Below are 72,089 nucleotides of genomic sequence, written 5' to 3'. Positions count from 1 at the left end.
ATTCTGCATGAACTTGCAAGATGTCAAGCTTTAGTGTGCCAACAATGTTGTGTGTTGCTGTTTGCTTTCTTCCTGAGTGCTGATCTGAGTTAATTTTCAGTTCTTTGACAGTTGTGAAACATCTAGTAAGCTTAACTTTTCTGAAATCAGTTACTGAATATAGATCCAGACCAAAGCAGATAGTAAAGCTTCATGGATGTTTTTTGTGTTCATTTGTGTGTGTGTGTGTGTGTGTGTGTGTGCAATGAGCAATTGAACTGGTTATTTCATGTTTAAAAAGAAACATTCTCCATGGAAGGGTGGGGCTGTGCAGTTGTGCATGCAGCGTGTCCACCTGTGTGGTACACATTATCAAACTGTCACACCATCTCACTCAACTGCTAATAAAAACTATTCATTTAACCACACATCAGCAGAAATGTGGAAGCGACAACTTTCTGCTTCACACATTTCCACATTCACCACACCCACATGTCTGACAAATCTTTTTGAGTAAACGATACTTATCCAGCCCAACATAAAGAAAGTGCTGCTTGGCTGATGGGTAGAAAACAAGATTGTGCCCGTGAGAACAAAGTGACGTCATTTTGTTTTTCTTAGCCCCAAGAACAAAAAAAAAGTTCTTGCTTCTTATGGAGTGTGTAACATGCATAAGACTATAAAGAGTTTCACAAATTATTAACAGGGCACACAGACGTTGATCTTGTTTGTGATATCGTGTGTATTTTCTCTGTTGCTTCAAAGCAAAGCCGTCTTCTTCTGTTTTAACCATCTGATGCATGAAATATGTAAAAATGAATGCCACACTTTTTTACATGCAATGTTTTACTTCTACAGACATGTACAGAGGTGCTTTTCTTTGTCTTTAATATTATCTGACTTTTTTTTTTTTAGTTTATATATTCTATCTATTCTATAGAAATATTTATGAACTAAAATGTTGTCATATTTCTAGAATAGAAATATTCTATAAATATTGGTTAGTATATTCTTGAACTGTTTATCACTGAGGTAAACTTGGTAATTATGTGTTTGTGTATATATGAAATTATATACTATATTTGTTCATTCTTCAGTGAGTGGCAGTCTGTTGGGTGACTCCCTAATGAAAATCTCCTAATGAAATCGCAACATTGTAAGTATACCATTCACACTCAGGAATATATCAGGAAAGAGATTTTAAGTAAGTGTCCACTGTCAAAGGGTTCAAATTTTAAAACATGTAAAAGATAAATAAAAGAAGTATCAGAAATGTATGTTTTAGGGAAAAAAAAAAGAGGAATTATGTTTACATTACTTCAGTGTACTGATTATAAGACGAAAAGACAAATACCTTTTCCAAATAAAGAAGTCCTTCGTTTGTCTCAGGATCAGTAGTGATTCTGAAATTTTTGTTTGTATCTCCTTGAATGTTATATTTTGCCCTCCAGGCCTCTGAGCCTTTAACGTCTTCATCTTTGACTTTGAGGCGTGAAACAAGAATATTTTCCTCCCCTTCTGTCACTCTTACTGGACCCTGGGATACAAAAATGTTGAAATTATGACATCTACTGGATTAGATTTGGCGGCTGTGAAGGTAAATGAAATCATAGGTAGTTGCTTACTGTTTGTTCCACAAAGACAGGAAGGTGGTTATTTTCATCCTCTATGTTGATCATGACAGTGCAGGTGCTGGACAGACTTGGTGTCCCATGGTCTCTAGCTTCCACCAAAAGAGTGTATTTTGCTGCTTTCTGTTTTAATTTAAAAAAAAAACAACAAAAACAAAAAAAACAACAGATATAAATAATGTTTATAAATTATTTGTCAAGATTCATTATATTTCCCTTTAGTCCTTATCTGGCTTTTCTGGTTAAAGTAGAATTCATTAAATTTAAATTAATTAAACAATATATTTCACGGGGAAAGGATTTATTTTAAAGACTCAATAACCTAGTTTACAGTCAAAAATATATGGGGACAAGTTGTTAAATTCCTGGGGAATCTCAGTTTTGATAAGACCAACTCTCAGTCAAGGAAAATTATCTGTTTTGTAAACTTAATTTTACCATCATTTTATTTTTTTAAACAATCAAGTATAATTTGTTAAAAAAAAAAAACTAATGAATATTTTAGAATTGAAGATTGAGCATTTTTCCAGGGAACAAACATGGGTTAATAATTTAAATATTTTTTGCAAAAATGTAGGTTGATCAAGCCTTGATGGTTTGTGCAACATTAATTTAATGGTGCAACTTATCTAGATCCATTACACTTCTGACTTTGTAATAGCAGATTTGGAAAATACTGACAGCTGCTGCTGTTTGCTAAGGTTGGCTATTTAGATGAGTTAAACACTGAGAAGACATTTTTGATGATAGATGGATTCTTTTAATTTTTTTGCCATCTACAGATATTGTTTTTTTTTTTTTAATGCTCTTGTTTCCCAGAACAGTAAAACCTTGAACTTCTATTTCCACGAGAGGACAATCGTCACAGAAGTTGCATGGTAAGAATAAGTTATTGCAATAAAAGGCAAAGATTCACCGTTCTGTCTCAGCTACGAGCACATTTTACCTGATAATCCAGACATCCTTTAAATGAAACGATTCCTAAATCTTCTTGCTGTGTTAACAAGAACTCCAAGTCTTCTTGTTGTGGTGTGAAACTGACAAGACGATAGCTAATTTTTTTATTGTTTTCTTTGCTGTCCAGGTCTGTTGCTTTAAGGGTAACTAGTTCAGTACCTGCCAAAATGACCAGAGAAGAGTTACTTTAAAATTCTTGATATTGTATTAAAATATGAGGTTATAGTGGTAACATTAAAGAACACATTCAGAAATGGTCTGTAAGAAAACAAAACAAAAGATCTATTTCTTTCAATGCTTAGGTCTTTTGGGGCAAGTAACAGCAAGTCATCTGCTGTTGTATACACCTGCGATCATGTCTGTTTCTCTTTGGCTCCAAAGACATGTTTTGTTTTTGTAGAACTGAAAAAATGTCAAGCACATCCAATAATTAATCCCCTCCATGAATCTCCTGGCTCTTGGCTGCTGTCTCCTGGTGACTTTATAAATATATATCTGTGTGTCATCTGCGTGAGTATGGTAACTAATGCTGTTCTTTATGACCCATGTCACTGGCAGCATGGAGAAGTTAAACAGAAGATGCCCTCAAACTTTTGGGAACTTCAGATGCAATTCTTCCCTGCTTCGATGTAAAGTTACCTGTTGACACAAAGTACTTTCTGTTACCTAAGTATGTTTTGAACCAATTTAGTACAGTGCCAGAGGCCCACCCAATTCTCCAGTCATCCGAGCTGTGTATTGTGCTTAATCAAATGCAGCACAGAGGTTCAGTAAAACTAATACTGACAAAAATTGTCATAATCTGTATGTAAACATACGTCATTAGTCACTTTGGTAAGAACAGTACCAGTGCTGTGGTGCTGTGTGAAACCTGACTGGAAGACATCATAGCAGTCCTTTTGTGTAAAAACTAAATCAATAAAAAATTAGCTGATGGAAAATGTTTTTTCAATGCCTATCAAAATGAAAGACTTAAGATCAACCTGCATTTGTTGGTGTCTTTTCCAGATGGTCCATTTTTCAAAGAGGCCAGATTAGAGCTGTTTTAAGAAATTCTGGAGTGGACAGTCGACACCAGATCAAGCTCCATAGTCTAAAACCTTTTTTAAAACACCTTTGGGTAGGATGTCCAAACACAAAGAGGAGGAGTTCAGCTGACGTAAGATTTACCCCCAGACTTTAGCTGTGCCATGGTGTTTAAACTGGTTTTCAATAGACACACTGTGTTTCCTAAATGTACTCTTGAACTAAATGAACAAACTGCTTGTCAAATATTATGGATTTTGTTTGTAAAGAATTTTGCACTCATTGCAGGCGTTGGTGAAATAAAGTTCAGACAGTACTGACACAGAAGGGTTTATCAGCCTGTTGACTGTAACGATTAAGGCCGAAGACTTATACGTTTTTTGGTAATATGTTTAGTTATGATTTTTCATGCATTCTTCAGTTGTAAATGATAAGAGTGTAGTTTCTCTTTATAAGTGCCATAATGAACCTGTAGATTTGTGTTTTTGTGTTTCCAACACACTTTTTTTTCATTTTTCACTAATGTTTCCATGGAGAATTTTTCCTTCCAGAGACAACCTTCACCTTAGTGGGAGCAATTGCCTCCATAAAATTTGACATTTTATCCTTGGAACTAGTGACAAACTCCTAGACTGAACCCCTGGCAGGGCAGGTTTTAAAGAGAAGACCTGGTTAAACATCTCACTCATGCTTTTTGTTATAAACAGTTTGTGATTACTTCCATTGAAATCCATCCATCCATCCATCCATCTTCTGCCGCTTATCCGGGGTCGGGTCGCGGGGGCAGCAGCCTAAGCAGGGAAGCCCAGACTTCCCTCTCCCCAGCCACATTTGCCAACTCTGCGGGGGGGATCCCGAGGCGTTCCCAGGCCAGCCGAGAGATGTAATCCCTCCAGCGTGTCCTGGGTCTTCCCCGGGGTCTCCTCCCCGAGGGACGTGCCTGGAACACCTCACCAGGGAGGCGTCCAGGAGGCATCCTGACCAGATGCCCGAGCCACCTCAACTGGTTCCTCTTGATGCGAAGGAGCAGCGGCTCTACTCTGAGCCCCTCCCGGATGACTGAGCTCCTCACCCTATCTCTAAGGGAGAGCCCGGCCACCCTGCGGAGGAAACTCATTTCAGCCGCCTGTATACGAGATCTCGTTCTTTCGGTCACGACCCACAGCTCATGACCATAGGTGAGGGTAGGAACGTAGATCGACTGGTAAATCGAGAGCTTCGCCTTCTGGCTCAGCTCCTTCTTCACCACGACAGACCGGCGCAGAGCCCGCATTACTGCAGACGCCGCACCGATCCGTCTGTCGATCTCACGCTCCATCCTTCCCTCACTCGTGAACAAGACCCCGAGATATTTAAACTCCTCCACTTGAGGCAGGACCTGACTCCCGACCCGGAGAGGGCAATCCACCCTATTCCGGCTGAGGACCATGGTCTCAGATTTTGAGGTGCTGATTCTCATCCCAGCCGCTTCACACTCGGCCGCGAATCGCTCAAGCGAGAGCTGGAGATCACGACCAGACGAAGCCAACAGGGCCACGTCATCCGCAAAAAGCAGGGACCCAATCCTGAGGCCACCAAGTCGGATCCCCTCAACCCCTCGGCTGCGCCTAGAAATTCTGTCCATATAAGTTATGAACAGAATCGGTGATAAAGGGCAGCCTTGGCGGAGTCCAACCCTCACCGGAAACGAATCCGACTTACTACCGGCAATGCGGACCAAGCTCTGACACCTGTCGTACAGGGACCGGACAGCTCGTACAAGGGGGTCCGGTACCCCATACTCCCAGAGTACCCCCCACAGGAGCCCCCGGGGGACACGGTCGAATGCCTTCTCCAGGTCCACAAAGCACATGTAGACTGGTTGGGCAAACTCCCATGCCCCCCCCAGGACCCCAGAGAGGGTATAGAGCTGGTCCACTGTTCCGCGACCAGGACGAAAACCAAACTGCTCCTCCTCAATCCGGGATTCGACTATCCGGCGGACCCTCCTCTCCAGGACCCCTGAATAGACCTTACCAGGGAGGCTGAGGAGTGTGATTCCCCTGTAATTGGAACACACCCTCCGGTCCCCCTTCTTAAAAAGGGGGACCACCACCCCAGTCTGCCAATCCAGCGGTACTGCCCCCGATGTCCACGCGATGCTGCAGAGGCGTGTCAGCCAGGACAGCCCCACAGCATCCAGAGCCTTAAGGAACTCCGGGCGGATCTCATCCACCCCCGGGGCCTTGCCGCCAAGGAGCTTTTTGACCACCTCAGCGACTTCAGCCCCAGAGATAGGAGAGTCCACCCCTGAGTCCACCAGCTCTGCTCCCTCATGGGAAGCCGTGTTGGTAGGATTGAGGAGGTCTTCGAAGTATTCCCTCCACCGACCCACAACGTCCCGAGTTGAGGTCAGCAGCTCCCCATCTCCACTGTACACAGTATTGATGGAGCACTGCTTCCCCCCCCGAGCCGCCGGATGGTGGACCAGAATATCCTCGAAGCCGTCCGGAAGTCTTTCTCCATGGCCTCGCCGAACTCCTCCCATGCCCGAGTTTTTGCCTCGGCAACGGCCGAAGCCGCATGCCGCTTAGCCTGTCGGTACCCATCAGCTGCCTCCAGAGACCCACAGGCCAAGAAGGCCCGATAGGACTCCTTCTTCAGCTTGACGGCATCCCTCACTGCTGGTGTCCACCAACGAGTCCTGGGATTACCGCCACGACAGGCACCAACGACCTTGCAGCCACAGCTCCGGCTGGCCGCCTCAGCAATAGAGGCACGGAACACAGCCCATTCGGACTCAATGTCCCCCGCCTCACCCGGGACATGTTCGAAGCTCTGCTGAAGGTGGGAGTTGAAGCTCGCTCTGACAGGGGACTCAGCCAGACGTTCCCAGCAGACCCTCACAACACGTTTGGGCCTGCCAGCCCTGACCGGCTTCCTCCCCCACCATCTGAGCCAACTCACCACCAGGTGGTGATCAGTTGACAGCTCCGCCCCCCTCTTCACCCGAGTGTCCAAGGCATGTGGCCGCAGGTCCGACGATACGACTACAAAGTCGATCATTGAACTGCGGCCCAGGGAATCCTGATGCTAGGTGTACATATGGACACTCTTATGCTGGAACATGGTGTTCGTTATAGACAATCCATGACTAGCACAGAAGTCCAACAACAAAACACCATTTGGGTTCAGAGGGGGGGGACCATGCCTCCCAATCACTCCCCTCCAGGTCTCACTGTCATTGCCCACGTGAGCATTGAAGTCCCCCAGCAGAACAATGGAGTCCCCAGAAGGAGCACCCTCCAGCACTCCCTCCAAGGACCCCAGAAAGGGTGGGTACTCTGAACTGCTGTTCGGCGCATAAGCACAGACAACAGTCAGGACCCGTCCCCCCACCCGGAGGCGGAGGGAAACTACCCTTTCATCCACCGGGGTAAACCCCAACGTGCAGGCACCAAGCTGGGGGCTGATGAGAATGCCCACACCTGCTCGGCGCCTCTCACCATGAGCAACTCCAGAGTGGAAGAAGGTCCAGCCCCTCTCGAGGGTACTGGTTCCAGAGCCCAGGCCATGCGTCGAGGTGAGTCCAACTATATCTAGTCGGAACCGCTCAACCTCGCGCACAAGCTCAGGCTCCTTCCCCACCAGAGAGGTGACGTTCCACGTCCCTAGAGCCAGCTTCTGCAGCCGGGGATCGGACCGCCAGGGTCCCCGCCCCTTGCTGCCGCCCAGCTCACATTGCACCCGACCCCTACGGCTCCTCCCGCAGATGGTGAGCCCACGGGAGGTGGGGCCCATGTAACCCTTTCGGGCTGAGCCCGACTGGGCCCCATGGGCGAAGGCCCGGCCACCAGACGCTCGCTTTCGTACCCCGCCTCCAGGCCTGGCTCCAGAGGGGGGTCCCGGTAACCCGCGTCCGGGCAAGGGAACATTTATGCCCAGGTTTGTCATCGTCATAGGGGTCTATGAGCCGTGCTTGGTCTGGTCCCTCCCCTAGACACCTCTTTGCCATGGGTGACCCTACCAGGGGCATAAAGCCCCCGACAACATAGCTGCTAGGATCTTCGGGACGCACAAACCCCTCCACCACGATGAGGTGACGGCTCAGGGAGAGGTTCCGTTGAAATATTTGGGGGAAATAGAAATCATACTCTAAAAAAAACACAGTAATGATCAGACAGGCCAACATCACTTGTCCAAATTGTCCAAACCCCTTTGAAAATCAGCAACTGTAGAGTGCCAGCTCTTTTACATGCTGACTGAGGCCAAAGTTATCCAGATCATTAGAGAGTCTTTTGGCCACTTTGTCCTGTGAGTTGTCAAAATGGATGTTAAAATTCCCAACAATAATTACAGAATCAACAGAGATGGTAGAAACCAGTTCCCTAAAAACATTAAAAACTACTGCACAGTGTCCAGGGGTCTCTATATATTTAGAAACATGACTCCGTATGAGGCTTTAAGCTTCAGAGCCATGTATTAAAAAATGAAGAAAACTTCCATGACATAGCTGAAATGATTTGTTAAATAAAATTGCAGCCCCCATTTCTCTCCTGTTCACTCGGGCATCACTCACAAAATTGAAGTTGAGAGGAGCTGACTTGATAAGAACAATCTTAATTTAAAAAATGTTTTCCCTGTTGAAGATCTAACATTTAATAACTCTAAGATGATTTTAGAATGATTTGCTCTTTGTTTAGGGGCATGTTGTTGCTCACAGGGTATGTTTACTTTACTTGAAAATGTGTGACAGATTGATCTGTATCAGATAGATCTAAACTACAACTAATGAAAATATGCTCAAAAGTCCTAAGGTGCTCTTTCCACTCACTCTATCAAACATCTTATCAGTAAACATGCTGAGACAAGCCAAGAATATAACATCTGATCCAAATCATGTAATAAACACAGAGTATGAGCTCCTACCATCTGAAGGAAGATACCAAATTCCATAGTTCGGTATTGTAAGACTGAAAAATTATTTTATGCATCAGTCAGTTCCAAAACTAGATTTAGATCTTTGTGGAATCTGGTGTGTAGTCCATTATATATTTGTGAATAAGTGAACTTATTTATCATGTGTGTACTGTTGTAGTATTTTGTGTAAGTGGTCATTTATTTAAGTTCAATTAAAGCACTTTCAGTCACTTTGTTGTTGAATTGTGCTATAAAAAAACTTGCCTTGCCTTGCCTAAACATCTTGGTGATTTAACCCAAAATGAATGTCAGGGATAGTCAAACAATGAGTACGTATCACATTGTATCATATTGTATCATGAGAAATTTTTCAAGTTGAGATTCTTACCTTGTATTGTTGACTCTTTTATAGGGATCTCATATTTGTCAATATCAAACTTTGGAGCATTGTCATTGGCATCCAAAATGTCAATTGTGATGCCCAGTTGTGTGTCTATTACATGGTTTTCTCTGTCACGTGCCAGAAAGGTCAACTTAATGTAAAGACAAGAGATGAGATGCAATAAGACCATCCAGAGCCCTTCACACTCACACATATACTCTTTATAGGATCATCATTGGTAATATATGTCTTTTCATTCCTAACCTTCAACTTTTGGAATTTCTCATGGTCCACAGGTCCGTGGACAAAAACCTCTCCTGTTGCGTCATTAATTTTTAAAATTCCCCGAGGTTCCTTATCCACACCTTGACCATGGATTTCAAAAAGGCTCAAGGCTTTCTCAACTTTAATCTGGATGGTGAGACACAACAGCAGCAGTTTTTTTTTTTGCAGTTTTTTAGATTTATGATGTGTATATATATATATATACACATTGTGATTTAATATGTAATATATATATTTATATATCTATATCTATATATATATATATATATATATATATATATATATATATATCTATATCTATCTATCTATCTATCTATCTATCTATATATATATATATATATATATATATATATATATATATACACATTGTGATTTAATATGTAGCTACTCACTTTGTTCAAGAAGTAGGGGTAAGAGCCATTATAACCTTCATCGATAGTGAAGAGGTCTATGATCCATGCTCTTTTTTGTCTGTGCAAAATTTGTGTTGCTGACCTCTGGAAACCTACAAACTGCACATTATTACACAACATATGTTACGTATGTTAAATTAATTAAACGTTTGGAATCAAATCTGAATTTTTATTTGTTAAATATCATTTTAGATTTCCACTAAACATGATTCTACAAATGAGCAACATTGAACTAATCTGTCTGCTCTACTCATTATCATATGTCATATGTCATTCATATATATATATATATATATATATATATATATATATATATATATATATATATATATATATATATATATGTATATAAGAATGAAGCAGACAGATATATATGCACATATGTATTAAATACTTTAAAATTGTTTTTATAATTTGGACAAAACTGATCTCTAAAACAATTATACTTTCACAAATGCAGAAGACTGAAATAAATCTACAACATTATAAATGCTGTCATGTCTTAATGAATAGTTTCTTGACATAAGTTCTTACCAGTATAATGAGAAGACTTAGGTGTTTTAGTTCCATACTAGAGCCTGATGATGTGTTGTGTTAGAGGTTATTCTCATTCATAGACTGATAGATTCTTCCTGGTTGAGTTGAGTCAAAGCTCAACTTCATACAATGCGGGCTTTATTTGTAAGACATTGCCAGTGGGAGGGACTGCTGAGTTGTTTCATATGGTTGTTGAAAGTTTCATCACACAGGAGAATGCCATATCTGCTGGGTGTGTGCTTTGGTTATGAGTGATACAATGACCGAATGTAAAGCCCCTCGCCCCCAACTGCTCAGTCAGGCTGTTACATGCCAGTCAACTGCTTCTTGTGTAACTAGGATGGTTTAAGGGAAGGGAAGCAATTTCCCAATTGAGATTGGGAAATTATCATTATTAGGGTCCTCGCCATATGAAGTATGGCAGGGCCCTATTGTTTTTAATGTTATGATTATCACAGTTTTATATAGAAGTTATTATTAGTAAGAAACATGATCCACTGAAGAAAAAGTAAGGCAGCAGGTGTACAAAATTCCATACAGGAATTATATTAAAATCAAATAAAAACACATTTAGAGGTGTTCATCATTCGTATTATCTATGCAGGTTATTATTTTTTTTTTTTTCATGTAACTTCAGTTACTGATCAATGTGCCAGAATAAGCAGGTCAGACTGATAGAGACCAGTTTCATCTTGCTCACATATTCTACTGTCAGTTCCTGCCAAAATCATTTCTAAAAAAACAATTAAAAAAATTTCTGGTTAAATATTCATTGATTTTGGGTTATTTTTGGTAATTTGTTACAGTACTTTTATTCCATCCCTTACTTAAAACTTTGTGTATGCCACCTCTGTTTGCAGTGTCTCAAGAATAATTAATCCTCAGCTAAAATAATACAACAAAGACATGCTCCATAGAGCATCAATGTGGATTACTTGTTACTGACACAATGACATTTTGCAAGCCTTTACAAGCAGCAGCCGCAATAAGTCAGTTTAAGGAAAGAAAACATAACAAAGCAACAAACTGCTTAAGAACCTCGATTAAAAAAAAAGAAGAAAAAGAGAGATTGTTGTGGAATGTAGTTTGGCACAAAGGAAAGTGTATGTATGCATGGAGATGATAAGACTTGTCTACCTCCTCTGCCCATTTAGAATGACTCAGTTTTGGGTAAATGAAATACGTATAGTTTCATTGTGTCTGAAAAGACAAATATATGTAAGGGGGGGAAAAATTCATCTTACTATATGAATATGAAACAACTTCCCAAAAGCTGTGCTGTTCCCCTTGTGCAGATACACATCTGCCTCAAGCTTTACATTGCACCTTTACATACACAGGTATCATGAAAAACAATACTAATAATAGTCAAATAAAAACTAAATATGACAAAAGAGAGAAGATACTGCAAACCCTGGACCTAATGGTCATGCTGTCTGGAGTTAAAAGCCAATGTAAAAAGAGGTTTTTAAAAGAAAGTTAAATTCATTCAGGGTTCTGGCAGACCTGGAGACCATTCCAAAGTAAATGGGCTGCTGTGGAAAAGTATTTGTCTTCCTGAGTCTAGTCAAGTTCTGAGGAATAGTCCCAGATCTGGTATTCAGATCTTAACTCTTTCTCCGCCATTGACGGGATATTCCGTCATTCACGTTACAACGCTTCCCCGCCGATGACGAGATCTTCCGGCAATCCGTGTTTCCGCGCTTAAAATGTGGGCGGGCCTGCGGCTGATTTAGTAAAAAAACACAAATAACTGGTATAATATAGCAACACAGTAAACAACACTATCACACTTATGATTGACAATGCCGGCTCCACAGAAAACATACTCCGCTACAGAGGCCCTCAAAATGATTATGGACTCCGGCAACTCGATCTTTGATTTGTCAGAGGAGACTGACAGTGAAGATGAAGATGAGAGAGAGATTGGATGCCGTGATGAGGGAGAAATTGGACGCCGAAACGAGAAAGAAGTCGGGGGAAGTGAGAAACGACACAACGGGGGACACGGACATGGAAGATGCGAAGATCACAGCCAGACCGAAGTAACTTTTAGGGGACGTGACAGGAAAAGAGGAGCGAGGAAAAGACGAGCATCAGGTGTGGGACAAGACGAAGCGCACCTACTCGTCGTCGTGATGACAGTGGCAGTTCAGGTGATGACACGGAGTGGAGGGCCTCAAGGCAGAGATCTCAATCTGGGCTGCCAAATGCCAGAGGCTCAAGAAGTAAGACATTGTTTTCTTTAGCATTTGAATAAATCAATGTATTCTATTATTTCGGCTGATTTTTGCCATGATTTGAATTATGTGGCTGAAACAGTGATGCGGCTAATTTATATATTTTTACGGAATTAGGGAGTCATTTTGTGCTTCATGCACACATCCTTATCATGAAAAACATATGATATGATCAAAACAGCCTTCAAGAGGCAATCGATGTGGCTGCTGTGCTCAATACGGCTTTTATTTAGTTGCGCTCTATGGCCAGACAGACAGACAGACAGACAGACAGATATTTGTGCTAATAAATATATTCACATATTCATACACACACACACATATATATATGTATATATATATATATATATATATATATATATATATATATATAATGTTCATATGTTTGTGTTCAATTTTTGCAGTGCTTGCTTGAAGAAAGAGAATAAGATGGAAATATTTAATTATTTATTCATTCATTTATTTATTTGTAATATAAGAGAAATTGATGGAAATATTTAAAGTCTGTGATATAATCTGCGACGTAAGGAAATTTTCTTCTAGTGTTGGTGACCCCTAACATTCTAAATAAATGTTAGGATATTTTCAAAGATATTATTGTTATATTTGGTTAACTGTGATGCTTTTTTTAGTATTTGTAAATAAAAATGTAAATAGCCAATCAGTTTTGTACTGAAAATAAATGTTTATTTATTGAGATTGTTTTTCAAAATGTTTTTTTTTTTTTTTTTTTTTTTTAACAAAATGACCAATATTCAACATTTGATAACTCAAGAATGAATAAAGATAGAAAAATAGTTTCTTCATTATTTGAAAGGTCAGAATATCTTCTTTCTTTTGATAAATGCAGTGTTAACATACTTCAAAAACAACATTTTCAGCCAGCCTTCAAAGATTGCTGGATATTATCAAAATGCCTGGCGCTGGCTAGCAACTAATTCACAGTTGTCTGGCGGGGAAAGAGTTAAAGCTCTACAGAGATGGCGACAGTGCAGGAGCTTGAAAAGACAGGGGGAAGACAGACGATGTAAACTTTTAAAAGCTAAAATTAAAGTTTTAATAGTAATTCTGAAAGAGACAGGCAGTTAGAGAAGAGAGCTAGGAAGAACAGATGCAAGCATAAAGGAGCCTTTCTAACGCATCACAAGCAAGATAAGACTAACCCTAATATTATAAAAAACAGACTTGATTATTGCACCAACTTGCCCTCTAAAATTTGAAGGACAACAATGAAGAAAAACAAGATTTTTAATAAAAGGGCTGTTAAATAAGTCCAGTGAACCAACAGCACTGCTGCCTCTTGCAAGCAGGTCAGTTTTCACCAAAATAGTGACTTCTGTTATGTTGTCATTTATGCAGATGTGGCAGGATAGTAAGGTTAAGGGTTCATAATAACCAGTAGCATTTGCCAATGCCAAATGGGGGACAATATGGCTCACACTAAATATGAGAAATGACCACAAGTTTGAACAATTACTGGGAATCAGACGGATATTCAACAACAAAGATCCATTTTAGTTATTTATTAAGGCTTAAACATATACAATAATTAAAACACAAACTATAGAAGCTTGACCACACACTTCTCTAAGCTATAAGGACAAAGTGAGGAAGGGCCCTTGATACCACACAGCAAAACAACCTCTTAACAGTTAAAGCATGCTAGGCGGGGCAGATTGTTCCACAAATGCTTTATGTTAAAATGTTGCTATGTGACAATAGTTTTCCTGAAATTTGTCTCATTTTCCATCCATCTATCCATCCATATCTCATCCATATCTCATTAGATAGGCGAGAGGCAGCTCAAGACATCTTGGGCAGGTCAAAAGTCTGTGACACTGAATTTACACCTCATTATAAATGTAATGAAATAATTCTTTATGACAGCTGCCTTTTACACAGAATCTTATTGTATTTTTGTATAAGTGGGATGTGGTTTTTCATTGGGATATATGAATGCACTCAGTCAAAATGTAGCCAAACTAGGAGGGTGAGAATGAATCATGTCTCACAATGAGTTTGATTTGCTTTAAAGATAACAGAGAAAGCCAAATTAAGCAACTCCACCTAAGAAAACAAGCCCCAAAACCTGTGCCTGACAACATATACAAACAATTTAATAGAAAAACAAGCTCAACAAGCAGACTTCTCAGCACTGTCCATGTTACGCTGCACCACCGCTGTAAGCAGGATGAAGCACGCAGCTGCTGGACAAAATGATTCATTTAGCTGGTAGCGGTAGAACTACACTGACCGAGTAACTTTATTTAAGAGTAATGCATTACTGTCTTAATTACGAACAAAAGTAACTGCATTACAGTAATGCTTGACCAAAACTGCTAGTCACAAACTGCTTCCAAAAAAATTAAATGCCACTAAAGTTTTGGTTATGTATAGCCTACCCTTACTTAGGCTCATACTTTTCTGACAGTGATTGATATAGAAATTTGCCTGTGAGGGATTTTCTCATTTCAAAAATATGTAAAATATATAGCACATTATTACAGAAGCAGATGACGGATGCTGTTGCGTCAGAGCAACCATGTTCTCATTAACTGATGAAGTGCTGAGGTGGGAAATTAAAAAGTCAATAAAGGTCAGTTTAGGAAAGATGGAAAAAAGAGGAGAACATGACAAAAGATAAAAGTGTGCCCTACATGACCAGGCCATTTCTCTGAGTATTGTTTATGCAATTAAAGTAGGGACAAGACTTTCTTTAATTAATTAACATTAATTAATTACAGAAAAATGAACGAGTTAAAAAATGAACATGTTTTTTTGCAGAACTTGGAATGTTTGTCAGTGCATAATTTCATTGTACAATGATCACACTGATGCAGACTTTCGCTAATAACTTCAGTTTTGGTACTTTATTTAGCTAATTACAGACAACTCTAGTTTTTCCATTTAAAGAAGAAGCAACCATTAACAAAATGAACGATTTTCTTTTTACATTGAAGTTGGATGCCTTTGATTTCTTTGTTATACTTTCAAAATTAAATGTATTTGTCCAAACATAAATAGAGCCTGAATTTACAATATTACCATCTGTTTCAATTATTTCCACTAGTTATACACCAAAACCCATTTAAATAATAAAATGTGGCTTTTTCAGCCAAATATCGTTATGCAATTTGTTGCGGCTTCCTAAAGCATATCCTTTAGCCGCGGAGAGTTTAAGGCTGGGTCCTGTAGATTGTACATTTGTGACGCGCGAGAAGGCTATTGAAACATAACGCTGAGATCCAAAGATGCGTTTTGTGCATTTATTGAACAGTGCGCACAGAGGATAACAACGGGCAGGATGGATTGGCGGATTATTGCAGAATTAAACAGAAAAATGTAAATGAATGAATAGTACAAGGCGGTCAACAAAAAATACGGCTCCCAGCCCTGACTCTCTCTCTCCCTCGTGCTGCAGGTGAGTGAGCACCTTAACACTTCCGTGCCATACACACGCCCACACTCACGTGAATCAGTGCCTGCAACACACACACTCTCTAGCGCACCCTATACACCATATGCTTTTGGCATTCTGTCTCCTACACAATTAAAATGTGATCATTGAGATCAATTAATTGCAAAGCCTGTTATCAATTAGATTATTATTCTTAAACCCAGTCCCACCCATAAATAAAACAGAAAGCCATATCCCAATATCCCAGTGAATTATAGTGTGTTTATTAGCCTGTTGCTAACATTAGCTAAAAATAGAACATTAGCTATGTTGTCAATGATGCATTATTCACATCAATGATGCAAATTTTCCAAACTTTTATCAGCAATACATGCCACTTATAATTTTATCATCATATCTGGTGATTTTAACATGCACATTGAAAATCGCTCTGATTCAATGACAAAAGGGTTTTTAAAGTGGAACTATTATGTGCATTTCGGGCTAATTTAATTTTATTTCCGAGATCAGAAGGGCTGGGATTGATCGAGTTATTGTTACAAATCGCTTTATTTACTTCAAGAACACATTACACCTGTTTTAAAGTCCCTGCATTGGCTCCCTGTGCATTTCAGGATTGATTTTAAGGTTCTTTCAGGGGTTTATAAATGTCTTAATGGTCTTGGGCCTTCTTATTTATCTGACCTGCCTTTTAAGTTTGAGCCCTTGTGGACCCTGATGTTTACATGGTTTTGCATCTTTCAAATTAGCTTGCTACTTGGCCTTATCTTGTATCTTCTCGTCTGAATCCAGTTAGCAACTATCCTAATGATTTGAAAATGAAACCCGCATCAGGAGAGTTTGATTGATATTTCACTTAAGACTTAATGCATGTTGCATCTTTGTCTACAAAAAAAACAAGAGAATCTTTGCTATAAGAATGTGCGTAAACCTGTGTAATCTGAGCCAGCTTTAAAAAAGTTTAAGGGCTAACTATCAAGTAATCAATGAAATGCTGAAAGATAAAATAAACCTGTTTTGAGGTTTAAATTAGAAATAAAAGTTTGATCTCTGTTTTATTTTTGTTTTGAATATGTCCTTTTTCATGCAGGATATTTTAATGCTTATGAACAGTTTATGCTGCTTCTTCTCATCACAATACTTGTTCCAGTAAGCAGGCGTGGGTAGATTAAGATGACTATGAACCATCCTTAATCATGATTGAATCACTTCCCAAGAAAAAGATAAGCCAATGCAGACAACGCCTTGCTTGCTACACCTGTGTATCAGAAAAGGGCAAGGTGCCCAGTTTGCAAAGCAAACTTCCTTTGGAGAGATAGTATTTTTTTTTTTTTTTGTGCAGATGGAGATTATATACTTTAGTCTAAACAAAGATAAATATTAAAAACATTATATTTGGAACTAAAGCTGCATGACTAAAGATATAAACCCTGTTAAACAACAGGTCAAACCAGATTTTTCTTTTTGTGTCATTTTGGACCCTGAACTCAACTTTAACAGCCATATTGTTTCAGTAACCATATGGCCTTTTCCCACCTAAAGGGTATGTATAGACCAAGGGGACTGGTGCCTCATCATGAACTACTGAAGCTTCTCTGTAATTTATTTTCATTGACTACTTTAATGTAAGTCTCAAACCACTAACTGTAAATAATCCAGACGGCTGCTGCTCGTGTCTGATGTCCTCACAAGGACCAAAAGAAGGGTCAACATGACTCCTGTTCTTAGATCTTTACACTGACTTTTAGTGTGCCAAAGAATTTATTTTTAAATGTTGCTTTTGTACTGAATGGCTCTGGGCTTGGCCTACATATTTATCAGATATGCTGCACCCACGGTAGTTTCTAAGTTTATATGATTTAAATGTTGGTTTCCATCCTGAGAGTTAAAACTAGACATGGAGAATCTGCTTTTAGTTTTTATGCTCCTGTCTGGAATAAACCACCAGTGAACCTGAAGTCTGCATCAAACTTCAAAAATTCTTCCAAACCAGCTCTGTAATAAGTTAATTTCTTACAACTTTTAATTAAGCAAAGTTTTGATTTATTTTGGACTTGCTTTTCTCAAATATGTACAATGATGGTGTTGGTGATGATAAAGATGTTTGTATCCTTGTGTAACTGAATGCATGTATTCTTGTCACTTTGCACATTTGCTTGCTCCATGTGTGGTATGCACTTTATAAATAAATTTTCTAAAATTCTTAATAAATTTGCTTTGCTTTGCTTTATTTAAGGATTACATATTATAATGACAATTTGGTAGTTTTTCAACAGCTCTTACCTGCAATGCATCGTTGACTTCTTTAAACAACTTTAATGCTTTGTTTTTTCTGTTTTGTTTTGTCTGTACCATAGATTTTAGAACCTGTAATGTGGTTTGAACTGTTTATAATCAATATTTTATTCAGTTTTTGTGCAGCTTTTCAAAAAAGGAAAACTCCTGTGGGATCGTCTATCATTGACATGACTGGAGTGAAAGCAACTGTGTCTTAGTTCTGTATCATACAGACAGTTTCATATTTGCATATACTGTGACTTTTACCACCACACCCAACGCCTTTACTCTAAAAAAATTCTGTCATGTGTGATGTGATTGTTTACCTTTCAGCGCCAGTTTTAGGAGGAGTTACAAAGTAAGAAAACAAAGATGTTTTGAATGGGGACAAACTTCTGCATGTTGAAGATCTTTTGGCAGATGGACTGATGACTCAGTATTCAGCTCTAATGCTAAAAGGTCAGGGCCTTTGTGAACAGTTTTTCAGATGTTTTTTTTCCCCCACTATTGTTAAATGAGGAATACATTTGAGAAGTGCAAACATAAAATTACTTTAAAAAAAAAGGAAAGTTTTAATGCTGTGAATCTGAAATTAAAATCAGCTGACTGACTAAATGTGAGAAAAAGAGATTGTGTGGCTGTATAGACACTGTGGAAAAGAAAGTAAAATAAAGTGGTGAAGAATCAGATAAGGAGATAAAATGTTGGCTGTGTTAAAACCTGCATGCTCTACTGAGTAATGCAGACTTGGCAATGAAACATGCTTGCTAAAACTCGCAAAGACAAACAGTCCAATTAAATCCTTTTGCAACTAGAACAGAAGCTTTTGCCTTGATGGTGCAATTCAAATTTACTCTCAATCTTTTATTACACCAGTTTATGGTTTGTTAATATTCAAATGCACATTAACTAACATACTAGTTTGGAAACAGGCATTCAAAAAATATATATATATACAACAATGGGCTGATTTGTTCATTTCGTATAACCCTACAGTGAAAAAAGTAGTCCAGAATTACAAGTAAACAGCTGGGTTATCATACTGTATTATATATAATAACCTGACAGACTTAAACAGACATAAAGCTGTATACCCTGTTTTGTTTGCCATATTTCTTATTTCCCTCCAAAGCTACAAATAAGGCAAAAAAAAAAGTTGTAAAACGATAATATAGCACGTACATGCGTAATTATTCCACATTGCCACATCATGAACAGACTAAAGACATTTAATCATAGAGCTATTTCTGGTATTAATTATCGTCGATGACCCTTGCCAGGCTGTTGCTCCTGTGGTCCTGTTGTCCGCATCAAAGATCCTTTACAAAAACATTACGGTATGTTTCAAGAAATATTCCAGTTTCCAAAAAGTGTTTCAAAAGTCATAAAATTACACTGTCCCATGAAGACCACCAGATAAAAAACAGTGTTTTGAACTGACACCAATCACCATTTTGTATCCTGTCAACTCCAAGAAACCAGCAGCAGAAAAAAAAGCAGGCGCTGCTATTTAATCTTTGTTTTTCTATGGAAAGAAGCGGATACAACACCCGGATTAAAGTGTGTGTGCACAACACCACAGTACAAAATTCAGCCAATAATAATTCCTCCAAATAACCACTTGAATCTGTCAAGTTGATTTAGAAGCTAGAAAGGAAAAATGCATTGTTACACAAGTTGCATTCAAGCAGTGAGCTTTAAAGCTGGGTGTCTTTTCCTTGCATTGTCTGGTGGCAGATTCTTCCTAAGACCGTGAACCTCGGCCCCAGATTGTCCAGAAACTGCAAATCATCCCCAAGGTTATCGAGTGACAACTCATCCAGGGACTGGCATCTGCTGCCCTGCCCCTCGTAGGCATAGCTGAATGGTTGATAAGCTGTGTGATCTGCCTGGTTGCTGTTGATGACGCAAAGTTTCTGTGTGATTTTAAAAAAGAGAAAAGTTTCTTATAAGAAATTCAATAAAAAATACTAGTGATAAGCTGTGTTAGGATGAGCGATAAACTCGTCTTACTCTGTCAATTTGACCTTCAAGGCGCTGCTCTGACCACAGACTTAAAGAGCGTTGGTAATTTGATGAGTTGCTCTGTTGAGAGAGAGGATTATGAGCTTACATGAACATAATTTAAATACATGACTTTCTTAATACACACTTAACTTAATGTTTTTTTGGGGGGGGATATGTTTTATCTTTCAACAAAACAGTCATTATTTTACTTAAGAGCATGGCTTACCTGGTAGGCGTGCCTTCTGCTGCTGGTCCATGTCATCGACTGAATGAATAAAAACATACACTCTTTAGTTGAAAAAAAGGCTTTCAGTTTTTGTACATTTTTAAAATGGTTTCATACTTTGTTTTATTTTTAGATGTACTTTTATTTGATTTCATTGCATAACATCTTTGTTTTCTTTTTTCAATTTTTATACTATTTGTGATAATTGCATCTGTATATTTTGCTCTGTGCAGCACTTTGGTCAGCAGGGGCTGTTTTTAAATGTGCTATATAAATACATTTGAATTTAATTGGATTGAATTGAATTGAATTGAATTGAGTTTTATCCCATCTTGTTACAGCCTTAGTCCTTTGTCAAAGTGTGAAAAAGAGGTTTTTAAACAGAATGTAATGGGAGTACATGGACTGCATTTACAGCCAAGTATGAAACTTATTATTTTTACATGCCTAAATACCTAGGCATTACGAACAATGACAAGCACTATTAGGCAAAGTGTAAAATATAATGTAACCCAAACACATAACTCAGCACAATATGGTTCGGTTCATACACACATGGTTCCAGATGGGAGAAGAGAGACCCCAGCACCAACAGTAATGAGCCAGTTTGTCAGATTTTACCTTATGGGATTTTACAAAAATACATAGAGAATGTATGAAATGTCAGAGTATCCAATAATTTAATATGATGTTTTTGGCATTGGTACATTGCCTTGGAAGTCTATAAATTTTCAGCTTTTACGCATTCGTGGCAACATATTTCCTGTTCTCTCCACCACAACCAGTCCAGACAGATGACCGCCCTCCCCGAGCCAGGTTCTGCCAAAAGCTTTATCTCTCTTGTTGAAAGAGAGTTTTAAACTCCCTTTTTTGTCTTGTTAAATGCCTCGTGCATTCCTAGGACTGGGTATTGGATCAGAGTCAAGACTTGATGCAATCTGTTGGTTTTCTTTACCAAGGCAATATATTATAAATTGGCGGGAATTGATGTGTGTGTAAAGTGCACTGAGATGACATTGTTGTGAAACACCACTGTACAAATAAAGCTGCATGAAGTTTTATCATTTCGATATTCAACCAATATAAAAGGGCCAAAAACACATTTTTTTCTTGCATGCATGATTTTCTGGGCTTAAGACAAATCACGCTGCTTGTATGTGTGCATTTCAATGTCATATCCCATTGGTCTGTCCTGTGTTGTTTAAAAACTCCATGATCTTTAACCTGCTGACAGAGTAAGGAAAACGACTTAATGGTACATTATATTGTGCTTTGATTTCTTTTGAATTGGACAAAACTATTAGATAAAAATGATCTATCTCCGAGAGCGGTTTAGGTATTTGAGGCATATGACTGGTCTCCACTCGGACCACTATGACTGCTGAGTGTAGTCTGGAAACTCAACATGCATTTACAACCAATTTAAGTGGAAAAAGCATCTGGATTTTACATGCCCAATGGCTTCATTTCAACAAAGATCATTTCAACCTTGGAACTTTTGAATTTCAACAAAGGTTTAAAACAAAAGATACATTTAAGGATATTAGTCTACTAACTTGTGAAACCTCTCTTGGCTAGAGAAATGAGACTTCAGTGCTGATCCCCTTCCCCAGGGAGTGCACATCAGTTTTACCAAACTTTTATTGGGTTATTTTAATGTGTGCTACATTTAAGCTGTGAGAAAACAGCACATACATCTTTTAGTTATCTATTCTATGTATATGTGTGATTTTTTTTTATTTCATCTTCATATTCTCTGACCTTTGCAGCTGCAATAGAAAGACCCTCTTAATTCTAAGTCTGAGTTCCTTAAAAAAGCTTTTACAGCATCTTAGTGTCAGAGCTCATCAAGGTAAGTTATGAGACATTTAATTATGAACAACCAAAGAAGTAAAAAAAACTAAAGCATTTTTATTTAAACTAATCACTCACCCTTAAATGCTCCTCCAAGTTTCTGTGAGAGTCTCTCTCACGATGCAGACTCATTACGTGAGAGTTATGGTTTATCTGACGTAAGTATAGAATACAGGAAGGATCAGTGAAGGATCAAAAAGCGAGCTGAGAACAAAAACTCATGCAAAAGAGGATATTTACCAAACTTTTACTAACGGTGTTAACATCTGTGCTGAAAACTTCCTCATAGGTAACTGGAGACATCTCGGACTTCTAGTTGAGGAAAACAAAAATGACTTTGAAGAGTCCACAAGAACAAAGTGGTATAACAAGTTTTAAAAGTAATCAGTGAGATCCAATTCTGACTTATGTATTTTCTATCAGTTTTTCTTGTATCTAATACATTCTTCTTTGCTCACTACAATGTAACATCTGAACATCTGAAATTCTATGAAAACTTTAATGAATAAATCTGATTTTGCTCATTTAAAAGAGATTAAACTCTCCTTATTTATTCTTTGCATTATCCCACACTGCTTTTAGGGTTAATATTGTGTGCCACTACATAACATTGTGCTTTTGTGCAGGAACAACTGTTTTACATTAAATACTTCTATCATCAAGGGCCAAAACAAAAATATAGCAAAATTAATGTAGGAAAGTTATGTAAATTAATATAGTTCATGACGTTTTTTTTTATTTTCTTCTGTAAGAGGATTTAAGGGGTTTTAAGTTTGTTGTGAAAAAATCCACAAATAAGAGGAATGTAAATGTACCAGTACCTTCATGATGTAGCTCTGTTTAATGCCATCAGTCACAATAAAAGTACTGGTTGGCGTCAACAGAGTGGGCTCGGCCTGGCAGAGAAGAAAGAGGAAGAAAACATATATTTTTAAAGTATTAAAGCATACAGTTATTGTTTCACGCTCTCTAATTTTACACTATTACATGACAAGCAGCGCACCTTGCAGTCAGCACCTCCTCCTTCTTGGTTGTATTTGATAAGTGTTTGGTTGCCCTCATCTTTATCCATGTATTCAAATGTAGTCTTTACCTTTTCACATTCCAACACAAGAAGGAGTACTGCAGACACATAAAAATACCAGCATTCATTCAATTAAGAGACCTTTTATCACCACTTTGACTTAAATTATATTTCCTCCTTTTTAATACATGCCTTAATGTGGTGTTGATGCATCTAAATCTGTGTTCATTGTCATGATACAGAAAAAGAATAAAGGAAGCTGTCTTTTTAAGTCAGACTTCTGTAACATGATTTATTGACACATGCTAAAAGTTTTCCTTTCGAGTGTCTTTCCATCTTGAGAAAAAAATTCACATTTATGTGGCTTCTCTCTATGCCAACTATTCTTTGGTGATAAACCTGTTTTAAAAGGCTAATGATCAGCGCTGCTGATTGGTTTCAGACTCTGCACCAGAATGGACCATCCTTTTTATTTCAGTTTCATTGTTTTCAGTCAACGTTGTCAACAAATGAATGGCAAACAAACTTCTGAACTATTGCACAAGAAGCCCTCCCAGTTAGTCTCAGCATGCACGCACTCAGCCTATCTGCCTACCTGGAAGTATTTGAAGGCATGCTATGCCACCTACCATCTTCACTGCATATGACTGTTGTATTTCCAGTGAAAGTATGTTACACCACCATCCAGACTGGTTTATCAACTTTTTCTTTGGTTATTTGCAACTGTCCATCCTTCTTTCCTATTTCTTTAACTAAACTGGAAGCCAGGGGGTTGGAGCATTACTCTGCCTGCCATTACCAAGTATGAATCTGGCATAAATGATGGATTCCTTGTAAAGTGCTTTGAGTTAAATCAGCTAAATGAATTGTAATATAAATCTTTTCCACTGATACTACTCAGAGAGAATCTCTGCATCCCACCTGGTGGCTACTAATTACAAAATTTCCTTTCCCACACAGAAAGAACTGCTCACCACTGCCCCGCTGACAATCGGGAACGACACCGCCTCTAATCCCACCACGATGCTCTGGGCGGTTGCCAGAGAATTTCTCGTATTTTAAAATCCAGAACTTGGTACCAGGTATGGCTCAAAGTCAGTCCTCTAGGGCTGTATCTCAGTTCCAACATACTTGGCTCACATTAAATGGATTCAACAGCCTTTGAAATGCTGTACAATGACTGTTTAATTTTAGTCAGGTGTATTGGAGCAGGGATACATAGAAAACTTGCAGGATTGTGGCCCTCGAGGACTGGAGCCCTGATGTACACCATTTATGCATACTTCCTAAACAAATGTGGCCTCTCTCAGTAAATTAAATCGGAATTTAAATATCTAAATTATTGTGATGTAATTTTTTAAATCATCTTTTAACCTGTTCATATTCATATTTCTCAGGATGGAAACCAATAGAATTATTTGATTTGATGATGATTCACTTGTAATTCAGACTCTGTAATCATGCCTTTGGTTTTATGTGCTTAAATATTCTATTCTACATTCTATTCTATTCTACAGTCATTTAGCAGATGCTTTTATCCAAAGTGACTTACATACACATTCAAATACTGCATGTGTGTTCTCATACTCACTCAGAAGTAGGAGCAGTCCAGTAATAATCAGCCCAATAGCTGCATCTCCAAGGCCAGAGGAAAGTTGCAATTTGTCACGACAAATACCATTGTCTTCACATTCACACAAAACCACGTCAAGAGTCTCTTGTGAAATTTGGCTCTGTTGGTCCTTAATCAACAGCGGCACCGAGTAGTTACCATAGGGAAGTGCCTTCACCATCACAAGGCCACCTTGATCACCTGGTTTAAAGTGTAAAGAGAAGTGTATGATGGCTCTTCGGATGTGAATTAGTTTTCATAATGAAGATTCACAAATCCTTACCATAGGCAGGGTCTAGTTTCCAATGCTGCTTCACCGTTTCATCGTCGACTAAAGAGAAGGAAAAAGGCCCACTGAAAGGATCACCATCAGCGTCTTGGACAGACACAATGACTTTGTTATCCCCGTTTCCACACATGATGAGGCTATTGTTGACAAGCATTGGAACATTGTCATTGACATCGCTGAGGTGGATGTTGACGGTACATTTGCTTGTGCCTGGAGGTTCACCTTGGAAATCACAACACAGGAATCTTTAGTCAAGTCAAAATGGTTGTGGATACAAAATATAAAAAAGCTAGGACTTTTTATACCATTATCTACGGCAGCAATGACAACTTTGTAAACACCATTACTATCAACATAAGGTGACTCTCTGTCCATCTTCTTAGTTGAAATGATTTGACCCGTTTTTTCATCAACTGACACCCAGTCAGCTTTATCATCACTCAGCTCAAACCTAAACACAGTAAAAAAAAAAAATAAATAAATAGTGTCAATACACCTTTATCTTTAAGTAAAAGCATTTGGAAAGAGCTGATGTAAAATTTGGTCAGGTCACTTCTAGGTTAAAAGTTTTTTGTTGTTTTTTTAGAAAAAAAACCCAAATTGTTCTCGGAACATCCATTTGGTCTAAGAGTAGCCCTCACTCTTATGCATTATATACAGATGCTGTGAGTTATTCTGCTCAGTAGACAGGTAGTATGCAAAGACTATACCTTATGCTTGAAGAGTCCACATCATGAACTGTTGGAGTGAACAACAACACTCCCGGCTCTGTTTCTTCCTTCACGTAAATATCAGCTGTAGGTGGTTTAAACTCTGGCGGGTCATTGGTATCAATCATTCTTACGGTAATATTGATGGAGTCTGGAGGTGGAAGTGAACTTGCATTGCAAGTTAATTTGTCATCTTTGCAAATACATAAGGGCTGAATGTTCTCTACTCCAATCCTCAGGTTGACAAAAGTTGTTATTTCATAATTTGTCTCCTGGTAAGAACATACAGTTTCAGGTAAACACAAGTGCAAATGCTGGTCACAATAAAATATTGCTTGTATGTGCTAATTACCTTCATGATACTAAGGATACCCTCATTTGTTTTTGTGTCAGTTTCAAGTTGGAAGATTTCCCCCTTATTTCCACTGATGAAGAAGTACTTGGCACGCCAGCCATCAGTGTTTGGAGTATCTTTGTCATCTACCCCAAATCTCAAAAGATTTTTGTATGTTTTCATTTCCCAAGCTTCAGCTTCGTACTAAAGGAGCAGGAAAGTTATAAACATCAAACATGACACGAAGCAAACTGAATAATGAAACAGGTGTAGATCCTTGCCTTTCTCTTCTTGAACACCGGTGGGTGATTGTTTGCATCCTTGATATTGAGAGTAACAACTGCAGAGGATGAATGTTGTGGTTCTCCATGGTCTTTTGCTTCTACAGTGATTTTATACTGCTTTGCTTTCTACAACATACAAAAGATTATATTTGAAATAAAACACAATCATCATGAAGGAGTATGTACAGTACATTAAATGTTTTGAGATTTACATTGTAAGAAATTAAATAAATCTCACATCATAGTTGAAACATCCTTTAAGTTTAAGTTGGACCGTTCTGTCATCCACCTGATAAGCTTCAATCTTTGGCTCTTTTGGTGTTTGTGATTTCACACTGAAGGCAATCTTAGAATTGTTTGTCCCTGGCTGATCGATGTCTTTGGCCTCCAGTAACAGTGGCAGGTCCTCTTCAAGATGACGAGAACAGGCAAAAGAAAACAAAGATGCATATTTATTGATAATTGTAGGCAACAAGTTGTGTTTGATTGTTTTTCTGCTTATGGATTCTTTATTTCTTCATGTGGTTTCAATAATATTTGTTAAAGTATATTTTTTTTATTCAAATACTTTATACCAAGTGACTGTTTAGGCAGAATATGTATTTACTGAATTTTTTCCTCACCATCCTTTGTATTTTCCAGCACAGTGGCAGGTGGAGGAACTTTGGTGAATTCAGGTGCATTGTCATTTATATCCTGTACTTCCACATCAAAAGATAGTTCCCTGTCTAGTTTTTTGTGGTCGTCTCTGTCCCAGACATCAAACTCAATCTGTAGATTAAATAACTTGGTAAATACTGATTTTTCTCTGGTTTCAAATTATATATTTATTTTCACAGTTAACCCATTAATCCTATCTTAGCTCACATGGTACATGGACTTCTTCTCTCTGTCAACACGTCTGTGTACAAAGACAACACCACTTGATTCATTAATGGAGAACAATCCCTCTTCAACACCCTCTCCACTGATTTGGAATGCAGATTTTCTTCCTCTAGTCTTGTCATTAAACATCTAGAAAAAACACAATAGAGCTCTTAGTTTTTCCATTCTTTATCTTTCAACAATACATTGAGAAGCTAGAGCACTCTGCATTTCTTCACCTGAGAAATTATATGTGGGTACTCCACATCCATCTCCTCTTGTAGTTCAAATGTAGACAGGACCCATCTTCTTTTGGTGCGGACCAAGAGATCCTGATAAAGCCACGTGGACCAAAGACAAGATTGTTATTATTTCTGCTCCTGCCGTAGTCACTTTTTAGCAACACATGAAAAAATTACCTGTTTAGAACGAGCGTTTAGCTTGCGGCCATGACACTCATTCAAGGCTGCTAATGAAACCTGCATAGAGCAGAAAAACAAGGTGGTAAAAATAAAACAAAATATATGTATGTGTTTGTGTGTGAAGAAAAACAACTATTCATGCTTAATTAAGTGACTAATAATAAGAATTTTGATTGTTTCTTTCTTTTTTTTTGTCTGCATGTCTGTCTTTCTCACAGGCTTTCTCACCTTTCCTGTGAGTTTCCATCTTCACATGAACATGATGAATTAGTCAGTTCATACCTTGAGGGGTTGTTGTGAGATGGAGAAAGTCCAACTGAATGTGTCCCAGGGCAAAGGGTGGGTGGACTAACTGTCTGTTCTGTTTTGTTTCGTGTGACACTTTCACATTAATGAACAGCTTTATGCTCCCATTCTGTAAAACATAAACATCTTTGGACTGATTGCAGAAAAGTTGGCCCATTTTATTGAAATCTTTTCATTTTACTTTTTATTACTAATTTTACTGACCTAAATTAATTTTTATAAATTTAGGTCAGACCCGGATGAAATCATTCATAAAAGCAAATAAAACAAAAATGCAAAGTTAAGTAAGCCCAACTTTAGATCATAAATATAATTAATCATGTTTGAATTATGGACATCTGAGTTGTTTTATGTTTTCACTAAGATGGAAGAGTAGAGGGGTGATGGGAAATGTGATGAAGTGGAGTTACCTCACGCTACTATGTTTGAAACGACACATTTCTTCCATTTGACAGCAAACATATTTTCTCAGTGCGAGAATTTAGTTTTTGGGGTTTTTTTTTTGCACCATGTCTTTCATAAAATATGTTTCATGTTTTTACTTCTTTACATACTATCAGTATAGTCTAAATGAAATCTTTGTGCATTTGTTTATACCAGTTCTTTCCAGTTTGTTGCATGTGTGTGTGAATGTGTGTGTATGTTTGTTTGCGTGACATTTAATATCAGTACATCCCTGTCAGCATAGGTGTTGTCAACCAGTTGGTGCACTTTGTATTTCAGATGTCATGACGCAGCCTCCATGTTCGTGACTTTGGTTTCATGTATTGAATATGGGCATGAATTTTATAGCAGTGCTTTGCTTGACATGAAATGAACTTCCTTTTACAGTATAATGAGGATGAGTGCTACAGGCATTGTGAGGCTCAGTCAAACTACTCCAGTCATGGGAAATATCTCATCTTTATCAGGGCAATCCTTACCAATCAGCACATTCTGGCCAAGAAAGGCATTACGGGAACTGGCAGACTATTTCCTGTAATGCCAGAAGCACTCGATTGTTTTTTAAGCTAAAAACAAAACAAAATAAAATAAAAAACAAAACAACAAAAACAAAAATGTTGAACATGAAAGAATTTCAGTTGTTGAACCAAAGAAGAAAATGGCTAATTTATGAGAACCCTTATCAATCCATCAGCCTGGAAGGTCGGGGAACACTTGTGTCTTGAAGGGTGTATAACATACTTTTTGATGTTGTCTATTTTGCCCTTTTTTTTATCAAGATGACACACTCTGATTTTCTGTTGATCATATGAACTGTTTATATTAATTTGACGTTAACTAAGTTATTTTTCAACACATTAATCCATATGAAAGCATAAGCCTATAAAACAACCATCTTGATAAATAAGTTATTTAAAAATGCCATTTGGGTTCAGAGGTCCCCCCCTCTGAACCCAAATGGTGTTTTGTTATTGGACTTCTGTGCTCGTCATGGATTGTCCATAACGAACACCATGTTCCAACATAAGAGTGTCCATATGTACACCTGGCATCAGGATTCCCTGGGCCGCAGTTCGATGATCGATTTTGTAGTCGTATCGTCGGACCTGCGGCCACATGCCTTGGACACTCGGGTGAAGAGGGGGGTGGAGCTGTCAACTGATCACCACCTGGTGGTGAGTTGGCTCAGATGGTGGGGGAGGAAGCCGGTCAGATCTGGCAGGCCCAAACGTGTTGTGAGGGTCTGCTGGGAACGTCTGGCTGAGTCCCCTGTCAGAGCGAGCTTCAACTCCCACCTTCAGCAGAGCTTCGAACATGTCCCATTGAGTCCGAATGGGCTGTGTTCCGTGCCTCTATTGCTGAGGCGGCCAGCTGGAGCTGTGGCTGCAAGGTCGTTGGTGCCTGTCGTGGCGGTAATCCCAGGACTCGTTGGTGGACACCAGCAGTGAGGGATGCCGTCAAGCTGAAGAAGGAGTCCTATCGGGCCTTCTTGGCCTGTGGGACTCTGGAGGCAGCTGATGGGTACCGACGGGCTAAGCGGCATGCGGCTTGCCGAGGCAAAAACTCGGGCATGGGAGGAGTTCGGCGAGGCCATGGAGAAAGACTTCCGGACGGCTTCGAGGAGCTTGTGGTCCGCCATCCGGCGGCTCAGGAGGGGGAAGCAGTGTTCCATCAATACTGTGTACAGTGGAGGTGGGGAGCTGCTGACCTCAACTCGGGACGTTGTGGGTCGGTGGAAGGAATACTTCGAAGACCTCCTCAATCCTACCAACACGTCTTCAGATGAGGAAGCAGAGCTGGTGGACTCAGGGGTGGACTCTCCTATCTCTGGGGCTGAAGTCGCTGAGGTGGTCAAAAAGCTCCTTGGCGGCAAGGCCCCGGGGGTGGATGAGATCCGCCCGGAGTTCCTTAAGGCTCTGGATGCTGTGGGGCTGTCCTGGCTGACACGCCTCTGCAGCATCGTGTGGACATCGGGGGCAGTACCGCTGGATTGGCAGACTGGGGTGGTGGTCCCCCTTTTTAAGAAGGGGGACCGGAGGGTGTGTTCCAATTACAGGGGAATCACACTCCTCAGCCTCCCTGGTAAGGTCTATTCAGGGGTCCTGGAGAGGAGGGTCCGCCGGATAGAAGTTTTACTTTTTCAAAGTAAAACTTCAAATTTTATGTGAGAGAAGAGGTGATCAAACTTTCATTGCCTGACCACATTTATAACAACAATTTAATATTCAACAGGAAGACTTTTTTTTAATTGCATCTATATTATTGTATCATTTTACAATTTATTCATTTGAAAAAATTCTCCAGACATACATTTTCTTAACAAATTGTTTCAGTTAGGGGTCACAAGGAGAGAAGCAGGTTACACCCTGAATAGATCACCAGTCCATCGTAGGGCTCAAAATTATTCTTATTTTTATTTATTTATTTTTTAAATATTTTTGACTTGTGGTCAACATAACACAAAAAGCAGTATTTTGCAAGGAGCTGTAACGTTTGGGTTAGCAAAGAGAAGATGGATCATAAAGCTGATACATAACAGATCTTCATAATGATGTGATCTGTGGGATAGGGGCATAGATCCCTATGTCAAGCAACGTCCATGTACTTCATGTTCCATCCATCCCTTTTCTGACTCTTATCCAGTGTTGGGTCACGGGGGGAGCAGCCTAAGCAGGGAAGCCCAGACTTCCCTCTCCCCACATTTGCCAGCTCTATTCAGAGGGATCCAAAGGACATCCCAGGCCAGTATGTCCTCGGTCTTCTATATATTAGTCTGAAGGACACTTGATGGTTTACTTCCTGCTAGACAGGAGGTGACGTCTTTCTTTTCTGTTCGGAGTTCGCGTTTGTAGCCAAGGTTTCGAGCTAAAGCTAACAGACTGGGTTATGTTTCCTATCGTTCCACACACTGGGACAGTTACTGGCAGCGCATCAAAGTTTCCCTCTGTTCAACGTGTGCTTTATTGTGACACTCCGAGTGTTCAGTGAATGAAGAAAAACTATTACAACACTGAGTGACCACAATAAAGTGCCTGGCCTTTGAAACCTGGTTAACGAAGATACCTGCGCTGTGTAATTAATCAATGTCCTGACCGACACCCTCATCTGGTCTGCTGCAAACCTATAAGACGGATTAGCGCCCCAGTGCTTTCCATCAGAACACACCTGTTAGCAGATATTTTGTCTCTCTGCTCATCAGCGAAGTGCTCGGAATCACCTGGAACAGTTTTTCCTTGCCAATAATTCTTTCAACCACAGTTTCAAAGCAGAGTCTCTTTTTTCGTTAAATTATAATTCAATTTATATTGACTCATTAAGGATTTATTTATCCTTCTTTGTTTTGTCAGTTTGTTATTATTTCTGCAAACATAGACTTATGTTTCATAACAATATTAAGCTCAACCTAACTTTATTTATATATTTTTTCATCAAGAGCAACGAAAAAGTTTGTTTTTACAAAACAAAAAAGATCATGAAAGGACACAACAATTGCGCAACTGAAATAGAATTTTTAAAAAACAATATAGGTTAAAAACGAACAATTACAATAGAAAGTTGCTAATCATAATAAATTATAATAAATACAATACTGATGAAAACAAAACAAGTGGCAATGAGCCCTCCTTGGTTCCCATGTTAATGAACCTAATAAACTACCAATCAGAATTTGGGAGGCCGTGATGCTGTTATTACACCTCTGATGCTGCAAAACCGAGATGCTACTTGAAAACACCTTTGATAGTCTGCAACTCTGTAGCTTTTTATCACAAGCAGCTAAATGAGAGTTAACTCTGCTGCATTAAAGCACAAGCTACAAGAGAGAATGTCTATGGACAAGAAACACTGAAAAAGAGAGAGATGTTGAGATCTCAAAGGTCTGAAACCAGGCCAACAAAAACCTGTTTCTTCATGTCTCAGGAGCAGATGTTAACATGCAAAAAAAATACTAAGATAATGCTATGAAGCGATATAAATAATGGAAACAACTTTCTGAAGTGACAACTAAGGTCATTACAAAAAAATGACCGTTGCAATGACCATTCAGATCCAACATGTACAGAACACATTGCTGTCAATCTCAGAGAAAAGAATTGAATTTTATTGTATTGCAAAGTTATCAATTAAACACATGCATAAAATAAAGCTCACAAGTGGTTTTGCATCAGTGTTTCAGAACTGTTGGTGCATAAAATTTACAAACAAGAAACAGCCCATGCATATTGACTATCTTTACTATTAGAGGGTTATTTTTTGTAAGTTAGGTGTTAAATATATTTGCTTTCTTAACAGGAATGGGGTTAAAAAAAAAGCAATACATAAAAACATAAAGTCTTACATACCATCAGAAGTAGGAAAATGCTCCTCATTATGGCTGACAGTATTTGCTATCAGCTGTGGAAATGCCCCAGCAGTCCCAAAGACAGCTTGAGTAAGATCTCAATGAGGACATGCCCACACTGCATGGGGTTTGCACTGATTGGCTGACTTTGCAGAAAACAATAGGCTGTTTTTATGCATAATTTCTGTGCAATTAAATGCATTAAATGAGACATTTGACCCTAACATTTAATCTATCAACTAAACACAGTTAATAAAACGATCCATTTGTGTTTGAATGAGAGGAAAATACACATGATCAATGTTACAGCAGTGCAGAAGCAGGTTGAGGCATGTGATTGATGAGGGGGAGTGTGCATTTTATGCACAACTATGAAAAATATTTAGTGGAGAGGTGCAAAGTTTTAGCAGTTTGAACTGTGGCCTCATGAGAAGAAGGTGTTGACTTGTTTGGAGGGGTTTTGTCTTTCAAAATAAAATAATTATATGCTTTAGTAAATATACATTTTTTTTTCCAGATCCAAAAATGCATTAAATACAAGCCAGTATCAACAATATCAATCACATACAGATACTTTGTACAAAAAAACTTAATGTGTTTGGAAAACACTTTTAGAGTAGGAGATTCTAAAGGGAAAGAAACACATGTTTTATGAGTTAACCGTAAATGCATAAATAAATCATGTTTGTCAGCAACGTTACATGGAAATAAACAAATAAGAATAATTGATTTTACCACTATCTATCTTTAGGCATAATTTTCTTTTAAAACACTTCAATGGCTGTTTTATTTCCAGTGATGAATATCTGCATGACACCCAGCATCTGCAAGCATCCCTAACCTGACTAAATCTAGGTTTGTTGAATTGATGTGAGGTGACCTCAGTGAGGTCAGTAAAGCTGACTCATATAGATATTTAATAAAGCATTTACACTACCAGTCAAAAGTTTGGACACACTTTCTCATTAGATTCAACGGAAAAAATATGCTCAAACTTTTGATTGTACTTATTTCAAAACCACATTCAATACAGCATATAACAAAACATTAACACAACAGCCTAAATGTAACAGACTGATGAAAATCTCTTTCCAAAATTCAGATCTACATTTTCTTCCTCGATACTCGCATGGTGCCTGATAGTACCTGAAAGTACCTGCCTGCAGCATCAAAGGATTCCAAGACTGACGTTAGTCTCACTCGCACCACCTGTTCCTGTCATCTCTTCTTTTTTTATATTTTGTTATTAACTCTTGGAGGTATGTGGTGTTGCTACATTACCTCTCTGTCTTGTCATACACACCAAGGTGCAGCACACTGAGTGAGCAGCACAGCGCAGTGAGCGTGAGGCCACTACCTGTCAGAAGTAAGGAGAGAAAACTGAGAAGAGACACTGCAAAACTGCATGACAAAAAATAAGAATAAAGACCCTGCCAAATGCCAAAAATGACTTATATGTATGCTACAGCATCAGCTGCTGGGGATGAAGAAGATGATGAGTTAGAAGCTCTGGTGAGTTGCACTGCTGTCACACCACTGAGGTTCTGTTTTGAGTAAAGAGACCAATCAAACCTAATAAGTCTGATCCCCAATTAGAGTGAACCCTCTTGTAGTTTACAAAGTTATGATGAAGATCCATCCATCTATCCATTCTCTGCCACATATCCGGGATCGGGTAGCGGGGGCAGCAGCCTAAGCGGGGAAGCCCAGATTTTCCTCTCCCCAGCTACATTTGCCAACTCTGCGGGGGGGATCTGGAGGAGTTCCCAGGCCAGTCGAGAGACATAATCCCTCCAGTGTGTCCTGGGTCTTCCCCTGGGTCTCCTCTCAGAGGGACGTGCCTGGAACACCTCACCAGGGAGGCGTCCAGGAGGCATCCTGACCAGATGCCCGAGCCACCTCAACTGGTTTGTCTTGATGCGGAGGAGCAGCGGCTCTACTCTGAGCCCCTCCTGGATGACCGAGCTCCTCATCCTATCTCTAAGGGAGAGCCCGGCCACCCTGCGGAGGAAACTCATTTCAGCCACCTGTATACAAGATCTCATTCTTTCGGTCACGACCCACAGCTCATGACCATAGATAAGGGTACGAATGTAGATCGACTGGTAAATCGAGAGCTTCGCCTACTGGCTCAGACGCCGCACCGATCCGTCTGTCAATCTCACGCTCCATCCTTCCCTCACTCATGACCATGATGAAGATAAGTCAATAAAATAGCTGTTGTATTAACACTTTAGTTTTTCTCATATCATTTATTACATTAATAGATGACATCAGAGTTTCCAGCAGAACCACCAGGTGACTGGTTGTTTCCACTGGTTAAAACAGCAGATTTAATTGGGATTTTCTTGTTGTCATTTTTTTCATGTCTTCCAGAATTAAACAATACTATTAAACATGTCAGTCTTCTTGTTCAACCACCATTCATCAGCATTATCATGAGATCTGATTGATTAATCCTCGCCTTTGAAAGCAACACATCAAATTGTGCATTATGACTAAGTCTCCAAAGCTCAGGGAGGCTTTTTGCGTTGCTACAATACTTGTCTATCTTCCCACACCTAATCACTGTGAGCGTTGCTGAAATAGCTCCACATGAACGCATTAGTGTTCACCCATCATTGTCAACTGGCTCAACTGGACTGAGTGTGTAGCATATCGTTGCAAGCATCGTAGTTCATGTGCAACCATGGCAGGCAAAAGAAGTAAGAGTAACTGGGTATCATTTAGACAACAATGTTCATTAGAATATTTATATTCCAACATTAGAATCTATTCAACATTAAATAGCTTGGCACTGGGGGTGTTGATCCAAACACGAATACTAAATTAATCCCTAAATTATTCAACAAAAAAAGACCTGAATCTTTAAAAATACCGAAAAACTTTGCAGATTCGTTAGCTGTCACAAAGATCATAATCATCGTGGCATCATGAGAGGATTTCTTTACCTTAGAAATTAGGTGTAGACAGTCAACATGCATGCCCTCCTCAAGTTCAAGAGAACCCATCTTCCTTCAGAAAACACAGATAGATTCTGATAAAGCCAGAATGTAGGCCTGCAGTGCAATTCTTAAAAGCTGCTTTTACTGAAAAAAGTTGCAGGAAGTGATTCTGGACATTAAGACATCATTCATTTGGCGTGACTGATGTAACTGTCACCATAACATAGGTCTACTTCCAGTAGCAGCCTGTAAACAAAAGGAAAACAAGACAATAACAAATAGTTTAATTTCCAATACTTTAAAAAAAAAAAAAAAACACCTTCAGTTCAGTATACATGCTACTAAATAGGTTTTTCAGTGCCCTCTTATATGGATTTACACACTTTTTTTTTCTCTTCGGGGTTAATTCAGTGCAAGTGTGTGCTTGTCTGTGTTTATCTCTGTGACTTTCTCACCATATCATTTCTTTTCCTTTGTGATATGTCAACTGGAGATGACTTGAAAATCGGTTTATGCCTCAAGGGTTTTTTGCAAGATGGAGCAAATCAGAATGTGCCTCAGGACAAGGATGGGCCTCCAAACTGGTTCTTGTCAATGTCAGTACTGTTTCATAATGCTATAAATTCAACAGCACTCATCAAGCAGGACTGCTTTGTAAAAAGAACACACATGTATCTGAAGGAGCTAAATTAAATATGGTAGATGTGTGGTAAGTGAAGAGGTGTGTCATTAATGGAAAATTTCAAAGATCATGCTGGGAAAAGAAGTTTCATTTTAACTTATTTGTTTCCATTCCAAATCTTTAGCCCATCATTTGACATTTATCTGTGATGTGTTTATCTTAAATATGGTATTAACTGAAACACTGATCAGAATAGTTTTTGAGCCTTTTGGATTTCAGCACTGCTTTTGGCACAGCTGACCCTAACATGTTATTAAACCTGACAAGAAAATTGTTTTGGAATTTGTTTTAATCCTCCTTCAAAGATGTGGACTACTTTGTTTCATTTGGTAACTGTAGGTCTGCTCAAACAAAGATGGCATGAAAGGTCCCAGGGCTCTATTTTGGGCTCCTTATTGTTCAGTATTTATAAGTTTCCATTTGCCCGGGTCATGAAAACAAACAAAATATCCATCTATACGTATGGTGGTGACACTCAGTTCTATATTAATGTCTCAACAGATTCCTGAACAAAGCTGGAGTGTGTCCCATAGTCGAAACAAAGCATGGATATGTCCTTTTTTTTCAGTTAAATTAAGATAAAACTTAATTTAGTGTTTTAGTGCAGTTTGTGTCCTAACTAAATCCAAGAAAGGGAACGTATCTTTACACCTGCTAACTATGTGATAAAGGATTGATTCTATAATATTGCTCATGGTTTACAGTACTTTGAACGTTTTTGGTTCAAAATGTATATCTGATCTGCTGGTGCTAAATGACCCCCCCCCCCCCTCCCCCTCCCTCCCAAAAGCTTGAAAAATTTTATTTATGCTCCTAATATTCAGAAACTCTTTAGCCAGAGTTTTTTTTTCTTTAATCAGGTATGAACATGTTTCTAAACATACTTTCTTGCATATGTATGTTGACATGTGTGTTTATTAATGATATGGAAATGACAAAGTACGCCATAGTGTTGCAAATCTGACGGTAATTTGCATCTAGAGATGTTATAAGATTTGTGCTGGTGCAGCTCAGCTCTAAATCCAGTTTTACATATTTTACCAAATTTAAAAATATTGTATGCTTGACAAAAGTTTTACCTATTTAACAGTTACAGTGACAAAAAAAGACAACTGGAATAGTTATAACTCACCCATCAGGACTTCAACCAATCAGAGGAAAACTGTCCCCAGATCCTCTTGTTTTTAGGAGTGAACTTTATCCAGTATGAAGCAGTCTGACATTCTGAAATCACACACTTTTTGGAACTATGATGAGGGAAAGCTAATCTAAAAAGTTTAAAAATGAAATGTGTGGAAATGATGTAACATTAGGTAATTACAAATTGGAGCAAGACCCAATGAAGTCAAAAGAAAAATCCTGGTAAGAGTCAAAAGTTCATAGAGTTATCATCAATGCCATGAAACTTGAGATAAGTTTTGTAATTTCATAAGTTAGATAGTGTTCATTTAACTTTTCCTTCATCAGATCACAAACACAGCACAGAAATAAAGAATTTGTTGAAAAAAGTTCTGCTGTTTAATTTCTGTTTGGCAATGATTTTATGCAGTTAGGCTTTCTGGTGCGTACCAGAGACAGTGTACTACAGAGCATAGTCCTGCATACATTACATCGAGCTAAAATATCATCCATTCCATGAAATATCCCAGTTTCCACCTCTATTTCATTAAAAAAAATACTTTACAGCCTGTTTGGAGTCTGATACCCATGTAGAAAATACAAAAAAAAATAAAAAAGGACAAAACAAAACCATCAAGCCACAATCAAAACTATTCTAAATTACCAAAGTATGACCAGCTGCATATGAAAGCAAGAAAAGCTGCAAGCTTGAAATCCACGTTTTATGGATAGATTCAAAAACGTAACATCTGGATTCAACATGTGAGATAATCAAGTCCATAATGTCCAGAATAAAGGAGCACAAAATCCAGCCATCGAGGTTATCATCCATTCAAAGATCCTGTTAAATCTCTCCTTAAATGGAATGATAAGCTAGAAGTGAAGAATGACTTTGTGGTCACGAAAGTTGCATTCAAGCAGTGAAATTTAAAGTTGTAGGTTTTTTTGCTTGAACTGTCTCCTGGCAGAGCGCTCCCAAGGTCTTAAATTTTGGCCCCAGATTATCCAGAAAGTGCAAATCATCGTCCAGGTTGTTGAGTGAAAGCTTATCCAGCGAGTAGCATTTACTTCCGTTCCCCTCATAGCCATAGCTGAAGGGTTGGTAAATGGGGTCTTGGGTTCCATTGACCGTGAGAAGTTGCTGTGTGGTTTCATTAAGGAAAAAGAAAACATTTAATATGGCGATGAACTTAAAAGACTCAGGTTGCATTTAAAATTGGTGTAGTGATATTGCATTTGTTTAAGTAAAAGCAAAAAACCTTTGTGACCCAAGTGATTTAGCAATAACTTAGTTTATACACATAAACATCATTCAAGATTAATGTAGCATCTGATCTTTTTCACGACCATTTGGTTTCAGTTTTGGCCGCTATTCATGTTCCGTTGATGCTCCTCAATAACTAACTATTTAGACATTCAGAAAGCCTGACCAATGATCAGCTATGTGGGGTGATGAACTTCTCTTACCCTGTCAATTTGATCAACAAGGCGCTGGTCCAACCACAGGCTTGATGAACGATAATGTGATGAGTTGCCCTGCTAAAAGAGAGGACAGTGATCAGCTTCCATTGGCACAATGCAATCTTACATGGCCAAATAAATGTTATCAAATAGAGGTTCATGTTTTAGATAGCAGAAGAAGATTGGCTACCTGATTGGTTTTGTCCCTGTTAGTTGTCCATGTCGAGTACTAAATGAAGAGGTGAAAGTTAATACATATGTAGATACAGCATGTTCTTTAGATCTTTTATTTTAGGTCTAGAAACAACAATTAACTAAACATACAAGTTAGGAGAAAGCAAGAGTACCCAGAAAATTTACCCACATATGCACAGTGAAGAGATCCAAATAGGTTCAAACAAGGAACCTCATTGCTGTGACGCGACCGTGCTGAACACATCCTCGTGTTTTTCTTTTTCTTTTTGACCATTCTGTTCATGGTTTGCCACCTTCAGCTTCTGTGTAACCCTATCATTTGCATCTTCTTCTCTTACAACCTCCTCTTTCATCTTGCTCTAGGAAACTGTTGTGCCAACCTCAGCATCTACTCATTATTACTTCTCTGTACATATTAAAACCATGTTAAGCCTCATTCATACTCCCTTTTACGTACCTTTTACGTAATACATGCAATACAAGATTATCAGCAAAAATGAAAGAAAAAGTGAATGAAACAACCGTGAGACCAGCGGTCTTTTTTTAATGTTTGGAGACGGTTGGCCTAAGGAAGAAAAAGGCAGAATTCACAATTGTAGGCACTTTGATAGAAATGTCAAAGTCAAATTTAGTGAAGCGTCACTGCCACATTCTCCTTTGAGTCTTTTATGCATGCTTGTTAGGCAGTTTATCTACTCGAAGGCATTGCAGAGTTCAGGGTTCGGCTACTAATAGTAAAAGTTTTTAACAGCTTTTGGACGATTGCAAAAATCTTTGTACTGGGGGGATCATAATAACCGACATTATTAGGGATCGAAAAAAGAGGCAGTACAGTCAACAGTGGCGGATTCTTTGTTCTCCTCCCTGATCAAGTGAACTATCCTGACACAACACTGCCCCCAGTGGTTTCCGGTAATATAAATCTATCACAGTATGCTTCACAAGCTCGCTGAAAATGGACTGAAACACACAGGTATAAGATGCAGAAGACAGACGGACGGACGGACGGACAGACAGACAGACAGACAGAATGTTCCATAATTAGATAAGAGCATAAATGAGGTTTTAGTTTGGTCTGTTTGGCTTCGCTTTCAAAGCGTCTGACATGTGCTGCCCCTTTGGTGCACTCATTCCTGACTTTTTCTTTTCCATCAAAGAGAATCTCAACATCATAATCTCTGCTACCTACAATTGTGAATTCTGCCTTTTCTTCCTTAGGCTAAACGTCTCCAAACCTTAAAAAACACTGCTGGTCTCACGGCTGTCTAGTTCACTTTTTCTTTCATTTTTGCTGATACTCTTGTATCGCATGTATGGCCGGATTTTTTTCAACCTGTTCCAGCCTGTCTGAACACATTTCTTCATGTCCTTGTCTCACCCGTTTCTCTCAGTACAGTGTAAAAAGAAAATAACTTAAAACGAGTTAATGCACTGTTGTACAATTCTAAGGCTTGACGTTAGGAAGTTTGCTTTTTTTCTGTGACATTACTCGTATTTTACATCAGTGTGGAGTAGTTTAAGACCTTGCTAACAATCGATCACAATCACTTGATTTGTAAAGTTTTGTTTAATTTTATAGACAAAGCATAATGCAGTGTTATGTCCACTGTTTAGCTACACCACAAAAAAGAAGGCTACAATAAAAAAATTTAAAAAAAGACAAAGAGGGTTTAGACATGGCACCTTTTGTTGGTTGTTGTTGATTTTGTTTTTCTTAAGTTATAGAGCATGGTGTAATTTGTATTTCATTTATCTATATAATGGTATTGAAAAGATTTTACTTTCTCATCTCACAATTTCATAGCATGATTTTGTGAATGCTGCTAAGTGCTGAGATGGAATCCAACTTTCCTGCAACCCTGAAATGAACTAAGCGGTATAAAAAATGAATAAATGAATGAATTAATTATTTTATGACTCTTGCTGTGGTGATTTTGGACTTTAACTGGAATTCTATTAGAATATTAATCCTATACATCATTATGGACATTTTATTTGGGAATTTCTATTCTCTTTTTCTGGACATTATTTTTTATGTTTGTTTTTGCAGAAAAATGAAGAAATAAATTTGCTGGTCTGCTGGCTCAAGACCATGAATTTAATCAATCAGCAGCATTTTCGTTAGTGTATAGAGAGAGGAATAATTTGTTTAGTTTTTATTTTTAGACATTTTCACAATACATTGAACATCCACATATATTAACACTTTTATAATATGAATACACAAAAAAATAGTTAAAGGTGGTGAGCCATAAAACGTTCTTACTTCTGCCTACTCCTTTCCTCACCTCAAGTATTTTAAAAAAAATGTCACGAAATTTAAACTATCATTATTCTTTTATTTATTCTTTTTTTTTATTATTATTATTATTATTATTATGCTTGAAAATAAACTTTTTAGTACATTTATATAATTCTTACCATAAAATAATTGTTGAAGTTAAGGACAAAGCTGACAATTAGGTTTTTTTTTTAAATGTGTATATTCAAACAGGTGAAATAAAACACACACAAATGGGAAAAACATCCTGCAGGTATACATGTGTTTCCCTTGACCTCCCTCTTGTGGCATTAAGGTGAATTGAACAAATGCGGCACCCACATAAAGTAATGGGGTATTAGAAATCATGAACACCAAACTTCATCCCAGTTATTAGAAAAGTCATGAGTCCTAAAGATTACAGCTATCCTCACTCACCATGGAATGCCCTTCATAGCTTCTGCGAGAGTCCCTTTGACGATGCATACTCAGTGACTGCATGTCCGAGTGCTTCTGGGGGAGAATTTAAGATACAGCAAGGCTGGGTCCAAGTACTTAATAGATCACAAAACACCCTATTTCTTAGTCTGACAGATCTCCACATGCTGTGCAGATGATTGTTGGTGCAACCATCAGTTCGAGTAATGCTCTTTCAAAAGTTTATGCTTTTAACATAGTATTAACAAAATAATAAAACAAAATGTACTTTTTTGACACCCATGAAAAACTCACAAGAATTTTCAAAGATCTGTTGCTTACCATGCCAAGTCCTGTGTTGAACCTTTCCACATCATATGTCTTCACTGGGGCCATCTGAGACTTCAAATAATGCAAATCATTAAATTTTACAACATAGTCCAAAGTATTTAACATGGCATTTAAAAAAAACATTTGAAAACAGAAACAAATTCAAAAGATACACTCCTAACATTAAGGGTAAGTTTTTAAAGTTTCTACTTTAAAACTGTGTGCTTCTGACTTATTGTTGGCATTGTGGCAATTATTATGTATTTTCCTAGAGCTCTGGTTGTCCGACTGTATCCTGAAGTTGCAAAACTGAACTTCACTGAACTGCATTGCATTTTTCCGCTCCAATGCATCATGACAGCATTTTCCTTTGTAGCACCTCATCACACACATAAACTAGCTACATATTAACACACTGGTCATTTTAAATGAAACCATGGCTAAATGATCAAAGAAACAAAATAGGTCATTATCCAAGGAAATGGGTAAAAGAAAGATAGAAAAGTACAGACCAAGAAGAAAGACAAAATTCAACATCAAACTAACTTTTAGTTACTGACGAGAGCTCAGAGAAGAGAATGCACACAAGATCTTAATTTTCTCATCTCAGTGACAAAATCTTCAAAAGTTAAGCATGGCAGCTTTAAAACACAAGTCACTTATTACTTTTTGCTACATTAATTATAATAATTCAACACTGACTTTTTATCAGCTTATGGACTGCATACCTTAATCTAAAAGGCTTGTGACTACATGTGCTTCATACAGCTTAGATGGATTAAGCTCTCACTCTGTTTTCTTTTTATGACATGTTATCGTTGAACTTCACTCATTGAGCCACTTCCCATACAGTCCTGCTCAAACTCTCATAATTTTCATAAAGGTGTGTACAATACATTATGTTACATAACATACCTTCTGTCATCAGTGTTAGAGAAGAAAAAAGGGCAGCTGGATTAGAACTGTCATTCATTCTTTGATGAGATTAAGGGAACACATTTTCTAAATGACTGAACCTTTATGTGATGTATTTTTCTGTGGAAGTCTGTTAGAGCTTTGCTTTTAGGCACTAGAGTCACATGTTGCGTTGAAGTGAGTACATTCAAAACATGTGCCTGTTGTAAAAACATATTCTCTTATAAGAGGAATGAAAGGCTAAGAGTTGTCAGGGGTACCTGCGTGATGTAACCCTGTCGCAGGCCATCTGCCACAGTTATACCTTTCGTTGGCGTCAAAACAGTCGGTTCGGCCTGGCAGAGGATTCAAACACAAATGTTAATACATTTATTGGAGAAATGAACCATACAATCAATGTCTCACTTCATGTTATTTATGCAGCTACTTCACAACCAGCCCACCTCGCATGCAGCACCCCCTCCTTCTTGGTTGTATTTGATAAGCGTTTGGTTGCCTTCCTCATTCTCCAAATATTCGAACGGCTTATCTCCGTATTCACATTTAAAAACAAGAAACAGAACTGCAAACACATCCAAATGCCACAAAGAACAGTTTTTAAGTTGCATTTTCAATACACTAAGCTTCAAAAAATGAAGACAAAAAGCTGATCAGATCTATGATTTATCACTGTCGGTGTGGTCACAGACCCTCATACTCACTCAGAAGTAGCAGCAATCCAGCAATAATCAGTCCAATGGCTGCGCTTCCTAGGCCAGATGAAAGTGGCAATCTGCTGCGACAAACATCACCTCCTCCACAGTCACACACAACCACTAGCAGAGTGTCACTTGAAATCATGTTCTGTTGGTCCTGAATCTTTAGCGGCACTGAGTAGTTACCGTAGGGAAGCGCCTTCAGGCTTACAAGGCCACCTTGATTACCTGGTGTAATGTGTAAAGAGAAGTGTGTGATAGATGTCAGGCTGAGGGCAGTTTGTTTTAGTAATGTTTTAGGAATGAGGACTTGTAAATATGTACTAACCATAAGCAGGGTCAAATTTCCATCGCTGTTTCAGCACTTCATCGCCGTTCAAGGAGAAAGAGAAGGGTCCACTAAAAGGATCCCCATCAGAGTCATGGACAGGCACCATCACCTTTTGCTCCTTGTTTCCACACATGATGAGGCTATTGTTGACCAGTTTTGGAAGATTGTCATTGATATCCTTGAGGTGGATGTTGACGGTGCATGTACTTGTGGCTGGAGGTTCACCTTAAAAGCAGAGGAAAATCCATTTGATTCAATCCATCTGATTCAAGAACCAATTAGCTTGTGTGGTTGTGCTCAGTCAAGCTGTTTCCTACCATCATCTATGGCAGCCATTGTGACTTTGTAAACACCATTACTATCAACATGAGGAGATTCCCTGTCCATCTTCTTAGTTGATGTGATTTGTCCTGTTTTTTCATCAAGGGACACCCAGTCAGCTTTATCGTCTACCAGCACAAATCTAAACACAGTTGGAGATATTAGAAAGTAAGAGTGTGAGAATGTTATACCAAAAATTATCCAAATATATGACAGTTGTCATAGCACAATAAGAAAGGTTTGTTAGTTAATCACAATTCAATGTAAATTAAACAATTCAATCTGAACACTTTTACAGTGTTGAAAAAATTAGCTGGTTGTATATATCAATTTTCATTTTAACTTTATGTTTTTATGACATAATCACTCTCAAATTTATTTATATTCTTGAAGTATCTTTCTTGTTATTCAGTGACTTTACATTGATCTCGCTAATAGGTGTTTTCTCAGCTTTCATGCGGAATTCACCATAACTTGTATGTCTGTAGTTGGTTCTAAAACTGTATTTAACAAATGTTTATGAGTAGTTGTAAAGTTTATTTTACAAAAGAAAGGTTTTGATAAAATTAGTATCAACGTATATTATGCAAATATTTCTTAAATTAAGAATAAATGAATTTTTCCACGCTAAACTCAAAGGCTGCATTTCTTTGATTATGTGGAAAACATGTGGAAATACTGGGCAGCAAACTCTTCCCATGATACAACTCACAAATCCAACTGATGGCACCATTGTCTTTTTTTTTTTTTGTTTGTTTTAAGTTCTTCCTGGTCAAAGATTAAAAGAAAAGAAAGCTGCTACAAGCTACTTAAAGTAACATAACCCATAACTCAACCTCACATTGATTATCTGTGTGGAAAAATAGCCAGAAGTGTTGGTCTTCTATCAAAATGTAGATACATCCTAAATTCCAAAAGATTACTTACTTTGTACAGTGTTTTAGTATTAGTAATGCTATTACTATATTTCAATTGTTGTGTGGAAGTCTGTGTGAGCACTTTTAAGGCTACTCTGCAAAAACTAGTTATACTACAAAAAATGGCCATAAAGGTTATCAATCATGCATGATGCATAGATCATACAGATAATTTATTTTTTAAAGTACTATGCCTTAAACTCTGACTTGGTTCCGTTTAAAATAGCTAAATTTATGTCAAAGTTCAAAGTAATAAAATGCCATATAATATACAAAAGATGTTGAAAGACAGAGTTGCTGTGTATAGTCTGCGAGGTAAAGCCATGTTACAGAAGCCATATGTACACACCGTCCTATAAAGTAGATGCATATCTATTTATGGAGTAAACTTGTGGAATGGACCAAGTGATGATTTAAAATCATGTATTAATATTTTCTATTTTTAAAAAATTATAAGGAATTGTTATTGGATAGATATAAAAAAGAAAACAATTCATAATTCAATTTGTTGTTTTAATTTAGTCTTTTGACTGATGATGCAGTATGTAAAGGTTTGCTATATAACTGTGTAAAACAAAGTACTGTTAATAAGGAGTAACATCTAAATAAGCCTTGGGCGTCCTACTGCTGCTTCTCAAACAAGGTACACTGTTATACAAATGGGAGTTTTTGTTCTTGTACTGTATGTGTTTGAGATAAAAATAAATAAATAACAGAATAAATAATGTTTGTCAGTTTTAAATATCAAGCTTATTTGAAAAGGAATTAATTAGAAATTTAAAGTAATATTTCAGACGGTCATCTTGAGCACTTGTTGGTCTTGCGTTGCTAGTATCCTGTTCTCTCATTGATAACATGCATTAAAAAAGCATGTCTCCTAAAAGCAGGAATTACAATCCCTTCATGTTAGTTTCTTTTTAAATAATTATATATTTGGATATGTATAAAGTTAGAAATCCACAGGTTGTTTATAAACCAGATAATTTCTTCTTCTTCTATGTCACCTGTTATAAACCAGATAATTTCTTCTTCTTCTATGTCAGCTGTTTCCTGCAGGGGTCACCAGAAAACAGATCAGACCTCATTATGTCGATCCTTTGACAACAACCTTGTTGTCCTCTTTCACTACATACATAATCTTTCTGTGTGCTCTTCCTCCTCTTTCCTCTCTGGTTTACTGTCATTACTATTAATCATTCAATTTTAAATTAGATATTTAGTTAGTCAAAAAATGTATATGATGTTTTATTGTATTATTTAATGGAAACAGTCATGGGTGCAGAAATATATCCTTGACAATGCACTCCCCATGATTTTCTAGCAAGTCTGCTGCACATTAAAACAAACCACAATAGGTAAAAATTAAACAGATGTCCATCCTTGACATTTTTTGTTGTTCTGTTAATCCACGAGCAAGATTAACTTCTTCTTCCTTTTATGAAGGTAATAAGCACAGCAGACAAGCAATGTGCAGAGAACATACCTGATGTTTGGAGAGTCCACATCTTTAACGACTGGAGTGAACAGCACCTGTCCTGGATCTGATTCTTCTTTATGGAACACCTCGGCTGTACGTGGTTTAAACTCTGGCGGGTCATTGATATCAATCATTCTTAGTGTAACATCGATGGAGTCTGGAGGTGGAAGTTCCTTTGCCTCACAAGTTATTTTCTTATCTTTGCAAATACATAAGGGCTGAATGTTCTCTACTCCAATCTTCAGGTTAACGAAAGTGGTTACTTCATAATTCTTCTCCTGGTAAGAACATACAAGTTCAGTCTGAATGTTGTTTATGATCAAATATTGTTTATTTTATTTCAAAGTGAGAGTGCTAGTTACCTTGACGATACTAAGGATACCCTCATTTGTTTTTGGGTCTGTCTCAAGTTGGAAGACTCCCTCCTTATTTCCACTGATGAAGAAGTACTTGGCACGCCAGCCATCAGTGTTTGGAGTGTCTTTGTCATCTACCCCAAATCTCAAAAGATTTTTGTATGGTTTCATTTCCCAAGCTTCAGCTTCGTACTAAAGGAGCAGGAAAGTTATAAACCTCATACACGATGCAGAGAAAATTCAATGATAATACTGGTATAGATTCTTGCCTTTCTCTCTTTGAACACTGGTGGCTGACTGTTTGCATTAGTAATATCGAGAGTAACAACCACGGAAGAGGAGCGTTGTGGTTTACCATGGTCTTTTGCTACCACAGTAATTTTGTACTGCTTTGCTTTCTGAAAAATACAAAAATTACATTTGAGATATAAGATCTCCTCAAATGCCCACGTACATTAACTGTTTACTGATTTGAAAAAAGAAAAAATACTTACATGATAGTTAAAGCATCCACTAGATTTGAGCCTAATGGTATTTTCATTCTGATAATGTAGCTCGATCTTTGGCTCGCTGGGTGTCTGTGAACTCACAGAGAAGGTGATCTTAGAGTTATTTGACTTTTCCTCATCGATGTCTTTGGCCATCAGTAAGATTGGCAGCAATTCTTGAAAGTGAGAAAAATAAAGGCAAGTATTTGCATTTGAATTTGTATATATATATTGTAAATACACATATACATACATATATACACACACACAAATACACACACATATATATATGTATATATATATATATATATATATATATATATATATATATATATATATATATGTATATATATATATATATATATATATATATATATATATATATATATATATATATATATATATATGTATATATATGTATATATATACTGTATATGAATATGATTTACAAAGTTATATTCTTGCCTTCCTTAGAATTTTCCATCACGCTGCCAGTTAGTGGTGCATCAACAAACTCGGGTGTATTGTCATTTATATCCTTTATCTTCACATCAAAAGACAGATCTCTATCGATTCTGACGTTTGTATCTGTATCCCAGACGTCGAACTGTATCTGTGGATTAAATTATCCAGGTAAAAGATTTTTCAGTGATTATATATCTTAAAAAATTATTATTTACATTAGCTCACGTGGTAAGAGGCCTTCTTCTCTCTGTCAACACGTCTGTGTGCAAAGACAAATCCAGTTTTGTTATCCATGGTGAACAATCCATCTTCAACACCTTCTCCACTCATTTTGAAGGCATATGATCTTCCTCCAATCTTAGTATTGTACATCTTTAGGAAACACATAAAAAACACATTTTTTTTTTGTTGTTTTTTTTTTTTGTTGTTGCCATTTTTAATCTAATAAAAGTGAGCTTCTATGGCACGTTGACCTGATCATTTCATTTAGAAGAATAAATCTTTACCGCAGACATTTTGTACGGGTACTTCACATCCAATTCCTCTTCTAGTTCAAGTGTAGACAGGACCCATCTTCTTTTGGTGCGAACCAAGAGGTCCTGATGAAGCACCAATATCAACCAACATCTCAGTTATATTTAGTCTAATGTTAATATGAAAACAATGTAGCAAAGCTTTTTATGATGATTATATGTAGGTTTGATGATTTACCATTTCGACACGACTGATTTTCGCCAGGGCTGCAAATGCAACCTAAATGACAGAAAAAACAAGATTGTAAAAATCTGTGTAGGCATCACCAAGAAAATTACTTTAAAAAAAAACTTTTTAGAAGGATTTCAACTCATCATTTCATGTTTTACGTCCTGGTGGTATGTTTTTATGTCCAGCTTTATCTCCTTTTCCTTTTATTCCTGATAAGTAAATGATCAAGCTTCCTGTTGATGCTCAATCTTTTTCATACCTCATGAACTGTTTGCAAAACGCAGCAAATTCAAATATTTCCCCGGAGAAACAATGAGCATACAAAATGTCAAGGTGACAGCGTAATTACAAGTCCAACAGTAGCTTGAAATGGACTAGTCATTTAATTTCCAAATTATTATCCTTTAATTTAATTCCAAAATGTCGTCAGAGTGGCTGGAGCAAAACTGATCTAGTTTGGAACCATTTTCATTTCAACCATTTCAAACAATGCTGCTGAAGAGAACTGATGTTTCTACACATCCTTTACACAATACAGCATGTTCAGTGTGAGGCTTAGTCGAGTCCAGTACAAGACAAAGATACCAGAGATCATTCTGCCAGCAGCCATCACCTTCCTGAACAAGACATTTTCTTCTTCTAGTTAATTATTATTGTTTTTAACAGTACCAAAAAAAAAAAAAAAAAAAAAAAAACCTTACTACAAAACTTGTTTCCCTCGAGGCATTTGTTTCTCGTTTCATTTTAATTTACTTCTTTGGCACAGTTCTTTTAGAGCATCATGATACAATGCTGGAAAAAAGAAGATTTTGTGGTGATCCTAATTCAACAAACAAAATAAATGGTGCCAAGCAAACTGGTCCCTGTAGCAGCATTGTTGCACTATAGCTCACATTGTTGCAGTTTTAGAAAAATGAACGAAAAGAAAAGCATTGGGAATTGTATCATAATCACAATCTTTTTTTTTTTTTACTTTAATTATACAGGCACACATTCTAGAGGGAAAATGGATGCATTCAGTGGTTACCAACATTTGTGCAATCAAACCGTGTATTCAAATATACAAAATAAATAATGTGGATTTATTTACTTCTAAAAGACAACACAAGTCCTCCTACATAAAATCTTAATACAGCTTCTGATATCATTTTAAGTTTCACTACACGAGAGGAGTCATTTTTATTCTTTAGACAGATCAGTATTTCATTTTAAACTTTTGACCAACTGTTGACAGATAGCTTTGTTTGCTTTGTTAGTTTCAGTTCATAGCGAGCAAGAATTATGCTCTGGCATGGGACAATATACACATTTTGTAGGTTATAGATAAAGACAAAATGGCGGTGGATAGTATTAGTCTGCTGAAACAAGATGCCAAAGGATTTATACCTATTTGAACTAGGGTTGTCCATAATGACCTAGTCTAAATACACACACAATTTTTTTTTGTGTGTGTGTGTATATATATAAAAATAAAAAAAAAATAAAATAAAAAAATAAAAAAATATATATATATATATATATACATCTATGTGATTTATTATTATTTATTATTATTATTCTTTTATCCATAATTTAGCATAATTTTTATCTCCTTATTTTTATCTTTTTGATAAATTAGTTTTATTTACTTATTTAGTCATTTTTTATTATTTAATTATCTGTATACACCATGGCCGACAACACCAAACCCGATGATAATGTCCATTCTAAAACTTTGTAAAACTTTATATATTATGCTAAAAGTTTATAAGATGTTTATTATTTGAAACTTATACATTACTTTATGTGTAACATCCAGCAGATATACCACAGGACTGAGTAATTGAAGAGACTAGGAGAGACAGATAACAATGGTTCCCTGAATGCAGAACATTGACATTGAAAGATTAGTGGCATTAGTGGCAGTTAGAAAGCGGTAATCGAGATGCATTTGGTATGCCTTTTGTGCAGCTAACTTTTTATACATTTTGTAGCTTTCCCTGATAAAGTATTTAGAGTGTATAAAATAAATAGAGTTTATACTATTTTAGATGAATAATATATTATTAATAATATAACAATAATATATTATTATTATATTATAAAAATATTTAAAGCTCTTGACAAGAATAAAAAATGTCTGAAAAACAATTGAACAATGAGACTTTGTCATCTCCTCATGACCACTCTGTTTTAGTATTTATTTGTTTGACAAAGAATATATTTTCATTAAGAAATTTATTCATTTATTAATTGCCTTTTCTATTTTTTAATTATTTATTTATTTATTTATTTTTTGGCACGATGGAAAACAGTTACCCTGAATTATCTCAGTAAGTTTGCCGGAGAAAAAAAAGAACAAAAAAACAGCAGACTGTTTTAGTTAAAATACCACAAAAACACATAATTGAAATAAACAAATAAAACAAAGAACAATCAAAAAAAGATTTAGTAAGGCTTTTAAAGCAGTTCCTGATATGAATCTGAGAGAAGCTGTATTATCACCAACCTAAATCCAACACAAAGACAGATCACTGAACAGCTGAAGACAGAAACTTTGTTCTTGATCCACAACCTGTATTTACATAAAGTAATGCATACAATCGTTGTTGCATGTGTGTCCTTTAAACTACTTTTCGACCTCAATAGTACACTGCTTTATGTATGTTGAGAGTCTGTCCTGTTATATCCCAGTTAATACATAGATATACACAAACAAAACATCTACAGATTAACATCTTCAATAAATACTAGATTTTTCTCCATTTACCAGTATAGAAAGACTGGAGATTTTAAAAAAAAGAAAATGTAATGCTTACCATTACAAGCAAGAAAGAATTCCTCATTTTACACTTTCACCAGTCCCTTCCACCGTGTAAATGCTCCAACAGACTCAGAAACAATCAAATGAGAACTCAGAGGACAAGCCCACATCGGCTGCAGGCAGCAGACTGGATGATTCTAAAAAGGGGCTGTTTCTAGTGCACCAGTAAAGTACAGTAGTATACATGTAGTATTTGTACAAGCTTTTTTTTTTGCATACTGTTGCTTTGAATTTTAAAGATGCTTTCCCACATATTATCGTTTATGAATATATTCTGCTAGAATTAACTTTTACTTTGTAGAAGTCGAAGTATGTACACCTGGGACTCTGCTCATGTGGCAGAACACAGCCATGTCCTGCTCCTCTCAGGTTACAATGTTTTATTTATGTCTGGCCTACATGTCGTACAAAGAGTTTAGGTGTACTCTTTTAATTATAAAGTGTCACTGAAATCATATTCTAAGCCAACAAGTTAGATATTATACACCAAATTCCCACAAAGTCAGCCAGAAGTCACACAGCCTACATCTAGAACATTCTGTTCTTTTTCCACATACAAATGCATCAAAAATAGTGTTGACACTATTTGTTCATGGACTTGTTGAACTTCTCTTTTACAGTGATAAATTCCTATAAATTGTCAGACTTATTATTAGGTAACATGAGAAAATATGTCCTTCCCCACTGTTAAAGTTTTATTTCTGTCATTGCACAGACCTGTAGATGTAACATTTCCCATTAAATAAAGACAAGAAAAACAACACATATGCAGGTAGAAATAAATGGTAAAAATTAGCATGGTTACTGTTACACTAGTCAAAGAAGCCTCCAGGTGAGGTAATAGAAAAAAAGAGAAATCTGCAGTCTATAGTGTAATTTAATATGTTTGATTGTCCCACATCTTAATGCCAGGCAGACAATAAGAGGGGATGCATTGTGATCAAAATGGAATTGTGGATTGTGCAAATGACACACTACTCAGAGAATTTGGCCTTTTATTAGCAAAAATCAAATATTGCTTTCATGAATATTTATTTCACCAAAGTCTAATCATAATCGCATCCAAATGAAAGTGTTATCGTAGCCTAGAATGAGTTAAGCTTGTTACATCCTCCAAGAGAAGTAAGAACAAAAAAAAAATTTTTTTTTCATCTGGTCCATTCATATTTCACATGTAGCTTCATCTGCAAAGGCGGAGGGGTCACTGCGAGCAATGATGTCTGCTTTTATGTGCAATGAACCCAGTTATTTCATATTTAATGAGAAACTTCAGGGTGGGTTGGGTATCTGGTGGGGTCCATATGTTTAAATGCCACACTTTCTGACCACCTGGATCAGCTGTTTTATCAGAACAATCTGTTTTTCCTACAGCAGAAATGTGGAAGCAACAACCTCAAATGTCTAACCAATCAAGCAATACTACTCCCACAAGAGTCCCACAAGACAAAAGTTCTGCCAGCCAGATATGTTGAGAACGGTCTTCAAACATGTCAGCGAGAGCTAAATGATGTAATTTTCCCCAAGAACAAGAAAAATGTTCTTGCTTCTCGTGGAGTATGTAGCAGGCTTCAATTATGAATACATTGGTGGCGGTGCACCCAACAGAGGTCAGCCATGCTGCATCACCATCTTTTAATAGGGTAGGCAAAATGGGTCAAACTTGTAAACATTAAATGTTTTAGCTGTGAATCCACATTCGTTGTTGGGGGGGGGGGGGGGGGGATTCCCCAGGATTATTTTTCTTGCCGTTTTCCATTGAAATGCATGACTGTCCATTCGTAGTTACTATGAATCTAAAGTTGGCTTGTATGTGTATGTATATGTGTTGATACTGGCGAGTGCGTACGTGTTAGTACGTATGTATGTTTGTGTGTGCATAGAAGTCTATATATATATATATATGTATATATATATATATATATATATATATATATATATATATATATATATGTATGTGTGTGAATGTATGCATTTATGCATGTATATATGTATACATCTGTAGGTTGGTTTTTTGTGTGTTTGTTTTTTGTTTTTGGGTTTTTTTTTCTTTCATCTCCATTTATCTCTTTCACTTTTCCTATGAGGTGTTTTTTCTTCTTTCTCTTTCTGTTTTTCTTCTGTCCTTCTACGGTCCAGCAGTACAAACTCCACAATTCAAACAATAACGCAAAATAAATACAGAAATAAAATAAAAATTCAGAAAGTCAAGGGGAACATTATATCTATCAAGATTCCCTTGGCAATGAAAATTTGCTCAGCAGAACACAGCATCCAGACCATCATTCTGCTTGCCTAAATGCTGGACAAGACAAAAAAAAAAAAAAAAAAAAGACTGTCCATACGTTTTGACTCGCAAGAGGGAGGAATAAATAGCCATTGTGAGTCTCATGACTTTCAGCTTCAACACCGCATTTATTCTAGTAACATTTTATACACTGCTAAACTGGCATGTACGGTGGTTACACCTATGACTTTCTGGTGAGCTCTAAACCACGTAAAGCACTTAGTTCCACATTCTGTATTTTAAGTCATGACTTCCACACAGATGTAAATGCATTTATTAGTCTGGCAATAAAGTGCACTCTATAAACACATGTCACGTTATGATTTTTCCGTTTTGTTATTACTTTTGCTTCCCTGAAACACAGAAACAACAAGCAGGTGGCTGTACGCTGTGAGCTGCATTGGCTTACTGAACACTTCCTTGTTTCAGTCTCAACGACCCCCTAAGCCATCTAAGCTGCCTGTGTGAAGTTGCTTTTGTTTCAAATTACCTCCCAGAGCATCCGTAGTAAATATTAGTGCACATTTTGTATCTCTGAAAATAATCAACAGATCATCCATTTAAACGCACTTTAAAAATGAACAATTACAATTAAGCATATTTTCTGCAAAAAACTGAAATATCCTATTTGCATAAAGATCCAGCCCGACTGGCTGTACTCACACAGCCATTTTCTCCGCATGTCAGTCAGGTAGTCGTCAACAGAGAATTAACAGACTTTTCCATCTCACACATCCCAAAATCTTATCCAGGTAGCGTTTTCCTCCTAACCAGGAAAGGAATTTATCCTGCTTTCTGAAGCCACAATGTTTAAAGTTATCTTTATCAGGCACGGTTGAAAAGATTTATTTTACTTTGTTAGAAATTAAGATTATTACAAATAAGTAAATGACTCAAAATTTACGTAGAATGAAGTTCTTCTATATTCCTAAATTTTGTGTTTGTTTTTGTGCAACTAAAAACTGCTCTTTAGAGATGCTTTTCACACAAAATGTTGAAATGCAGTCCATGTTTAATTATAAAACTAGCACTGACTTAAGAAATAAAAAAATGACATAAGAAATAAGTGAAAAACATGCTGTTTAACCACCTGAGAATTTTATTTGTTTCTTATTTTCACCTAAGAAGTTTTTTAATCAAGACAGCACTGATGGCAATTCTTTAATTCTAATTATTTAGAAAGCGTGAGAACGTGAAGGAAGGTGCCGCCCTGAAGGTGTGTTACTCGGTAACCATTAATGATCTCTTCCTTTTCCCCTGGGGCAAACATAGTGTTAAGCTCTGTCATAGCTTTTTGTTTTTTTTGTTCAGGTGAGCATTATTAAATTATCTTGTCATGCCAACAATGCAGCCAGCTGCTTGATATGACAAAAAAGCTGGCTTACAGCTTTAAATAATCATTTAATCACTTGATGTCACACGAACTTGCAACCTTCAGGTCTACAGGTCACATCATCAGGAGTGACACAATGACAGATGATTTAATTAAACAGAAAACATAGTCATGACAGGTATTCTGGGAAAAGAGAACTATCAAAGGATCCTAAAGGATCCTAAGACATTCCCTAATCAGAAGGATGTAAAATATTTCCAGCAATCCTGGGTCTAATCTAGAGTGTCCTCCCAGTATAATGTTTCAGATAAATCCTCCATAGAGAGGCGACTAGGAGTCATGTTAAAGAATTGCACAAACCTGTTCTGTTTATTCTTTTCAATACAGAGGTTTTGTGGGTGCACACTGAGATCCCTCCAGATGTTTGAGTGGGCTATTCCAATTGCTCCTATAAAGGCTGCAGTTCCGCAGGACTTAGTTGTATCTCGGCTCCAACACACTCGCATCAAATGGACAGGGATGCATTGAAAACCTGCAGGACTGGGGTCCTCGTGGGACAGAGTTGAATAGCTCTGCCTTATTCAGTCACTGTGCTGATTTTCATCTCAGCCACCGTACTTCCACTGGAATTTCCAGATAATTCCCTGAGGGACATGCTCGATCTGTCTTTGCTTTTATTATTTGTCTAATAAACATTTATAGGCAGTTGAAATGGGCCTAGTTGTTGACAGAATTGCAATGTGTGAGAATGAGTTAACTCAACATTGCCTGAAGCTGGTTCTACAGCAAGGGCCAGTCCTTTCCTGTCAGAGATTTTCTTTCAGTTGTGTTACAACACTCATTGTGTTAATATACAATTACAAACTTCCTCCAGTACTGTATAGCAGTGGTTCTTAGACTAGGGGTTACCAGACAACTGTAAAAATTTATTCAGCCTTAATTTATCAAATAGTTTTTTACCAGGGCTGTCAACATTTAGCCAGTAATGCAGAGATGAATCTGTGAGATTAGCAACCTTTTTTTTAAACACATTAATGCATTACCAAAAAAGTTGACTCATACATGACTCATATTAAAAATCTGAAATTGACATTATCTTCTCAGGAAAAAGCTGATTTTGGGCTCGAAGGTGTCTTGTCATAGCACTGAACCCACCAAAAAAAACAATTATCCTCCTTATTTATGAAGTTTCTGACAGTTTTCCAGCTTTACATTTGGAGGACGGCTGCAAGATGTACCATTTGATATATTGAACAATTAATCACTCAGGAGTCACAAGGGAGGGGGAAGAGAACACTAAGATGTTATCTTGGAGGTTGTGGTTCACAAAGTGAACCATGCTGGCTGGATTCACTGTGGTTAGTTTAGCAAGTCTGGTTTGTTTTTCTTTCCTCAGAGCACTAAAACTTTGAAGTACCCTCACGACAACACAGATAATGAGATAACTGAGAGTCTGAATGCTGTTTGTTTGAAATCAGGATGTAAAAGTGTAACAGAGTATAATGTAGAATAAAATTATATGATTATTTTGCAGACATTAGTTAATGATCCAGCTTCAGTAGGACTGATTTGAACTGTTGAACTGTTTTCACAGAGTAACTGTAAAAACAGTCACACTGATGATCAAACTATGTTAAAGCACTCTTGACAAAATAATTTAACGACCCAGGCCACATGACAGTGGAAGCCATTTCAGGTTGCCTGTATATAAAAAAAAGTACTTTCAGTTATTTAATGCACATGTACAACTGTTCAGTGTTAAGTACTTATTAAAGAACACACCCTTACAAGAGTATACCACAAAAACATATACCCCAAAAATGTTTCAGACTCTGAACGGCCCACAATGATAACATGTTGTTAAACCACTCTCTTCATCATGCTATTGACATTTTGACATTGTTTAACCAAGACAAAACATACACATAGCAAATTATTGAGACATTGACATTTTCATGTCGTGGTGTACTCGCTACTGTTTGGTATTGTTTCCTCACTACTCCATGATTAGGATAAACATCTAACATTTTACATTTTCTGTAAGTTTCAGGTGAAAGTTTATAATCCCAAACTTTCTGAGTAGGGCTGCATGGTGGCATCGTAGTCAGCACTATGGCCTTACCTGAGGAAGATCACCCGTTTGGGCCTCTGGGGGTTGGGGGCATTTAATTCCAGTGTATTCCAAACAAGGCAGAACGTTTCTCAGTTCATGACTTCAAGGTACAGCACTTACACTAACCAACCTCTAGCCAGTAGAGCTTGGCCAGTAGAGCTTGGCTCGGGGGTGGCAGTGGCTCAGATGGTTGAGCCAAGTCCAGATAAATGCAGAGTCCTAAAACATGTGCTAATTCACCCAACCATTGATTGGCTGTAGCGACCCCTTCAAAGGGACAAGCTGGAATTAAAACAACAATGCAGTAGAGCTTGGCTAACATCTTAGCAGTATTAGGTGTTATATTCACCAAGTTTTCTGACTCCTGTAACCAGCAAAAAGTACACAAAATTCGATGGAAATCTAGCAACTTTTTCTGGCGTTATTGGGGACTCAGTGAGAAGCTGCCGAAGGCCCCAAAAGGCTCACAACAGGCTTGGCAACACCCAGCTCAAGACCAAAGTCATGAAAATGAAACATGCCACACACTGATCTCACCCTGGTTTCTGTCATTTATTAATGCCTAATCATGAAGTGTGCCTTTGAAAATATATAAAAAGTTAAATGTATTGAAACTTTGTTGTAGACTCCTAACTAGTATACAGCTGGAGCTGTGAGTACTTAAAATGTACCTTCAACATTAGGTCACTTCAAATGAGTAAAATTCAATTTGCTCAATTTTTTAATTTTACTATTTCTTTTTCCACTGTTTTAAATAAAAATGCAATAAAGTGCATTTTTCCAGACAAGTGCTTGACTTTACAGTATTTATATCTGTGTCAATTTTATGAGTCAGTTGTTTAAAGTCTGCTAAAATTGAAAAATGCTGCATTTTGGGCAAATATTGTGAGTAATTGTTTTGTAAAATCAGAAATTTAAAAATCATTAGACCATAAAAGGTGAAGTTTTCTCCTCAATTAAACCGCTTAAAGGGGTGCTATTATGGTATTTGGAGTTTTCTGAGCTTTCTACAGTGTTACAGTGTTGAATCCTCATCAGACATGTGAACGGCACTGTTTTTTATCACCTAAACGCATGTTTGAGTTTGAGTTTGAGTTCCAGCGCTGTCTCCGTTCGGTTTCCATGGCGACGAATAACGCGTCGTTTTAGAGAGTTTTTTTCTACTTGGAAATCCTTGTGACGTCCCGGGGGATAAGGTTCGGTGATTGGTTACCTCTATTGGTTAACGAGGGCATGTACAAATACATCAGGTGGGTGGAAAACGTCGGATAAAGTTATTTCCAACGATGGCTGGTGAGTTTACCAAAGAGAGACATCCTGCTGCATTCGTTGCTGTGGGTTGCTGTTTTCCACTTCGTTTTCAGGGTCTGATTCAGGTTCCAACATGTAGGGCTGTATGCTATGTGTTGACATTGTATTTTGTTTTTTTTTATTGAGTTCATATCAGCCTAATCCTTCTGTTTATGAGATGTTACAATGATGGCGAAAGCAGTTGCGGTGCGTGCTCCCAATGTAGTGCAGTGGCGGGAGGCGGGGCTTAATGCGGAAGAGTCTCAATCCACTCGTTTTGCCCGCAGGCTGATCTGACAGCCTACAGAGAGGGTCGATCTGAAGTAAATAAAGCGATTTGTGAAAATAACTCGATCAATCCCAGCCCTTCTGGTCTCAGAAATAAAAATAAATTAGCCTGAAATGCACATAATAGTTCCACTTTAAAGTTCATCGTTTATTTATTACACTATGAGAATGACATGAAAACTATTGCAAAAACATCAATGACGCTATTATTCTGATTTAGTTTGACTAGAACTTGCCTGGTATCATACATACACTGCATGAGCACAAGGTTATTGAAGTACTTTCTAGTAGTTTGCCACCTGTTTAGCATAGACGACCAGTGCCTTAAGCAAGATTTGTCTAGCAAACAAACCACCATGGCATCTACAAAAATGCAAAGGCAATGCAAGTAAAGACAAACTTGTTATACTTGCTATACAGGAACTGTCAGAGCACAGCAGGTCTGTTGTAAACCTGCTCTGGTGTAATGTGTCAGCATTGACCTATTATAATTTAGTTTTTCCATGAGCACATTTATGTTAAGTCTCAATAGAAACTAACAATACAAAGCATAAAGTACACTGATCCTCTGAATGGATTAAAACTTATAACCACCAATGGAAGAGAAGTAAAGAGTGGCAACTTAAAATAGTGTAGCCCGGTCTAAAATTTCATTATAGACCCAAAGGACTAAAATATAAATATGTTAAAACCCTTTCTTAAAATGCATTACATATTAATCACAGTAAAACAGTTAATTTCTTCTGTTAAAATGTGTTCATAAATAGTTATAAAAGTCAGATATAAACCAACCCAAGGTTTTGTCATTCAGTTTGGGAAAAATGCTATTTGCCACAAGTTTGTTTGGAACGTACTTAACATGTGCTTTTGGTTACCAATCAACTTGATGTGTTGTCAATATTGTATTCTCTGTTATCATATTGGTTGATGTAAACTCCATGTCCAATCACATGCATAAGGGAGGGATCTAAGACCGGAAAAGAAGGGAAACAGCTAGGATTGAGGCATTCAGCTACTGCGTTTGCCTGACGAAGGCTGTGAAGTTAAGCTACAGGGAAAAATGGTCAGAAAACATTGTGGATGCAGAGTCTACATTGCTGTGTTGGACTATATAACCCTGTGACGAGTGAGTACTCGGATTTATATGACTTTTGTGCTTTTACGAAATGTTTAAAGTGCATAAATGTGTGATGCTAATCGTGAATTAGCATGTTAGCATTTTACCGCGAGTTAGTTCCTACTCTGTATGTAAAGTATATGAGCTTGGATGAATATATGAAACTAATTACAGACTTTTAATGCCCAGTGGACCGAGAGGAATTCTCTGGACTCTTGTGCTGTGGATAAGTGGATAAAAAGAGAGAGAAACGAGTTTCACCGAGTGCATTTCACACAGCCTGTGAAGCCGAGCTGCCAGCCCGGTTACAGAGAACGACCTGCATGATGACCGACAAGGTTTTAACCATCCATTGCCCTTGAGCATAAGGAGTTGTGAGTAAAACCAAAGCACCTTCACCTTAATTTTGGTTTGTGAACCAAAGAAACGGCCATTTTTATATTTTTTGGCCCAACGAACCCGAGCGTCGTATCAGGCCTGCAACAATTGTTTATTTGAGCGTCAAAGACTCGTTAATTCCTGGTTTAAAGCTGAACTTGATTTAATTGGACTCTTATATGTGTGGATGTTACAGTCTGAAATAGTGTTTTGATGAAGTTGTGGAATAACTGAAACCCACACATGTATTGAGAGAAACCCTTAAAACTTTATCTGCTAATTTTTATTTCTTTATTCTTATTTACTAAATATTTTGACTTTAAACTTTCTGTGTTACGTCTTAATTGCCTTACAGGATAACGGGTGTTATTGATTTCCAGCTACAGTTGTTATTCTGAGTGAATGTAAACTATGGTATTTTACATTTTCTCCTTGGGAGATGGAGGCACTGCCATAATTAAAAAAACCTAAGTAAGTGTAAATGGTTAACAGCCAACTATTATTGTTTCTCCTGTTTACCAATATTAGTTTATTTGTATTTAAGTAACGTACCCAGGGCCCCACTCATTGTACTATCACCAATCTTAACCAAAGGGTTAATATCTAGCTACTTGGGTTGGGTGCTACATAAATTGGAGGCACCGCTGGGATACTTTCTTTTCTTCTGTTCAGTCCCTTGCTATAAAAAGTCTATTGTACCTTTTATTAGTAACTAAACATAACTTCAGTTTTCTGAAAGAGACTTTTTAAATTTATTCTCTTTCTAAACGCAAGCTTTCTTAGCTAAACTATGGCCACTGAAAACAATTTTTCACAACCTGATTTTGCTAAGTGGTGCCGAGGTGAAGGGCTTGACCAGTCACATGCCATCCTTGTGCTTGGTATCCCAGAAGGGGAGGAAATATCTGCTGTTGAAGCAACACTGGAACAAATTAAAGCTTTGGGCAGAGTAAGAGTGAGAGGCAAAATGTTTAATGCTGAGAACCAAACCTTGACCATGCTATGCGAATGCCGTGAAGAAATTGATTCTACCAAAGTCCCACCAGAAGTGATTTCCACTATAGAAGGAGTTAAATGGACAATCGTCATCTCTGAACCCAAAACCATCACAGACCCTTTCACAGAGAAATTGGACAAATTTCTACAGGATGAAGGGAAAACAATGGATGACATTAAGAGATTATATGCTCCCACCACTTCATGGAACAGCAATCCAGAGTCAATCATTCGTGCAGTAAGTGATGCTTTTCAGCCAAGGCCAAATGAAAGCAGTTCATACAGGCGTCTTAGGATCTTTTCTGGGATCCATCCTACTCCAACTGGTGAAGAAAATTTGGACAGCTGGCTAGAGCAAGCAAAGTTCATGGTTGAAGAGTATGAGTGCTCAGACAAAGAAAAACGAAGGAGGATTATTGAGAGTCTCAAAGGACCAGCTTTGGAGATAATTCAAGCAGTACGCACATCCAATCCTATGGCAAGTCATATGGACTACATACAGGTACTGGAAAATACCTTTGGAACTTCAGAATCCGGAGAGGAACTGTATCTCACATTCAGAACTATGCACCAAAGACAAGGTGAATGCTTATCAGATTTCTTGCTCAGATTGGAAAGAATGCTGAACAAAGTAGTGCAGAGAGGAGGTCTCCCAGTCAGTGAAGTCAGTAAAACAAGACTTGAGCAGCTCATTAAAGGTGCAACTGAATCAGACCTCATGCTACTTCAGCTAAATCTAAGAGGAAAGTGTGGTGATCCCCCAGCATTTCTCAACCTGTTGAAAGAGATTCGTGAGGAGGAAGAGCGCGAAGCAGCAAGACACAAACTCAAAAAACCAGCACAACGACCGTATGTGCGGGCAGTACAAGTAGGAAGTGAAACCGACTCAAAAGGCAGTCAGCAACCTGATCTTCAGACAGAAGTTCAAGAGCTAAAAGCAAAACTCAAAGAGCTAAACAGTCTGCAGAGTTGAGTCACAAGAAAGAGTCCAGAGAAAAGACAAAAGACAAGTCAGACACAAACCCTGAAGTGCAACAGCTACAAAAAGAAGTCAAAGAGCTAAAAACTCAGTTAAGCGTGATGTCAGTAAAGTCAAAACAAAATATAAAAGAGAGATGCCAGTACTCTAAATTCAAATCTGACTGCAGTACAAAGTATGCTGTACCAAGAGTAGTAAAGAGGCAGACTACTTTTGTTACAGATGTGGAGAAAACGGCCATATTGCAACGAAATGCACAGCCCCTGAAAACTCGCAAAAGGTGATCAGGAAGCTTGTTCGCCAAGTATGTGGTAGCACTGATGGACAAAAAGACAGCACAGCTGATGAAGATGAGCGCGTTGCTCGAGTCAATACTGCAAACGTCTCACCTCAAAGTGCAGACATTCCTGAAGGTCTTATTGGTCCATCATCCATAGCTCCCATAAAAGTAAATGACATCTCATGCAATGGTCTTATGGATTCTGGATCAATGGTAACAATCTTTTTTGAGGATTGGTACAATGCCAATATACCAACAGTCCCGATACATCCCATTTCCAGTCTAGCTATCTGGGGTCTATCAGCCGAGTCATATCCTTACTGTGGGTATGTAGTGGTAGAGATGGAGTTTCCCGAGGATGTAACAGGTGTGAAAGGGCCCGTTAACGTCCTAGCTCTCGTTTGTCCTGAGCCACCACAAGGTCATGAAACCCCTGTAGTTGTTGGTACAAATGCTTTTCTGTTCCGCCGCTTATTCCAGCTGTGTAGAGACAGTGGTAGTGAATGTAAAGTCAGCTCCAAGAGAGTACAAGCAGTTTATGACCAAATACAAACTCAGTCTTTGAAGTCACAGGCAGCAGACAACCCTGTAGGACAAGTCAAATGGCTAGGTCCTGGACCACTTACTATTGCTTCTGATGAAAAGTGTTATGCCACTTGTAAAGTAGAGCAGAAGGTTACTAAGCCCAGAGATGTTGTCCTGGTTGAGGCACCAGCCATGCCCCAGTTTCCATCTGGTGTTAGTGCAGCCAGGTGTTGTCCCAGAGAGTGACATAGACGAGAATCACTTTGTTGTTCTATTGCATAAGTCAGAGAAACCTACATCGATTCAAGCTGGCACAGTTATCGCTGAAATGCATGTAGCAGATGTAGTCACAAACCCTAAAGCTCTAGAGTCTGAGACTAGCACTTTAGATCCCGAACTCTTTTGTTTTGGTGATTCACCTGCCCCCGAAGAGTGGAAGAAAAGGCTACAGCAAAAGTTAGTTGAGAGGCAAAATGTGTTCTCCTTAGATGAATGGGACGTGGGTTTAGCTAAAGATGTAGAACATCACATCAGGCTTAGCAATTCTACTCCTTTCAGAGAGCGATCACGCCGCTTAGCTCCCGCAGACATTGAGGATGTAAGGCAGCACTTACAGCAGCTGTTAGTTGCAGGGATCATTAAGGAGTCTCGAAGTCCATTCGCGTCGCCTATTGTGGTTGTACAAAAAAAGAATGGCTCCATCAGAATCTGCATTGACTACAGAACTTTGAACAATCGTACCATCCCAGACCAATTTACTATCCCACGGATCGACGATGCCTTAGACTGTCTTTCAGGCAGAAAATGGTTCAGTCCTGGATCTCCGGAGTGGATATTATCAGATTCCCATGTGCGAGGAAGACAAGGAGAAGACTGCGTTTATCTGTCCCCTCGGATTCTATCAATTTGAAAGAATGCCGCAAGGTATTACAGGAGCACCTGCCACTTTTCAGAGGCTTATGGAGAAAGCCGTTGGCGATATGCATCTTCTCCAAGTCATCGTGTACCTTGACGATATAATCGTGTTTGGCAGAACACTCGAAGAACATGAGCAACGTCTTCTAAAGGTCTTGGATCGTCTTGTAGAATTCGGTCTCAAAGTGTCAATAGACAAGTGTCAGTTCTGTCAGTCCCAAGTGAAATACGTTGGTCACATCGTTTCTGAAGCTGGCATAGCCACCGATCCAGAAAAAGTGGTTGTTGTCAAAAACTGGCCGGAACCAACAAACCTAAAGACCCTTCGCTCATTTCTTGGGTTTTGTGGGTATTACAGCAGGTTTATTGCAAACTACTCAAGCATTGTCCGTCCTTTGACCGAGCTAACAAAAGGCTACCCACCTACACAGAAACGCAAAAAGGCACAAGGCAAAGATCCATCCAAGACTTACCTCAAACCGTCAGAACCCTTCAAAGAGCGATGGGACCAATCCTGTCACCAAGCATTTAAACAAATCATTGACTGTCTGACCAATGCTCCTGTGCTAGCATTTGCAGATCCCACTAAATCATATGTCTTGCACGAAGATGCTAGCATGAATGGCTTGGGTGCCGTGCTTAATCAAGAGTACCCTGAGGGCCTCAAGCCAGTTGCCTTTGCGAGCCGAAAACTGAGTGACTCAGAACGAAACTACCCAGTACATCAACTCGAGTTCTTGGCACTGAAGTGGGCAATCGTGGACAAATTTCATGACTACCTTTATGGAGCCAAGTTCGTAGTAAGAACGGACAACAATCCATTAACATATGTGTTGACTACCGCCAAATTAAGTGCTGTCGGACATAGATGGCTTGCAGCTTTAGCCACATACGACTTCAACATCCAGTATCTGCCTGGTCGTTACAACATAGATGCTGATCTATTATCACGACAGTACACCCATGACTCTGAACAATGGACAGATATTCCACAGTCTGCCATAAATGCTATTTGCAAAAAAAAGTTCAACAGTGAGACTACTAAGTCTTTGGATAGACTAGTGGACCAACTTGGCGTCCCTCCATCTGTGATTCCAGAGCCTTATGCTTTTCCAGTGAGTCTGAAATCAACCACATTGGATCAGCTAACTACCAAAGACTTGCAAGTTGCTCAAGATTTCGATCCAGTCATCGGTCCCATCAAACAAACCATCCAAACTGGACAACCACTGGTTCCATCGAAAAATCAACCACCTGAAGTAACTTTGCTCAGTCGTGAGAGCTCCAAACTGGAACTCAAAGACAAACTACTATACAGACAGCGGAACCTACCCAATGGCACGTCCAACAAACAACTGGTTTTACCAGAACGGTTTCGAATCAGTGTAATGAGATCGTTACATGATGAATGTGGACATCTTGGTGTAGAGAAAACCACAGAACTGCTCAAGGATCGTTTCTATTGGCCTCGAATGAATGCTGATGTGGAGAAATACATAAAAACTTGTGGACGCTGTGTTTCCAGAAAAACGCTCCCGCAACGTTCATCCCCACTGAATCAAATCACTAGTAACGGCCCTTTAGATCTAGTCTGCATTGATTTCCTTCAAATAGAGCCAGATAGAAAAGGAGTCGCTAATGTACTAGTAGTAACTGATCATTACACCAGATATGCTCAGGCATTTCCTACAAAAAACCAAAAGTCAGTCACCGTTGCCAAAGTCTTGTGGGAAAAGTACTTCGTTCATTATGGACTACCTGCCAGAATACATTCGGATCAAGGCAGAGACTTTGAAAGCCGCCTTATAAAAGAACTCTTATCCATGCTTGGAATTAGGGCTGGGTTAAAATAATCGATTCAGCGATTATAATCGATTTTCTTTTTAATAGCCCGATATCGATTCATAAAACCCATAATCGATCCTTTTAATATGTATTTTTCCCCGTACATTCATGTGACTGTCGTGCTACGCGAGATCTCATCACCACGCGAGCGTTGCGCATCAAAACAAACATGGCGGAGGTGGTGGAAGCAGCGCCAACAAGCTTGAAGGCAGATGTCTGGAAATTTTTCGGTTTTAAGAAACACGAAGACAGTAATAATGAACTGGATAAAAGCAAAACGATTTGCAAGATTTGCTACATGGAAGTGAGGTATTGTGGAAACACAACAAATCTTCGTAACCATTTAACAAGACACCACCCGGCACAAACACAGTCTGCTTTAGCCCCGAGGCAAACGCAGCTCGAGAAGGCATTTGAAATAAAGTTAGCAGCAAACTCTCCGCGAGCCCAGAAAATAACAAACGCTATCACCACATACATATGCAAGGACATACAACCATACTCCGCAGTTGAAAATGACGGTTTTCGCGGCCTTATGAAGACTTTGGAACCACGCTATGTCATACCCACACGTAAACAGTTCAGTGAAATAACGATTCCTAACATGTACGCAGATGTGAAACAAGGCATAGCAACATCACTTAAATCAGCAGCTAGAGTCGCCCTTACCTGTGACTGTTGGACATCCAGAGCGACGGAATCATACCTCACCATTACAGCTCACTACATAGACAACGAGTGGAATTTAATGTGGCATGTTCTCCAGACTAGAGCTGTTGAATCCAGCCACACTGCGAGTCATTTACGTGACTTACTGTTTGAAGCAATTGGAGAATGGGACCTGACAAAGAGCCAGCTCTTGTAACGGACAATGCTGCAAATATTGTGCGTGCTGTGGATATGATGGGCCTTATGCATGTCGGCTGTTTCGCACACATACTCAACTTAGCTTCACAAGCAGCCCTCAAAGTCCCCGCAGTGGCACGCCTGCTAGGTAGAGTAAGGCGCATCGCATCATTTTTTCATCGTAGCACCACAGCAAGTCACAAGCTTAAAGACAAGCAAAGGTTACTGGGCCTTCCTCTGCATAAGCTGGTCATTGACGTTGTGACACGCTGGAATAGCTCACTGGAAATGCTTGACCGTTTTCTGGAGCAGCAACCAGCAATCTCAGCAGCTCTGCTGTCACCTGAAGTACGCAGGAATGAAAAGGATCTCTGCACTCTGACAGAGGCTGACATAACAGTTGCTGAAGATGTGGTGAAAGCTCTACAGCCACTGAAAGCAGCAACACTGGTCATGTCTGAGGAAAAAACACCCACTCTATCAGTCATTGCACCTCTGCAGGCACAGCTGCTGGACCAGATGACCTGTAGACCTTGTGACTCCACAGTGATAAAAGAACCCAAGACTGCTGCATATGACAACTTAAGCTCAAGGTATGGCTTTATATCTGTCTTGCTGTGTATAATACGTACATAAATTTATGTAAATGTACATATTATTGTATTATCAATGTTATGAGATATATGTAATTTAAATATATTTAATTTTTTTACAGATATGTCACTATGAAGGACAAGCTGTATTTATCGTCAGCTTTAGATCCTCGCTTCAAGACCCTTCCTTTCCTGTCCGATATTGCTCGAGATGACACATTCAACAGACTGATGACTGAAGCTGCTGATGGGGAGCAAGTGGAGTCAGAGACATCTGATGTAAGTTACATGACAAGTACAGAAGTATAAATAATTGGTTCCTCTTGAGTGATGACTTTTTTAAACACCTGTATCTGAATATAAATTATAAACCATTTTATGGCAGAAATATTTAACAGTTGACTTCCACAGTGGGTACCTTATTAATTTTACAATTAAGTTTATTCTGAATGTTTTTTGTCTTTCAACAGGAAGAATCTGCTGTTGGTGACCCAGTTGAGGAAACGCCACCTGTACAACAGAAAGAGACTTCCCTTGAGCCTGCCGAGGAGGAGTGTTGCCCACAGAAGAGGCAAAAGAAATCTTCTGCACTGATGTTTCTTCTTGGATCAGCCTACAAGCCAAACGACTCTGCATCACTCAAAACTCTTGCTGATAAGGCACAGGAAGAAGTGAAAAAATACAGGGAAGTACCACATATTCCACTTTCTGAAAATCCATTACAGTGGTGGAAGATGCATGCTGAGGAATATCCTCTTTTGGCTCGTCAAGCAAAGCGGTACCTATGTGTACCTGGGACCAGTGTCCCATCCGAAAGAGTGTTCTCAACTGCTGGCGATATTGTTACAGCAAAAAGGAGCTGCCTCACTTCACAGCATGTAGATCAACTACTTTTCTTGCAAAAAAAATCTTCAAGTACTCAAGATTAATTGAGAAAGCATACACATGTGGAAGGTTTAAGTTTCATGGACAGTTTGAGTTCCATGCCACAAAGTTTACAAGTTTTTCATAAACATGTTTGCTATATGCAATAGCTTTTTCCAAATATATTTTGTACACTGTTTGATTTTTGATTGTGTCAATGCAGTGATGACCAAAATAAGACAAGAGGGAGTTCAGAGTTCAGGATAAAAAAATCTTTGAAGGCAATATAGAATTTTACTTGAAGGCCTAAATGTTTTTTGTGTCTTTTTTGTTACATTTACAAAAGACCTGACTTATTGTTGCACTTTAAACATTTCAGAATATTTTAAATTCTGTTTGTTTCCTTATAATTACTATTATTTATTTGTGTGGTTGTATTTCTTATGATAAAGTTACTTTTGTTTTGCAGCCACTGGAACATTTGCACAAAAAACTTTGTGTGCCTGTGAAAGGAATGTGAAAGCCATTAGTTTACAGTGCATTTTTGCTACTTTATTTACACAGCCTGCCCTGTGGTTGGAATAAATTTGATAACTATTGTTTTTGGTCAGGTCATGTTCAATAAAGCATACATGATTCAAGTAACTGCACTGGGTGCAATTATTAATGTAAATATTCCTATTTTTACTAAGGCACCAAGTTAAAGCTAGAAGTTTCTACTATTTGCAGCATTGTTTTTTTCTGGGAATGTTTTCCATATGCAAGTAAAAAATCAATCATTCTGAATCGTGAATCGAATCGTGAATCGTGAATCGAATCGATTTGGGCCCTCATGAATCGAATCGATTTTGAAAATTTGAATCGATACCCAGCCCTACTTGGAATTAGAAAATCACGTACCTCGCTGTATCATCCACAAGGTGATGCTCAACCGGAACGTTTCAACAGAACACTTCTCTCAATGCTTGGAACACTTGAAAACGTGCAAAAACAAAATTGGAGTCAACATATCAGTCGGTTAGTACATGCGTATAACTGTACAAAAAATGAGTCTACCGGATACTCTCCCTACTACTTAATGTTCGGACGCAATGCCCGATTGCCCGTTGACCTCTGTTTTGGTATTGCTCTCGATGGTGATTCGGAGGCATCTCACCTACAGTATGTTGCTAAGATGAGAAAAGAACTCCAACAAGCTTACCATCTAGCTACAGAGAGTGCAACCAAGAGTCATCTGAGAAATAAATCACGTTATGACCAGCGAGTAAGAGACCAACCTCTACAGGAAGGAGACAGAGTCCTGATAAGAAATGTTGGCCTTACTGGAAAACACAAACTACAAGATAGATGGAGATCTACACCATATATTGTCATCAAAAAGTTACCGAACTTACCTGTATACAGTCAAATCAGAACAAGGAACTGGAAGTGTCAAAACTCTACACAGAGACCACCTACTACCCATCAGTTACCTTGTAAGGATTCCCGAGAATTCTGAACAAACTAAAAGAGTCAGAACACCAGTTACCAGGAGACAACATGCTCTCAGACATCAAGCACCTGACCAAAATGCCCAAACATCTGATGTTTCTTCGGAATCTGAGTATGAGTATGCTTACGAGTCTCCAACCTGTGACAATGTCAGGCGATCCTCATCACCATTTGACAGACTCCAAACAGAATCTACTCCCTCTGAAAGTTCCCCCTCATCTGAGAATGAACAGGATCTGAATGAAGGACAATCTGCCAGTTCACAAGAACAGGAATGTCAGTCCTCAAATGTGGAAGCAGAAATTAATGGTACAGCTGAAGATACTGACGTAGAGTTCCGAACTCATACAAGCCCTAAAATCAGAAAGTCAACGCGTGAAGTGAAGCCAGTCATCCGCTTGACCTATGATAAACCTGGAGCCCAAACTGAGGAACCTGTGACAATTGTGCACCAAGGCATGGTCATTCAGTTGAACCTCAGTACCAGAGGAAATTCTGATCCAGTAAAACCGCCTAGACATCCCAGAACTCGCCCCTATCAATCTAAGTCTAAACTGTATGGTTAGATGAGGACATCTAAGCCTTTTAGAAGGGGGAGGATGTAGCCCGGTCTAAAATTTCATTATAGACCCAAAGGACTAAAATATAAATATGTTAAAACCCTTTCTTAAAATGCATTAAATATTAATCACAGTAAAACAGTTAATTTCTTCTGTTAAAATGTGTTCATAAATAGTTATAAAAGTCAGATATAAACCAACCCAAGGTTTTGTCATTCAGTTTGGGAAAAATGCTATTTGCCACAAGTTTGTTTGGAACGTACTTATCATGTGCTTTTGGTTACCAATCAACTTGATGTGTTGTCAATATTGTATTCTCTGTTATCATATTGGTTGATGTAAACTCCATGTCCAATCACATGCATAAGGGAGGGATCTAAGACCGGAAGTGAAGGGAAACAGCTAGGATTGAGGCATTCAGCTACTGCGTTTGCCTGACGAAGGTTGTGAAGTTAAGCTACAGGGAAAAATGGTCAGAAAACATTGTGGATGCAGAGTCTACATTGCTGTGTTGGACTATATAACCCTGTGACGAGTGAGTACTCGGATTTATATGACTTTTGTGCTTTTACGAAATGTTTAAAGTGCATAAATGTGTGATGCTAATCGTGAATTAGCATGTTAGCATTTTACCGCGAGTTAGTTCCTACTCTGTATGTAAAGTATATGAGCTTGGATGAATATATGAAACTAATTACAGACTTTTAATGCCCAGTGGACCGAGAGGAATTCTCTGGACTCTTGTGCTGTGGATAAAAAGAGAGAGAAACGAGTTTCACAGAGTGCATTTCACACAGCCTGTGAAGCCGAGCTGCCAGCCCGGTTACAGAGAACGACCTGCATGATGACCGACAAGGTTTTAACCATCCATTGCCCTTGAGCATAAGGAGTTGTGAGTAAAACCAAAGCACCTTCACCTTAATTTTGGTGTGAACCAAAGAAACGGCCATTTTTATATTTTTTGGCCCAACGAACCCGAGCGTCGTATCAGGCCTGCAACAATTGTTTATTTGAGCGTCAAAGACTCGTTAATTCCTGGTTTAAAGCTGAACTTGATTTAATTGGACTCTTATATGTGTGGATGTTACAGTCTGAAATAGTGTTTTGATGAAGTTGTGGAATAACTGAAACCCACACATGTATTGAGAGAAACCCTTAAAACTTTATCTGCTAATTTTTATTTCTTTATTCTTATTTACTAAATATTTTGACTTTAAACTTTCTGTGTTACGTCTTAATTGCCTTACAGGATAACGGGTGTTATTGATTTCCAGCTACAGTTGTTATTCTGAGTGAATGTAAACTATGGTATTTTACATTTTCTCCTTGGGAGATGGAGGCACCGCCATAATTAAAAAAAACCTAAGTAAGTGTAAATGGTTAACAGCCAACTATTATTGTTTCTCCTGTTTACCAATATTAGTTTATTTGTATTTAAGTAACATACCCAGGGCCCCACTCATTGTACTATCACCAATCTTAACCAAAGGGTTAATATCTAGCTACTTGGGTTGGGTGCTACAATAGCAATACATTCAACAGTTTTATCCTTTGCTTTATTTATTTGTGTGTGCATGTGTGTGTCTGTGTATGTCCTTTGGAAGATGTTTGAATGTGAAAAAGATTCAACTCATCTTGGGAAGTACAGTAGCTGGAATCTTGCACAGCTACTCAATTTCGCCTCTATACAATCAGGTACACATATTCAGGTACTAGTACACACACAAAACACAAAAGTATTTAATCTGGGC

At 38.2% G+C, this 72,089-nt stretch overlaps 3 protein-coding genes across 3 annotated transcripts; 1 reads left to right on the top strand and 2 right to left on the bottom strand.

Moving 5' to 3' along the window:
• Positions 1-19,741: 19,741 nt before the first annotated feature.
• LOC306754529 (cadherin-like protein 26) lies at positions 19,742-35,683 on the bottom strand (the record flags this gene model as incomplete). Its single annotated transcript, XM_079238546.1, has 20 exons — positions 19,742-19,960; positions 20,058-20,129; positions 22,210-22,284; positions 22,372-22,443; positions 22,953-23,027; positions 23,135-23,253; positions 24,834-24,968; positions 25,051-25,278; positions 25,362-25,507; positions 25,767-26,038; positions 26,119-26,304; positions 26,382-26,510; positions 26,623-26,792; positions 27,008-27,155; positions 27,252-27,398; positions 27,488-27,580; positions 27,668-27,727; positions 33,916-33,919; positions 34,041-34,116; positions 35,638-35,683. The coding sequence occupies 20 exons, from the start codon at positions 35,681-35,683 to the stop codon at positions 19,742-19,744; spliced, it is 2,472 nt and encodes an 823-aa protein (XP_079094672.1).
• A 2,735-nt stretch (positions 35,684-38,418) lies between these two features.
• On the bottom strand, positions 38,419-55,913 carry cdh26.1 (cadherin 26, tandem duplicate 1; the record flags this gene model as incomplete). Its single annotated transcript, XM_079238545.1, has 19 exons — positions 38,419-38,646; positions 38,973-39,044; positions 39,157-39,195; positions 41,860-41,934; positions 42,181-42,240; positions 43,344-43,418; positions 43,527-43,645; positions 43,785-44,006; positions 44,107-44,334; positions 44,427-44,572; positions 46,831-47,102; positions 47,187-47,372; positions 47,450-47,578; positions 47,675-47,844; positions 48,134-48,281; positions 48,359-48,505; positions 48,640-48,732; positions 48,845-48,886; positions 55,848-55,913. 19 exons carry the CDS (start codon positions 55,911-55,913, stop codon positions 38,419-38,421), a joined length of 2,517 nt encoding a protein of 838 aa, XP_079094671.1.
• A 5,528-nt stretch (positions 55,914-61,441) lies between these two features.
• On the top strand, positions 61,442-62,413 carry LOC306754527 (paraneoplastic antigen Ma1 homolog; the record flags this gene model as incomplete). The annotated part of the gene is made up of 1 exon (XM_079238544.1): positions 61,442-62,413. One exon carries the CDS (start codon positions 61,442-61,444, stop codon positions 62,411-62,413), a length of 972 nt encoding a protein of 323 aa, XP_079094670.1.
• Between the last annotated feature and the right edge of the window lie 9,676 nt (positions 62,414-72,089).

This window comes from Telmatherina bonti (assembly GCF_933228915.1).
Source record: "Telmatherina bonti genome assembly, chromosome: 4".
NCBI lineage: Eukaryota > Metazoa > Chordata > Actinopteri > Atheriniformes > Telmatherinidae > Telmatherina > Telmatherina bonti.
Note: the sequence above shows the minus strand (reverse complement) of the source record. Positions and strands in the feature narration are given on the sequence as shown.